Genomic DNA, 72,089 nt, shown 5'->3' with positions numbered 1-72,089 from the left:
CCTTACAATGTAGGTTATGTGCCTCGTTCGGCACACCATAAGCAACCACTCAATCGATACAAAGTCAAACCAGTGGTACCCAAGGACTCTCCGAAAAGACACAGTACCAGAGGAGTCCAGTCTTTGTCACAGGTCAATGGAAAGTATCCATGTCTCACAATCATATAGTAAAACGGGAAACACCTGGGGGCCTCATGTATAATGCTGTGCGTAGAACTCACACTATAACATGGCGTAATCACAAAAACGGGAATGTGCATATGCACAGAAAAATCCAGATGCAGGAATCTGTGCATACACAAACTTCCATGTTCTTCCGCTACATAAATCCTGATCAGCGTGAAAAGTAACGCTCGTGGACGTGCCTGCTGTCCCGCCCCAACTCCTCCCAGAATTACGCCTCTTTGAATATGCAAATCAATATAAATAGCCCTTAAGCTCAGCCTTCTGTGAAAAGACAATGGGAAAATATAAGAATTTCAGCAAATACCAAGAGGAGGCAAGGAAAAACATACTATTTGTTGGTTTAAACAGTGGTATAATCAACAAAAGGAAGTTGATCGAGTGAGAGTGTCGGAGAAACTCGAAAGCTCAAGTTTAAAGTTGCACAGTGCCCGAAATTAAAAAAGAAGTTGTCACATATCAAAGTCGCCATGAAAAGGCAAGTCATAGCCCACTGACTGAGTGTCATATGAAAGCTTATTAGGGTACAGAGGAAAAAAAAAGACACACAGTGGGGGAAAAAAAGCACAAAATGTCAACTTTAATCTCGAAATTTCCACTTTAATCACGTAGTTTATTTTGTCATTAAAGTAGAACATCATAAACTTCATCTTAAAATTGTTTAATTTACTAGTTTCTCAAATCCCATCGTAACTAAAGTAGCATATCAAATGCTTTGTTTTGTATTTGATCTTCTATGAGCTCTGTGTGTGTGAATCACTACAAGGTGGCGCAGTGATTGTGCGTGACCTTCGATGAAATTATTGCAGCAATACGGTCTCTTTCAAACGTACTAACCTCCAATTCCTGTCCTTAGTTTTCTTTCTCCAAATACCCAATCGCCTCACAATCAGCTCTGTAATAGACGTTAAGCCATCTGTAAGCTTACAACGACAATTCTTCAAAACTTTAAGGAACATTGAAATATCTTCATAGTACTTTTTTAATTATTCTATCCATCTATCCTTCGTGTCGCGCCAGCCCAGCAAGAACACAGCACGAAGTAGGATCAATCCGTGTCCTCACATGTTTAATTATTAACAATGTTTTATCTGTATAGTATAATCAAAATATTTTTCTGCATTTCATCTTAAAAATTATATCGTCATCATATGTAAATACGCACTTTATAAAGTGGCGCAGGCTGTGCAATATTATAACTGTAGTGCAAGTTTACAGTGAGGTGATTGTACTTATAAGTACAAACAGTTCTACAAGGAGCACTTGATGGACTGATTGACTGTCTTTAAAGTTCTTGGGATGAAACTGTTTCTGAACTGCAAGACCCATACAGGAAAGTCTCTGAAGCGTTTTGCCGTGGCTAAGGCAGCGTGTGCTTGATACTGTATCCCGATAACTCTCTTTCCAATCAGCTGCTGCTGTGATTCCTAACTCAGATATAGTGATATAAATATTCTGAGTGGTGCAGTGAGAACAATATGGAAAAAGATGATCCGATGTGGCAACCCTTAACGGGAGCAGCTGAAAGAAGAAAAAGAAGGTCCAGTGACAATAACAACGCTTAAGCAGTTATGGTATTTGGAATACTATGGCTATTCCCCGGACCATTATATTGTTACAGGTTAATTACAATTAGATGCATTACACTAATAAATATGCGGTTAGTTTCAGTGTATTTATAAAGCCGCGTCAGGAATGTGGATCTTAGAAAGAAAGGGTAACCACATAGGGACAGTATAACTACTTTGACGCTGGGTGCCGCCAGTCTGCAAAACCGAACACAGAACTTGCGTACGACAGGGTATGAGGTACCGTGGAAATGTGCGTGGCTTTACGCCAAGTTTAGGTTTTATACATCGCGATGTGAATGTGGAAATGTTCGTACGCAACATTTCTGCGTGTACGCACCATTTATACATGAGGCCCCAGGACTCTAAAGATGTTTCTACTGACTTCATAGAAAGAGTAACCATAGACATGAATGTTGCTCCCGAGGTAAGTAAACCTCTCGACTAGGTCGACACTCTCTCCACAGTCAGACACACTGCTGATGGCTATAGCCAACAGGTCATTAAAGGCCTGGATCTTGTTTTTTATCCAGGACACACGAAAGCGCAGACACTCAGACTCCTTGCTCAGTCTCTGACAGCCCCGATCAGAGCCTCCATTGACTCTGCAAACAAAATCAAGATCAGTGAATCGCTCTTCAGCAACTGATGCCCCAAAGCCGTTTGACCCCTTGACCCTGCCCATGCAAGCACTGAACAGAATATGAGCAAAAATACACCTCTGACGAACCCCAGAATCAACTGGGAAAAACTCAGAGGTTCTACCACTATTCTGCACAGCACTCACAGTACCAGTGTACAGGCCAGCCATGATATACAGTAAATTTGAGGGGATACCGCAAAGTCTCAGGATGTCCCACAAGATAGCTCCATCTAGGGAGTCAAACACTTTATGAAAGTCGACAAAGGCTGCAAAGAAACTCTGCCAATATTCTCATTTGTGCTCCATGAGAACCCTCAGTGCCAGAATTCGGTCGATGGTAGACTTCTTAGGCGTAAAACCAGACAGCTCCAGTCGCTGGTAGGTGAGCAAGTGACCATGGATCCTTCTGAGGATGACCCTAGCAAGCACCTTGCCCAGCACCAAGAGCAGAGTTATCCCTCTGTAGTTGCTGAAATCCTGGCGATCACCCTCTCCTTTCCAGACAGGGATGACAACTCCTATTTTCCATCCATTTGGGATGACATCCGTCTCTCAAATGGAAGCAATGATTGCTTGCAATACCAGGAGGACAGCCTTACCACCAGCCTGGAGAAGTTCACCCTGGATACCGAAGATCCCTGCAGCCTTCCCTATCCTCAGTTGGCTTACCATCTGTACAGTGAGAATGGGTGGTTCACAGCTAATTGGATGATCAGCCTCAAGAACCGCAGACCCAGAGATATGCAACTTCCTAGCTGGAGAATCAGCTTGAAAGAGCTGCTCAAAGTAGCCAGCCCAGCAGGTCACAACTGCAGTGTCATCCATAAGGACCATTCCATTTGTCACCTTGACTGCTACTCTCTCAGGAACAGATTCAGATGTACATAATGCTTCAATTTGTCTCTAGGCAGGATTAGGTCACTAGACCATAAGATGGTGTGTCACTTGCTCACAGATTCCTTTAACAAATGCCTTCTAATCTACCCTTAGAGCCCTTGCAGCAGTCCTTTTCAGATCCCGGTACAGACCAGAGTTGCCATGAAGCTGTGTGCTGCAACTCCTCTCGATGATATCCAGAGTGCCCTGTGAGATGAAACACCTCCTTCTGGGAACACTGGTAACACCAACACAACCCTCAGCAACCTTCTGTGTCTTGTCACAGAAGGTCTACCACATCACATTAGGATCAGCAGCCGCACCCAAGTCCGTAAGTTCCTCACCCAAACTGCGTGCAAATTACTTAGAAAAAGCCTGATCTTGGAGGTCTGGTCATGTCAGGCCTCATATTCCCAGCAGGTAGTCGCCTAATGGACCCAAGCTGGATCTTCAGAGTAGCAACAACGAGTCTGTGGACATAATTCACAAAATGGGCACTTCTGTGGACCCATTCTACAAGTTAACACATTTTTTGAAGTCAGTTAAACGCACAAGGCATTAAGTCAGTAATCTGCTATTATTTTTTACCTGCAGGCAGGTTCCATTCTGTGATGTTCATTGAAGGGCAACAGTCTTTAGCACTAGAGAAGGTCCAAAGACATCGTAGTTTGTTCACACAAAAATGCATATGCACTTCTTTGCATTTATGCAAAGCTTTTAAATAGGTTAATAGTCTGCTTGTGTGCTACTTTTAAAGACCTCATTAATGTTCTTTTTACTTGAATAGTTACTTAATACTTATTTAAAAAAAAATGTATATTGTTTACAAAAGATTGCAATACTTATTTAATAGACATTTAATGACATTAACATTTCATTATACTATTTCATTAACAGTATTTGTTTTCATCAATAAAAAAAATTGACCAAATTTAAACTTTTTTACTTTTTTGTTTACATAACTGTACTCTTACAAAAAGACTGCACTAGTTGAAGCTTTTGCATTTAAGAACTAAAATTTCTATTTGTTTTCATCAATATAAAGATTTCAATGCATACAGAATTGATATTTATTCATGCCCTAATTATAATTAAATGACAATATTCCATAAGTCACAATTTTTAAACTGTTGATGCCAGATGTGTGAAATGTCTGGGATTTTTCTTCAGAATTAGATGTCTTAACTTCTAAAACAGTAGGCCAACAGTTGCACATCTGCCTTTTTATGCCTTGCTAAATATTGCATTAGAAAATTATTTTGTCAACTTTGGTCTTCTAAAGCTCTACACTAAACCAAATTATATCTCTCACATTTTGATAGGTATTGCTCGTGATACAGTTCTTCTTTAGCAACTAGGTGCCCATCTGAAAGAAATCAAACTTTTTTTTTTTTATTTAAAACTATTTCTGATACTGAATACATCTAATACTAAATAACAATCCCTGAAACTTTCATGCACTTAGCATGAAGTTCAAAAGTTATGACTTAAGGAACACTGTCATTTTTTAAGAAGAACTTTTTTTTTTTTTTTTTACAATAAAACTAGAGACACAACCCAGTTTTAAAACCTATTCTAATTCAGGCACAAAAAACATGCAAGCCTAAAGTTTTGCTGACCAGTTATTGGGTGCAACTTTATTTTCAGTAAGTACAATGCAAAACTGAGATGATCAGCTTGGAACATTTTCTAAAATGTTACGACACACACTGACTCCAGATGGGTTAAGTAATTTAGAAATTTGCTTAAAATCAGGAATTATTAAAGAAGGAGAGTTGTAGAAGATATTTCAATTGATTTTTGATTTTTTTTTACATGTATATCAGGGTTTCCCGTATGTACTGTACATAAACAGGTTTGTGTGCTATTTATTTTTCTCTTATGTAACTAAAGGAGTTTGGTGTATTAATTATTATGTAAATTAATTATTGTCAGATATATTTCCCCTATGGAGACAAAGTGCATCTTCTTATTTTATCTTAACGTGCTATAATAAATCCAGTAAAACACTTCATATGGAATTCCCACAAAGTTCGGGAGCAAATACTTAATACAGAAAATAACTTTTATAAGTGGTTCAGTGAAAATATATACATTTACTTTCCCGCGTGAAAATGTTTTTATCCACTATGTATGTCACGTCAAAAAAACAGATGCTACCCAGTGAGAAGTCCAGTATATAAAGAGGCAAACAACTTAGTTATCCAAACCACGGTCCTGAACATTTTCCATGTAGATAGGTGCACTGTAATTATGAAACTTTCAACGACATATTACGCAGGTTATATCTAGAAACCTTGTTTTAGCTCTCAGATGTTTCTTTTTCTTACTGCACTTTATGTTACACTGCCTCCATTGCACCACAGCCATTCAGGTGACGGATTCTTTCATGACAGAACATGTGTAGTTCCATCTGACAAAGAAACAGATGATGCAGCACTTACTTGGGGATTTGTTCCTGTTTAAATGAATGAATAAAAGCTTTTCCACTTTTTATTCACGCTAACAGTGTTAGGCGGTAAGAAAACCATTTGGTTAACATGGAAAACGATCTACAATCATCCTCCTTTTCTTAGTCTGTCGCAGGTACTTGTTAGGAAACATTTTCCACGCCTCGGATCACATATGTTCAGCAGACCGGCAAGACAAACCAGCAATAGTGGATCAGCTATCGTTTAAATAACCCATCACCTCATAGGCCTGAAGCGGTGATCCACGGCAATTCGTCACCCAAAACATTATTCTCTCGACCCTCGACCCATGCCCAATATATTCCAATATTTAAGGTGTCGGTTACCTGTCGTCGCTCTTGCTTTTCTGTTTTTTACCCATTTCCCCTTATCTCAGTATTCACCCTCAAAGTCTGACTAACAGTTTTCGCACTGCACAGCAGCACGCAGACACATATGGCATTACTGAGCAAATGCGCATGCGCTTCTTGGACGTAGGGTACGTACGGCGATACGTAGTACGGAGGCGGGCTCGCGCGGAAACATAAAAGTGAAGTTCACAGCGCGTGTACCTCACTGGGTGAGTTTGTTCTCATAACTTATTGTATGAAAGTTTAATGTTGACTAATGTCAGGACTTTGTAGAAGGTAGTTAGAATTAGTCCTAACTGTACTGAATAATTGTGGGAGTAATGTAAAATATAATTTTGTTCTGAAAGTCCTTGAAAAAATAGTAGCCTCATGACTTCACTCTCAACGTAGACGCTACATACTATACGGAACACTTCAGTGCAGTTACACTGAATATGGACACACCTTAACAATCACATTTTAATATCCTCAGATGCAGGAAATACTACAGTAACTACAACATAGGTTTATGGGGTCAATATTGTCATGTGTACAGAGTACAGTGAAATTTTTACTTGCATATGCTAATAAACCTGTTTTTATATTTAGGAACTATATACTTTCAGGTGACAGGGAAGAGCATACATTTTTAAAAAATGTTATTTGATATCTCGTTCCCTATGTGTACTGTCAGCCTTCCTCCTATGCCTTTCCTCAGTATCCTAGTGAGTCTGAACCTGTCTACCCCTGGAGCTTCCTCTTTCAAGCTCATTCCTATAAACCCTGCATCCCAGATGCTGTCGGTTTGAAGTGCCCTGTTCGCCACCTTTCTGCTTTTTGACTACGACCAATGGTAGATGGGACCCTGTTACCCGCTATGAAAGCATCATTCATATTTTTGCAATTCGGGTTGCACCTTGTTAGTACTTAATGATCCGGCATCACTCAGTGCGTTATTCACTTTGTTGCCTTTGAAATGATCCATTTAACTCCTTTTTATAAAAATAATTTTAAAAAATTGTCACAATCAGGAATTGAACTTTGCACCAATAAAGTATCATGCCATTATCCTTACCTTCTGAACCTTCAAAGCCAAACTGACAAATTAGATTGCTCGGTGGGATTGGACACACACACGCATGCATACACATACAAATAATAGTATTTTATTATATAGTAGACAGATTTAATATCACCACCATGTGTTCAACCTTGTGTGCTTGAATCCTTATTTCCATGTGCATATTCTCCCTTTGTCTTTGTGGATCCTTCCTCTAGTGTTCTGGCATGCCATTCGCGTTTCCCAAAACTCTGCGGGTTAGGTGAATTAATATTTTTAAATTGACCCAGTGTGCGAGTGTCTTTGTTTGACACATGGGCCTTACAATAGATGGATGCCCAGTTTAAGTTTGTTTCTGCTTGTTGCCCAGTTTCAGCAGGTCAAACTTTAACCTCACCCTGATCCTGAATTTTATTAAGTGGTTCTTAGAATGTTATAATGTAGTTTAGTCATAGTATGGGTCCCGAAGTCTGATGGCAACAGGAAAAAACAGACCTCTGATTGCACCATCAGGACCACCACAGTAGAATTAGTATTTTGCTGACAATGTTCCACTAGTTAACTAAGGTGTCAAGCATGGAGTGTAAAGCACTGTTTATGACAGCCTGCAGCTTAGCCAACTTCTTTATCTCTGCAACTGCCTTCAGACAGCCCAGAAAGACCTTCTTGAGTACTCTTTTAAGTCAGTTGGCCTACAGTGTTTTCATGGCACCATGTGAACCATTCACTGCATAAAAGGCAGACTTGCAATCAGTGACTAATAAAACATAAGCAGTAATGTTGTCTACTCCAAAGGACTGCAGCTGCCTAAAGAAATACAGCTGGCACTGTATAAATGTGACAGTAATCCATTCATCCATTTTTTAAACCCACTATACCCTGAGCAGGGTCACAATAATGATCCTATAAAGCCTACAACTCTATTCCTTTTTTGCATTTGGCTTCTGTGGTTGCAGCTAAAGAGATTTCTGTACACATCTTAGGGTTCTTGCATAACTAATACCTCACAACTTTTATTTTTTGAACAAAGACTGGAGTCAGGGGAATCTTTTTTTTTTTTTAGTCTACCACTATTTTTTTTAGTTTTGATGACAAACCTTTTCCAGATAAGTGGCACTTATTCCAGTTGTGATGAAGTGTTGCTGGAACACACTATTGAGAATATTCTAGACAGCCAATATCCCCTTCCAGTTTGCATATTAACAAAACCAGACCCAACAGGGTGCCATATCCTTTGAACTTCACCCTGGTATATCTTGATAATAAAAACTGTTACACCAGTGTCCTGTTAATAGATCTCAGCTCAGCATTTAATACTCTTGTACCAGAAAAACTGACCACTAAACTGGTCATTTTAGGATTTGGTGTCAGTCTTTGTAACTGGATTTAGGATTTCCTAACCAACAGACCTCAGGATGTGTGAAACACCAGTGCCAAATTTTCCATGCTGACCCTCAACATAGACACAGCAAAAGGCATTTTGTTGAACCCCCTTCTGTATTCCTTGTTGTTCTCTGACTGTATGGCCAAACACATCCCCACCACTATCAATAAATTTGCTGATGACTCCACCTCCTTAGGCCTGATCACCAAAAATACAAAATAATTAAAAAAGAAGATGTTTACCTGATAACTTAATGGTACCCTGACAACAATCTGATTTAATGACAGCAAAATATAAGAGCCGAGCATAGGCTTGATCAGGTGGAAAAATTCAGACCACACTGATATCTACATTTGAAGAGATATTGTCAAAAAAGCAAGCAACTTCAAGTTTCTTAAAAGTAACTATAATGAACTAAAGTCGGCACAGCACGTTTTGGCTCCTGTCAAAAAGGCTCATCAATGCCTCTGCTTCCTCAAATGTCTCTGGACAGCTCACATTTCCCCACAGGTCAGAAGCACTTTTTATGATAGCCTGCAGCCTAGCCAATATCCTTACTTCTGAGTTCTGTGTTTAAAGTTCCCCTATAACTCTTTTCTTGCAGGTTTGAACAAAGAACAATTCTTCAAGACTGCTGTAGTTGGACTACTTCTTGTATGTACAGGTGCATCTCAGTAAATTAGAATATCGTTGAAAAGTTAATTTGTTTCAGTAATTCAATTCCAAAAGTGAAACTCATATAGATTCATTACACACAGAGTAATATATTTCAAGCATTTATTTCTTTTCATTTTGCTGATTATGTCCTATAGCTAATAAAAACCAAAAATTCAGTATCACAGAAAAATAGAATATTGTGTTAAAGTTCAATATTGTAGATGCATGGTGTCACACTCCACTCAGGTAATTAACCCAAAACACCTGCAAAGGTGTCCTGAGCCTTTAAATGGTCTCTCAGTCTGGTTCAGTAGGCCACACAATCATGGAGAAGACTGCTGACTTGACAGTTGTCCAGAAGACAATCATTGACACCCTCTACAAGGAGGGTAAGCCACAAAAGGTCATTGCTAAAAAAGCTGGCTGTTCACTGAGTGTTGTATCCAAGCATATTAATAGAAAGTTGAGTGGAAGAAAAAAAAGTGGCAGAAAGAGGTGCACAAGCAACAGGGATAACCGCAGCCTTGAGAGGATTGTGAAGCACAGCCATTCAAGAATTTGTGGGAGATTCACAAGGAGTAGACTGCAGCTGGAGTCAGTGCTTCAAGAGCCACCACACACAGACATCTGTGGCATGGGCTACAACTGCCGCATTCCTTATGTCAAGCTACTCTTGAACCAGAGACAATGCCAGAAGGGTCTTACCTGGGTTAAGGAGAAAACGGACGGGACTGTTATTCAGTGATCCAAAGTCCTCTTTTCAGATGAAAGTAAATTTCATTTGGAAATCAAGGTCCCAGAGTCTGGAGGAAGAATGGAGAGGCACAGAATCCAAGTTGCTTGAGGTGCAGTGTGATGTTTCCACAGTCAGTGATGATTTGGGGAGCCATGTCATCTGCTGGTGCTGGTCCACTGCGTTTTATCAAGTCCAAAGTCGTCTCCCAGGAAATTTTAGAGCACTCCATGCTTCCCTCTGCTGACAAGCTTTATGGAAATGCTGATTTCATTTTCCAACAGGACTTGGCATCTGCCCACACTGCCAAAAGTGACAATACCTGGTTTAATGATCATGGTATCATTGTGCTTGATTGGTCAGCAAACTCACCTGACTTAAGCCCCATAGAGAATCTATAGGGTATTGTCAAGAAGAAGATAAGAGACACCAGACACAACAATGCAGATGAGCTGAAGGCCACTATCAAAGCATCCTGGGCTTCCATAACACCTCAGCAGTGACAAAAACTGATCGCTTCCATGTCACACACATTAATGCAGTAATTCATGCAAAAGGAGCCCCGACCAAGTATTGAGTGTGTACATGGACATACTTTTTAGTAGGCCAACATTTCTGTATTAAAAATAATTTTTTGTTAGTCTTATGTAATATTCTAATTTTCTGATATAATGAATTTTGTGTTTTCATTACCTGTTGGCTATAATCAGCAAAATGAACAGAAATAAACGCTTGAAATATATCACTCTGTGTGTAATGAATCTGTACAATATATGAGTTTCACTTTTTTGAGTTGAATTCCTGAAATAAATTAACTTTTCAATGATATTCTAATTTATTGAGATGCACCTGTATTATCTCAAGGTTAGTAAACGGGATTTTAAACCACAAGGTGCTGATCCAGTCTGCATGACCTTAAACAGGTCTTATACACCAGTATTCCAATTGTTAAGTACAGTGAAAAAAAATTGCAGTGATAGATACTTTATTAATCCCCAAGGGGAAATTCACATTATGCACGAGTATTCACTTGGCAAAACGACTAAAAACTCACAAAGAGGAAATCAAATAAATTATTAATAATAACTTTACTTAAAACGAAGAATAAACATTAAAAATGTAATGCATTTCTTTTAAACTCTGAGGTATTACTTGAAATAAGACCAACACGATTCAGGTTGGTGTTCAAATTGATACTTTACCATTCTTTGCTTCCTAGAATATGAACAGATTTTTGTCTGTCAATAGAAAATAAAATTGCTGTAAATGAGTGAAACGTATCAAAAAATAAAAACTTAAGGAGGTGTTCATGCTTATAACTTATAACTAAAAAATTTTTTTAGTGCTATTCGCTGTAATACTTCCGGTTAACGGTTACTCTCGCGAGACAATATGGGGCGGAGTTGTATGTAACCTTGGTGACGTATGGGAAACGTTCTTTTGTGAAGAAAAACAGCCTGGCAGTTTTGATTTGGAGAGTAAAGAGAACAAGAAGAGAATACGTAGCAGGTTTGTTTTGTATTGTTTTGTCAGTCCTGTTAGGAAATAATTCGGAGTACGTATTGTTGTTTTTTTTTCTTGTATGATGCGTGTAAACTCACTCTTGAGGCATGTCAAGATTTTACTGCTCAATGCTTTGGCCTGCCGCGCCCTCGTTGATTTCTCAATTTTTTTGTTGTTGAGATGCTCCTAGTAATAGTGAATGGTTTCAAATATATTTTTAAAATATAGAACATTGCATAACATGGGCTAGCTACGGAAATTTGTTCGTAACGTTTTTTTTTTTTTATTTTGCCTGGGCCCACTTTTTCTTGAATAGAGATTTCTTCATTTTCGTTGGGAGGTTAAATTAAATTAAATTGAAGTCACATTTTTCCGGATTATAGGTTCAAAGCAATGCTTTTAAAACTCGGTTATTTGGCTGTTTTTACCGTATAATTTTACAGCTCGTTATACTGTACTTGTCCCTGTTCTGTAATTACACATTTCACGCTTTAAGGTTATTCGTTTTGTCTTGCTCAACTGAACAGCTTGCAAAAATGGTGAATGATATGTTTGTCTTTTTCTCCCAGTGTTTTTTACACTGCCAGGATTTTTGAAGCCTGCTAGACAAATACAGAAACTATGGCGGCGAATCAGTCCGTAGACCTCATAACAAAGGTCCTGGAGACCCAGTTACTCCAAAGTGCAAAAATTATGGAGGAGCAGCTGGACACCGAAATCGAAAAGCTGGAGCAGATCGATGAGGAGGATCTCGAAAGGCTTCACGAGAGGAGGTTAGCCGCTTTGAAGAAAGCACAGCAACAGAAACAGGTGTTTTGCTCAAGCCAATGCTGAAGTTGTTCATTTTTACCAATAATTAACCTAATTCTACATTAGCTATCCAACCACCCGCAAGAAATCATGTTTTGTGTGCATTGTGCTATTTTCTGCATAATAGGGTCAGAGTGTCTTTTCTAGGTTCGCAATTCATCATCCACAACATTAGTACACATCTACCCCAAGGGCTGTTTTATCATTTGTTGCTGTTAGAATTAGGCTATTTTATTTCTGAATAGTTCGTAACGATATTTATTAAAAACACTGGCACAACTTCACATTAAGACTGTCTTGTCTTGATCTGAGTTTTATACAACTACTGTATGTTTGAGGCTAGCATTGTATGAAAATAGCCTCCTGTATAAGATGAGATTTTTCAAATCTTTTATGAGTTTTAAGATTTGAATTTTTAAAAATAATTTTATTTTACGTTTTATTTGTTGAATAATTATTTTTAGATGCACTTATTTCCATGCAGTCATTTTTTTTGCCTTGGTATTAAATGACTTGATATTAAGTTAGTTTGGGGACACAAACATTTACATTCTGTAAATTTTTAGTGTGTGTGTGTGTAGCAGATTTTTACATAAAGGAAACTTTGCAATATTTTGCGTGGATATATTCATTATGTGTGTATGCACTGTATTATAAGTAGTTTCATGTCAAGTCCCAACTAGGCATTCTACCAAATATTAATGTATGCAAGTAGTTCCTTATTGTTTTTTAGGCTCTGTTTTAGAGGATTTGATTTTGGTGTGCATTACAGTAACTAGTCAAGGGCTCCTCCGCATTCAATCCTTGGAGCCCACTTTGGCTGCAGGTTTTTGTTCAGTTACATCAGTCACCTAATTATTAGCCTTTAATTAATCACATTGGTTTATTAGCTGACTTGTTTTTCCTTTTATTTTGCATTTTGAAAAATGCAATAGGATAGATTTTTACACTGAGCGGAAATTAATATATCTTTTTTAAAATGCTGTCCCTTTTTTTTTTTTTTTTTTCTTCCCCCCTGTAGAGTTTACTTTCTCAGTTGTATCTGAATATAGACCATTAGCTTTGAGCGGACCAAATACCTACACATTTTACACTGAAAGGAGCGGCTACTTCAGTGCTGCCCTCTTGTGTGCTTATTAGTAAACAATTGTTCAGATAACCAGAACTTTAAAAAAATAATAATTGGTACCCATCTAAAACATAAATTCTGGTTTCATTCAGTAAAACTGTCATATAAAATTTTGTAACTTCATAACATAGTATTGTAATTTTGTAGTTTGTGGATGGTTGTAAAAAAGCAAAAAAGTGGGAAATAATGGCTTGCTGAACTAAGATATGAAAAACCCTGATCTGGATGACGGAAAACAAGCATGAATTAATTTTCTGGTATCTTTTAATGTTATAAGAGGTGTTAACTTCTTGTGTTCATAGTTGAAATTCTTACTTGTATGTCTCCTTTAAACAGCTGACAATAATGCACTACTTACAAAATATACACACAGAAAAGGTGTTCATAGCAGGTTATAGATATGTACAATTTTTTTGTTTATGTCAGAAATCATTGTATGATTTGTATTAATTACAGGAATGGCTTTCCAAAGGTCATGGGGAATATCGAGAGATCCCAAGTGAAAAGGATTTCTTTCAAGAAGTGAAGGATAGCAAAAATGTTGTTTGCCACTTCCACAGGGAGTCTACATTCAGGTAAACTGTTAAAAATTAATAACTAAATTTACTAAAAATAAGATGAATGGTTTTAAATGTTTTATAGTCACTTGTATCGTTTAAACAGATAATAGCATTTAAATGGAGAATTGCACAATAGATTTAACGTTAATGATTACAAATATTTAATTTGAGTTAATACTTTCTCAGGTTTAACTGTATTCCAGTAGTGCATGTGCAAGAATTAATTTGATGAAGGAACTTCTGTTTGCTGCCTCATATTCCATTATCATTATTCTGATGTCTAGCTAAATTATACTTGAACGTTTTGCTGCATTACTGTATGTAAACCTGACATAGAACATATATAATTTCAACTTAAATTGTACATTACTGAGTGGTGTACAGTTAACATGGAGTTTTATAAAATGTAGGAATGTTGTTCAGATCATCCTTCTCCCTTATGAGTTGATTACACTGTCTTAAATGTCGTTATGCTCCTAAAGTGCTTATTTTGAAATGTAAGGGGGAAAAAAAAGAAATCTGACCAGAGCTTGTTCCAAACATACCAAAGAGCTGTTTGTACAAAGCATGATTATTCAGCATGCCAATTCAAAAAGAAAAGATTGTAAGAATTTGGTTTTTTTTTTATACATGCAGTGTTCGTTTCAGGTCTTTCTTGCAATGTACTTTTCATGGCAAGAGAGTCTCTTAGCTGGCAGCTACTACTGTTCTGCATGCTCTTACACTCTATATGTTTTAGGCCTCTCTTGGGTTTTAACGTCATATATAAATTATGGTTCTCATTGTTCATTTTTAATGAAATAAACCCTTGTAAAATCCACAAATGATCTATTAATTTTGTTAACTTTTTTCTCAAAGCTTTAAAAGAGGCATTTTAAAAGGATATATAATATCTTATATAAAGTATAGGAAAATCATTTCAGTTGTTCCTTATTATGAATTATATATATCTTTATATATATATAAAGATGTATGAGTACTTGAAGGTAAATTGATACAATGCAACAGTATGTCCTTAGGTAAAACAATTTTGTACTAATGTTCTTGTTGCTCTAAAGTGGTGTTTAATGATGTTATTGGGGATTTTTTTTTCCATACTAGAATTCACCAATGTGTTGTTTTTTTTTTCCCATTTTCTCTACAGATGCAAAATCATTGACAAACATTTACCTATATTGGCAAAAAAACACCTTGAAACAAAGTTCATTAAACTGAATGTTGAAAAGGCTCCTTTCCTTACAGAGAGATTACGTATCAAAGTAATTCCCACTTTGGCCCTTGTGAAAGATGGAAAGACAAAAGATTATATAGTTGGTTTCACTGATCTAGGAAACACTGATGAATTTACTACTGATGTTTTAGAATGGCGTCTGGGATGCTCCGGTATCATTAACTACAGGTGAGGGTAATGAATTAATTTAACCATTTCATAACCTTTTTTTAAAAAATACTGGAACTCTGATATTAAAGCTTAAAAAATTTTAGTTTAAATTTTGTTATAACTGTTTCTACCATCTAAACAACACAAACCCAGTTGAGCCTTATGTGACATGAACTTAAAAAATGTCCGATTTTTTTTTTTTTTTTTTTGGTCAGGATTTAGTCATTTTAAGTGTTGCATTTGTATATTCAGTATATAATCTTATAGTATCCACTATATTACTAAGTGTTGATGGTGTGTGTTTGTTGTATGCAGTAGTTGAGGTGATGATTGCTATTAATCTGTGTTAGCACAGCAGAGAGAACTCCAGTCCTTAATTGTACCAAATGATAATACTTTTTTAATTTCATTTTTTTAGGTACACGTCCATACAATACACCTATTGCTAAAGTCCATGTTTGTCCGCCTAAAACAACTTGGTTACCAGTGGACCAATTTTGTTAAATTGTGGCGCAATATTTCTTTATGGAAATTTGTAAGGATAGTGCATTTTTCATTTGGATATCATGAACAGAGTATTGTACAAAGTTATTACATTTCCAATTCTCCCTTAGACAAATTTGCAGATTAACCAATCCTTTTCAATCTTAAAATGGAGAAACATTTTCAGCGATTTAAAACTACAAATTAGTTTACTGTTTCAATTTTATCTTGTCAGCGGATTCACCAACTTGTACATTTTGTATCTTTTTCCTCATTTTCACCTCTGATAGCTGCTAATGACAGCAATCTGATCCCCTATACTAGTTAGTGAAACCCAGGCAGACTGCATGCACAGATAGAAAGTTACTCACTATCGCTGGCTGAGTGATCAATCAGACATCTGAAAGTCCAGCTATGAGCACATTGAAACATTTCAATGAGCAGGTTGTTTCTGCTTTATACTTGAGTACAAATGGAACAGAACCAGTACACCACCATTTTGCTCTCCCATAATATTTGAATCCATTGTTTCTCAAGGACTGGAGCCATTTCGCGAAAAGGTAGAAAAATGGCAAGCATATTAATGCTATTATTGCCTACTGCCAGTCTGAAATGACCTGCTGTCCTATCTGTTATTAATTAACTGAGCTAGAGCAGTGGTGGGCAAAGTCGTTCCTGGAGGGCCGCAATGGCTGCAGGTTTTTGTTCCAACCCAGTGGCCTAATAAGAAGCACTTATTGCTCAGGTAACACTTCTGCTTCATTTTAATTGTCTCTCTTGTTAAAATTTTGAACACTTATCGCTGCTTTTAGTCTTAAACAGATGTATTCTCAGTTTTTAAATGCTCCTTATTAGCAATAAGATGCAAATGACAAAAGAAACCAGCAGTTCTTCATTTAGTGTGTTTCATTGACATCTTTGTGGACTATTGGGTTTAATTAAATACTTGGAAGGAAAGTGAAGAGAAAAAAGTAAAGGACTGAGAATTACTCATCCATTTTAGATTTCAAATCATTTGGATGATATCCTTGGAAAGGAAAAAAAATCTAGGATATGAGAATGGCCTGACATAGCAGAGTTTAAGCTCAAACAAGCCATGAAATTCAATTATTGGCAAGGATTGTTTTCTTATTAAGCAACTGGGGTAGGATTAAAAACCTGCAACCATTGCGGCCCTCCGGGACTGACTTTGCTAACCTCTGAGCTAGACAAAAACCCACTCTCTGATTGAATATTAAACAGCTGAGCTGCTCGAAACATCACAGAAAACCCCCTGGTCAAAAGAGAGATTCTTGAACTAAGACCAGTCCACGTGTCAAAGGTGAAAACCACTGTAAATTAATCGATATTTGCAACTGTAAAAGTATAAAGTACAACCAAGGAAAACAAAACAATATCTAGATATGAATGAAGTACCCTGTGTCTTGACTATTCACAGACACTTTAATTTACTTGGGTAACCAATATCCCAGTGACTGGAAATGCCCCGATTTCAAACTCTGTGTCCTGATAACTGCAAAATATTAAAATGTCCTGGCTTTAACAGGCTGCCCATCTAAAAGGTTTTTCAGTGCTGCAAACATTGCTTTGCCAAAGGAAACCTCATCACAATATGTTTATAACGGCTCACATGAAACTCCAAGAGGGAACCCTGCTAACCCTAACAAATTGTGTTATATTTACTCGGCTTCACAACGAGGAATAAGAAGCAGACAAAATCCTACGACAATATCTTTTTTTCTGTGCCCTGGTCTGTCTCTGATGTTGAGATATAGCAGGCATTATGAAGATAAATTGTGTATGTGGGCATGAATGTTACACTGGTGTCCTGATTTGGGTCACCCTGTAATTTACAATCAGAGTGCCACATTCTCCTGTCATCAGTAAAGGTCACTCACTGTGATAAAATTTGCCTTCCATTTCTGTTGCCTGACATTTACAGCATTTTGCCCAATCCTGGTGGGAAAGCCTCTTGCCCCCACAATCCTGAAATGGATTGAGAAAGTTCTAGAACCTATCAACTTAGTCTATTGAGAGCCACAGTGCCCACACAGCCCTCAAATGCACATGAATGTTGCGCCAGGGGAACAGGTTCTAAGTAGTTTTAATTTGTCCCAGAAGCGTCTTCCTCTGTGACTTTACAATAATGAGCCTGGAGAGGGAATGCTGCAGTGTTCAAGTAAGATGTCAAATAGTGTTCCTCATATTGTCTTGTTGTTCTCTGTGTCCATTCTGTAAAGTGAAAATAAATGATTAAATGACTTGGTCTACCTTGTTTGTACAAAGAAAGAAAAGATCGTTAAGCAGATTCTGTCACTCAGAAGTTTGAATTTGCTCGGCCACCTTTGTACATTACCATTACTTTTTTCAAAGTCTTTTGTCCCTCTTGACGAGGTGATTTAGATGAGAGTGGATTGCCTATTAAGATTTGGACCTGGTACTGCTATGTACTGTACATATGTGAAATGGCAGTTAATGATGAGTTTGGTTTTGATAATAGTCCATCTTTATCCTTCTCTCCTGGTTACTTTAGTGGCAATTTGATGGAACCTCCAAGCCAGGGGACAAAGTCTGGAGCAAAATTCACCAAGCTGGACAAGAAGACCATTCGAGGAAAAGGCTATGATTCTGACTCTGATGAAGATTAAAGGACTTAAGAATTTTTTGTTTTGCTCAAGCTTTTGCTTCTCTTTGTTTCTTTTGTTTTATATATTTTTGAAGAGGAAAGCAAGTCACTATTAATATAAACCTATTAAACACAAATTTGTAAAATGCAGGAAACTTTTTTTTTTTTATATAAATGAAGTAGAACATGAATCCCTTTTTGGTTTGTGAGTATCATGGTGAAAGGTAAAGATGCACATAAATTCAGTTTTAGTCTCAAGGTTTCACCTTTCTGCAGAGATGTGCAGCCATCCACGTTCATAGGGTTCTTTTTTCCTTTTTAAGAAAGATAAAATCGTAAATTAAATGCAGATACACTCTTTTTGTGCTAAAACTGAAAAAAAGAGCTGGTGAAATGCTAGATGGGATATAAATCCTACAGTGGCTCACTCACTGGTAATCAACGATGGTATAGTTGCTCTAAAAATGAGCTTCACGTTGCCACATTTTAAACTTGATCCTTGACTATTTCTTTAGTAGGCCTGTTGTCCAGATTGTAGAGAATATTGTTTCTAACATGTCAAAAGTACATAGAATATATAAATGGATTTTATGCCCTTATGAATAATTGGCTGAGCACACATATTGGATAAGCATGTGCTCGATACCAGTTTGAATGTTTGTGTACCCACCCATCAGTTCTCCTGTCCTTATTAGACATCCTTGGTAACAACTGAGTAATGGTGTGGGCTTTCTGCTCAAAACTGTGTGCTTTGCACTGCACTGCCAGCCTACACAGACCCCATGAAAGTGCTCAGTCACTGATTTGAATTGTTCACACAGTATTTGTTCACAGATTTGTTATGCAGAACAGAAGGAATTCCCCTTGATGGCTGATAAGCTATAAACTTGCATGTCCTGTTCTTTTAAAAGCTATTCTTTCTAAACTGTAGTAACCATTTTTAAATGGCATTCCTGCAAGTTTCTGTGACTTGCATTAATGTAAATGTAACTCTGGGATTCTGTTTACCAGTTAATTTTAAGGACTTGACCACCACACTTTAGGAACTTCAAAAATGTTTGTGAAAATGTGAAAAGTAATTTTAGACCCTACCTAGGGAATAACCTATTGTTTAGATTGAAGAATTGTATATTTCTTGTAGTGTTTGGTCAATTTTCCCAAAAGCAAAACCTTTAAAATGCTTAACTTGACTGCACATCTCTACCATTTGTGGTTCATATTTGATTTTAAATGTATATTCAGTTTATATTAAGAATAGCAAAACATCATCTTGGACTTACTTCTGCAGCCATTGGTTTATACATTTGTATTAGTTTTTAATTCTAATTGCTGTTACCTCATTCTAGAAGTGCCAAGGGTGCCACTTGCATTGTGGCTAATTTTCTTTCAAAATTTGGACAGATTTTGACTTTTATACCAAGACATTGTTCAAAACAATAAACGTTCTTGAAAATTACAAATACCAATCTATTGTGAAAAATGTTATTTTTAATATACTAAATAAAAAGACCTGCTGCAAAATCCTTCTGCTGTAGAGCTATGAGAAAGAATTGGGATATTGTGGAATTCTATTCAGTTGCTCCTGGAGTGTTATCTGAGCGTCACTTGAGTCTCGGCAGACCTCTGATTAAGCTGCTGCCACTACACTTCATTTTGTCTTTATAGAACAAATGGTTACTTTCCTTGCCTTTACTATGAATATTCAGGTGACCACTTCAGATTTATTATGTGGTGGAACTTCCAGTAGCAGCACTAAACTCAAATCAACTTGCATATGCAACCTGCACACAAGTCATTTTTCCAGTGCTGCTTCAGGGATGTCTTGCATGGCATGGATAGCTGGCTTCAGCTTATGCCACAGGATTTCATTACAACTAAGGTTAGAAATCTGACACTGCCCATTCTTCCTGTCTAAGCCACCCCGGTTCTTGTCATGTTGTGTCGTACATTTTTGAGTTTCAAATTGCAGACAGCTGCTTGGATATTTTTCTGTAGAATTCTGTAATCCATGATTTCTATGTTCCCTAAGGTAGCAAAGTTCCTGCATACAATGAAGCTCCCTACACCACTCTTCACAAATGATACGACTTTTTAGTAGGCTGTGTTTTGCCAAAAGTTCAACTGTTTTTCAATCTCCCAACATATAGTCAGTTCCAGAATTATTGGCACCCTTCATGAAAATAAAACTCAAAAGTTTATATATAAAAAAAAAACACATGTAATGAGTGATATGCTGAGCTTAAATACAATACAATACAGTTTATTTTTGTATAGCCCAAAATCACACAGGAAGTGCCGCAATGGGCTTTAACAGGCCCTGCCTCTTGACAGCCCCCCAGCCTTGACTCTCTGAGAAGACAAGGAAAAACTCCCAAAAAAAAACCTTATAGGGAAAAAGGGAAGAAACCTTGGAAAAGGCAGTTCAAATACAGACCCCTTTCCAGGTAGGTTGGATGTGCAGTGGGTGTCAAAAGAAGGGGGTCAATACAATATAATACACAGATCAGAACAAATCCTTTATACAGCATAATAATAAAAATTTTAGAAGTACGGAGCAGAATTTAACAGTAGATGATATCACATAATAAGATTTGGATATTTTTAGAGTCCTGGAGACCACATCCATCAAGCTGCCTCCCCATTTGGCCATTCCACAGCTGAAACGTTGCTTGGCCAGCCAATCCGATGAAAGGACCCCTTTTTCCCATGATTCCTGTGATCCTCCATCAGGGATGACTTTACCACAGGCAGGCAAACAACTTGGCAGGTGGGCCGTGGCACCAATTGCCACATTTGATTACCGAGAATAGAAACGGAATAGGTGAGGGTTAGTAACAAATTATAACAATCATGTTACTTATGTTAAATTATTTATTTAAGTTATTACTTAAATGGGTAAGCATCATGCTGTTACAAGATTTTTTTTTTTGGAACTAGGGGGCTCCGCCACCTGCTTGCTTCGCTCGCCCACCCCCGTGTTTGGTTTACCGGATATACAATTTATTTTTTTGTATAGCCCAAAATCACACAAGAAGTGTCGCAATGGGCTTTAACAGGCCCTGCCTCCTGACAGCCCCCCAGTCTTGACCCTCTAAGAAGACCGGAAAAAACTCACACAAAAAAACCCTTGTAGGGGAAAAAAATCAAAGAAACCCTGGGAAAGGCAGTTCAAAGAGAGACCCCTTTCCAGGTAGGTTGGGCGTGCAGTGGGTGTCAAAAAGAAGGGGGTCAATATAATATATAGAATAAATCCTCAATACAGTATAAAAATAAAAATTCTAGAAGTAGAGTAGAATTTAACAGTAGATGATATCACATAATATGATTTGGATTTGTTTAGAATGCGGTGGACCTCATTCATCAAGCTGCCTCTCCCATTTGGCCTTTCCACATCTGAAATAGCACTAATCCGATGAAATGACCCCTTTTCCACAATCCTCCACCAGGGATGACTTTACCTTAGGCAGGCAATGTACAATTTAAAGAGGTTGTTATTTTCATGGGAATTGTTACATATGCATTATTTTCATTTAAAAACAATACTTATCCTTTATTTCTGGCCCCGTGTGTGGTTATATCTCTTTCTTGCCACACATATAATGCTGCTCATGTTGTGAAGGGGGTCGCTGAACGCACAATAAGGATATCCCTTTGGATCATTTGCGATCTTTTTGCTGCTTGCGGGCTGCCTCTTCTGCTTGTCGAATGTCGTTGTTTTAAGAGCTGGGAGCACATGATGCTTATCTGCCACACGCAATCCAACAACTGCTAGGTTAGATGTCTGTGAACTTGTTTTAAATGATGGCTCACTGCCTGGTCTCACGTGACATTGTAAAAACAATATTTGTCCTTTATTTTCTGCCCCAGGTGTGATTAAATTCTTTCTTGCAGGACGTATAACGCTGCTCGCGTTGTCGGCTTCACCAATCGGGGTGGCTGCTTTAGTTTTATTTACAGTATTGTTCAAGGATGCCGATACTTTTGCCACATGTTTTTGATAGAACATTTGAGGTTTTTTTTATTAAACTAGAGGGTTTCCCCCTGCTTGTTTCGCTCACCAAACCCCCAGCCTGTGCGACGCACCATCCACTTTGTGTCTCCGCCACTCGTGTTGTGAAGAGGGGGGCTGAATGCACCCCAAGGAGACGTGGTCACTCCTCTGAAACCCCCTCTTAAACGGTGATACAATGAGAAACAAAGCTGTTTTACCTCCTTTGCTCCATCAGCTGCTGGCTTGCTGCTGCTGCCATGCCACATGATCTGCATCTCACATGGTGCTTCGAACATTTAAAAGCCTGTAGCTGTCCTACTCTGTCTTTTATTTCTGGCCCAGAGTGTGGTAAAACGTCTTGGCACAAAGTCTAGTCTCGCGTAATGGGAGTTCTTGATTTTTAGTTTATAATTTAAAAACGGAATAAGATTCTGAAAATCTAACATTTAAAGTTTGATAAGTTCTGAAAAGAATCCTACCAAACACATATATATAGGTTTTAAAATAAGCACGATTTAAAGCATGATATATATATATATATATATATATATAGATATATATATATATATATGAAAAATGAATAGCAATTTCTCTGAAAATTCAAGAAAAATCAGAATCAAGTATATATTTTATCTGAATTATGTTCATGTTTTGCTCACTTCCTTCAGGGGTGTCAATATTTCTGGAGTTGACCCTAACATCGTCCAGCATTGGCTGAAAGCTCCGTTGGTCTGTAACAAACTTCAGCCTCCCAGAAATGTAACCTGCCACCAACACCGTTCTTTTATCGACAACGCCATGGTTTTCTTCTGTGCCAATCTGTTCTCCCTGTCTGTCATTTAAATTCATGTTATTATGAATGATATTTTTGGGGGGTGAAAAAACACCAAATAACTTCCCACATTAATATTTATACAAATCCTTTGATTTCATTTATTATTCATTAGAAAAGGAATGTGTTTCTTAAATCCAGTTATTAACTTATTAGCTATTCTCATTACCTGTGGCCAAAAAAAAATTGAACAACAGAAGATCCAACTGGAAAATAAATTTTATTGCAAAATGTTATCATTACTCTTTATTTTTAAATAGAGAAGATAAATACACAAACTAGGATGCAATTGTCTTTTTATCTGCAGTTTTCGGAGGCCGTTGTTCAATAACTAATTCGCCGGTGCTCTTCAAGTATGTCTGGGTCAGCTCTTCCTCTGTTGGAAATCCTTGTGGCAATTTCAGAGGCTGAATTCTGCACAAAAGAAAATGGTCTTTATTTACTAATACTGTGTGCACTAAACTTCAAAATTATAACCATTCTTCACAACAACTTACAAAAAATGACAAGGCTTTAAAATCCAGATGAATTAAAACAAACTCAGTGTCAGCACATTTTATAATGTGCACCAGCAGTTTAGCTTAATAAAGACGGACCCTCTCAATGTGGAGGGCTTGCCAGTTACTGGATGATAATACCTCAAAAAATATGTTAAAAATGTAAAAGACTGGGAAACAATTGTGAACGATTTGTTGATTATACAACTTGTCACGAGTACCCCCACCAGTTGATTAAAAAGCAAGGCTTATTCAAGCTTGGTTTATTTACTGAGCGGAGTCTTTGTGGAATAAGGCTGACTAACTACAAAGCTGAAATGTGAACATAGTCGTCGTCCGTCGTCGTCTTTAGTATCCTCACATTTACAGAATTTACCGAAATTCCTCCTTGCATATCCAATCAATGTACAACATCTCCAGCACCACCTAAGCAAGTAAATAGTTTATGTTCTGTGTAAATAAATGCAAAACAAATCATTTTACACCTACCTAACAAGATGCTTTATAACTTTTAACTTTTCATTGACAGCAGGAATATTTTTGTGAACATACGGATGATGTGCCTTTCCAAAAAAAAAAAAAAAAAGTTATATAGCATTTGTAAGAAAATGAAAATATTTCCACAACATTAAATAATATACTCCGATAAAAGCAAAGACAAAATATTTAGACAAAACTGAGATAAAGTTGTAATACCTTAATTAGTCCCAAATCCTTTAAAGTCTTTTTTTCCCAGTAAGGACGGCCCAGTCCACTTCTGATTCTGGTGATGAGATGCAATTTATGGGGATGTTCTGGATCTCCGCCATACTTTTCATGATTTTTTGCCTGCTCCTCATATAACTATAATATAAATAAAATGATACTACAGTAGAGTGTCACAAAGTACTTAAACAAAACGATTCTCCGCCTTCCTGAGCCATGACTTTGGCCTGTGGTACACAACTGAATAGCTAAAACTCAGTGCTTGATACTTGCAATGGCTGCTTCACTGATGAACAAGTTTTAACAGCTACAGACTAGATAGATAGACAGATAGACAGATAGGATACTTTATTACATAGAATTCAACAACAAACTCCAGGTACTTCATACCGAATGTGGAATCCTTGCTTTGGTAAATTTCAAACGGATAATGGAGTTCCAATATTCTTGCAGTCCCAATACCTTCTAGGGAAAAAACAAAAAGAGTTAATTCTCCAACTGATAAAAATAAAAACACAACCAGCTATATCCATTAAACCCAACAGCTCTAAAAATGAAAACAGAATGAGTAAGAGTTCTTATTTATGGCCCCATCTTCAAGAAATTTGGTAGGCAGCTTCCCTGCGCTAACCGAAACCGACGTGCGTACTTATTTCGGTGGTATGACACCACTGTCGGCCGCCATATTGAACTTTGCAATGGTCTTTGTTATTTATGGGCCCATCTTCAAGAAATTTGGTATGCGGGTTCCCAACGCTAACTGAATCCTACTTATGTACATATATACGTCCATAGCCTGCAGCTCGGTCGCCATGTGAGGTAGTGTTGGGTCCCCCATCCCCACGCCTCCCACGTTGTTGGCTGCCTGCCTATATAAGGCCGCCCGTCGCTCCAGTCTCTTCATTCCCTTCCTTGCTTCGCCACAGGATTCACGTCTCCTTGCTGATAACTGCAGAATTTTTATTTAATCCACGGCTTCTCCACTGTTTTATTGTTCATTTATTACGATTATAGTTATTGTGTAGGTATTTTACACTTACTTTACATTGTTCAGGTACCCATTTCTTTTATCGTTCCAACCATACCCGCATTAACATGTCTATCGAGGTGATCACCATCGATCAAAGAACTGTCACTTATCGAGTGGTTTCCATGCCCGTAGATGGCACCTACCTTTTCCATTCTCTTTGTTACATATTGCACGGCCATATCAGGCTCACTCTTGATATCCGGAGGAACATTGTGTCTTATGTATTGAATGACTGGGACAGGTTCAAGATGTGGACTGATGACGGTACAGGAGATAATTATACTACACAGGAGCACTATAAGAGTGAAATGCTTAAGCCCTTCACCTATGGTTCTGCATGTGAGTTGATGGCTTCCGCTGAATTGTTCGGTTGTCGCTTTCAAGTGTACCAAAATGGCCAAATATTTTACACCTTTCGACAACCGCCAATGCCTCTTAAACATCTTAGATTCACAGATGACGATTTCAGTAGTGGACACTTTGATGTTTATAAATGTTTCAACTCTCAAAAGCTGGATGCGAAGTTATCGATGAAGCCGGTTGTATGCTTACAACGCTTGACAGATGCTGAATGTCACTTCAACACAAGTCCTGCAAATACTAACGTAATTAAAACAAACCATGAAACTCAAACCAATTATGACAGTAGCAATCCAAGCAGTGAGAAAACAGTAAAAAGGAGGGGTGTCAGATGTCGTGGTACATTTTCTGATGCAGCTAGACGGAAACAACTTTGTGACGCTACCGCCAAATACTTGCAGAAAAATCTACAAGTTCATAGACATGCTGCCGCTAAATATTCGCACGCAAATCCACAAGTTAATACCGGGAATGCCTGTTAAACATCTTAGATTCATCAGTAGCGATTTGGGTAGTGAACACTTCGATGGATGAAACCTGTTATCTTTACAATGGTTGACAAACACGAAATGTAACTTGAACACAACACATCCTCCAAATACGAACCTGATTGAAACAAATAATAACCAAATCCTTGATGACAGCAACACTCATAACAGTGACAAAACAATTACATTGACAATCATGTTACATTATTTTTAAAATGTTTCCTTTTCTTTTTCATAACTTCTTTAACACACTACTTCTCCACTGCGAAGCGCGTGTATTTTGCTAGTCGATAATAAAATCAGACCCCGACTTATACGCCTGTTCAAAAATGCGACACTTGATGTTTTTTAAAAAAAAAAAAAATTTTCTTGCTTCCTCCAATCTCACAGTTTCTCAGATGCAGCGCAGTTACCAATTTCTTTCACTACTTCAACAACGTTTCATTTAAAACCAGCTTCATATTTTCTTCTGATCAAACGCTCCATCATAGATAAGGGATGCTCTTACTATAAAGGTGTATGAGGGTGTGAAATACAAAAAACACAAATCAGTGCACATGCTGCATCAGAATAGTTTGGGTATTACTGTGTGGTCACGTAGGCACTATATATATATATATATATATATATATATATATATATAGAGAGAGAGAGAGAAAGAGAGAGAGAGAGAGAGGTTAGGAGCCTACCCTGATACAGTACATTGCCACACACACATATAAAAAAAGGCAGTGTGCTCTGTGGTTACTCTTTCAGGAGGGTGTTAGCATTTCATAATCTCTTGTTCTCAATAGTGTTAGTTTTCCACATTCGACTTATATGACCGACATTATAAAATACCAGAAATTATACTGTAAAATCAAGTCCCGACTTATCCTCAAGTATATACGGTACCCTAAAGCAGGGGTCTCTAACTCTGGTCCTGGAGCACTACTATGGCTGCAGGTTTTCATTTTAACCCTTTTCTTAATTAGTGACTACCTTGTTCTGCTGATTAACTTTTTTGTCTTAATTTTAATTGACTTACCACTTAAGACCAAGACCCCTTAAATGTTTTTTTTTTTCCTTAATTAGCAGCCAAACAATAAAGAGATGCTGACTAAATGAACACATAACCAGCTAACCTATGTAAATTATACAATATGTGAAAATTAAGAAAGATGAAGGTTTTAGTAATGTTGATCGGTTCAGGTGTATAATGCATTTTGATGTTCTTAAGAAAAAAAACAACAGTTTTGGAAATGTATGCTGTGCAAAATGAGAGCTCAAACAAGTCATGTAATTCAATAACAGGTTTAATTAACAACAAGAATTGGCTTCTAATTAAGGAACTGGTTGGAGTAAAAATTGGTTGAAGTCTGAGGCCCCGACTTAGCTGGCCAACTGTTGGCTTACCTAACATCTCATTTCTGTTTGTGTGTCGTTGAAGGAAATAATGAAGCAATTCTGAGGACTGAATTCATAAATAAGTCAATTAAAATGAAAGAAAAAGAACTTAATTAGCAGTAAACACCAGTCACTAATTAAGAAAAGGGTCAGAATGAAAACCTGCAGCCAGAGTTGTGCCCTAGGACAGAGTTGCAGACCCCTGCCCTACAGATATATCTGTTATGTTTCAGGAAGCAATGTATGTACCGTTGATCTCTGCTATTTCCATAAATTTCTATTTCTAGACTTTATCTTGGAAATTCAAATGCATACCATAGCAAAATAAAAACATAAAATAGACAGATATCAACTCAAACAAGACAATGGAATAAAAACATAACACAATAAAGATTATGCTAAAAATAACTAGTAAGTTAATGCTTGCATTATTTTTCTGTGGGTTCTGGTTAGAGTGATGGATGGGGTGAAGGAAGCACTGGAATGCCTAGTGGCAGCAGGCAGGAAAGATATGCAGAGATGATTATAATTACAATGGTACCCCACCTATTGCTGCAGTTACGTTCCAGACCCATCAGCGATAGGTGAAAATCCGCAATATAGAAAGACCACAAACATTTTTTTTGTTTTTTATAGTTTTAGCCTTAAAATTCCCATCCCACACACTTTATAAACACATGTAAACTTATTAAAACACACTTTGTAAACAGATATGATATGTGGATGTCGGGCTAAGGATATGAGTAACATCTATTATAAAACATTTTAACGTCACGCAAGACAAGGCAGTTAGACAGAAGAACAGCTGCTGTACAGGCTTTTAAAATGATTGATGTGCAGAGCGACAAGCAGAACAAGCATCTTGGCAGAAGCAGCACAAAGTCCACTTCTCCTTAGCATGCATTCAGCTCCCCCCTTTCACAACACGAAGTGGCAGGAGCATAGCACGCCTCTGGGCGGCTGGAAGGGGTTTGAGCGAAGCAATCGAGACCAGATCATCTCAGACAGACACTTTGACGACACACCCTACTTACAAACAATTTAAAACAACTTCAGTGACATCTAACCAAGCAGTTGTTGGAATGCTTTTGGCAGACAAACTTCAGGTGCCCCCAGCTCTTAAAACAACGACAAGCAGAACACGCAGCTTGCCAGCAGCAGCTGCAGAAAGCCAGCAGATGATCCGAGCACTTCTCCTTAGCGTGCGTTCTGTCCTCACCCCCCGCTTCTTCTTCGGAAAACGCAGAGTGACAAGCAGAACAGGTATCTTGGCAGTAGCAGCACAAAGCCAGTAGCTGATCTGTCCACTTCTGCTTAGCGTGCGTTCAGCTCCCCCCCTTCACAAAGCAACAGGCAGAGACACGAAGTGGCAAAAGGACAGCTGCTGTACAAGCTTTTAAGTGATTGACACAAAGTGCGACAAGCACAACACACAGCTGGCCAGCAGCAAGACACCAGCTGAACCAATCCTTTCTCTTTAGGGTGCGTTCAGACCCCCCCTTCACAACATGAGCAGCGTTATAAGTGCCACGAGAAAAAGATTTAACCACGCATGGGGCAGCAAATAAAGGATAAATATTGTTTTTACAAAAGTTTTAAAGCAAAAATGAAAATAATGCATATGTAACAATTCCCATGAAAATAACAATCTCTTTAAATTGTTTATACGGTGCACCAAACCCGGGGGTGTGCAAGCAAAGTGAGCAGGGGGCGGAGCCCACTAGTAGTAATAATAATAATAATAATAAATATTAATAAATCCGCAATGTAGCGGGGGTGCGATAGCTCAACCGTGATATAGCAGGGGATCACTGTACACCGTCAAGTATGAGCCTGTGACTAAAGGTACTCCAAGAAAGCACCCCCTGGAGGACATGGGCAGAATTATTCATGGTGGCATCCATTTTTGTCACCATCCTCTTTTCCACAACAGCTCCCAGAGTGTCCAGGGATGGAGTGAACTTTAACGATGAGTTTGTTCAGGCATTTTACATCAACTGAACTCAAGTTGCTTCCCAGAGGATCACAGCAAGAACAACACACTGACGGGCTACAACATACTGGTAAACATTCATTTTCAGTAGTTTGCTGCATACATCAAAACACCACAGTTTCTTCAGGAAATACAGTCTACTCTGGTCCTTCTTATACAGCACCATTGTGCTGTCAGACCAGTCGAGTTTGCTGTTCACATGGACACGTAGGTACTTGTAACTGTGCACCACCTGCGCTACATCTCCCTGGATGGTGACTGGACTTAAGAAGCTCCTCAAAATGCCAGAAATACACCACTAACTCTTTATCTTGTTGAGATTATCTGCAGTTGGTTCACCTTGCACCACAAAAGAAGCTTCCTGTAGTCCAATTTGTTTTCATTAATACAACCTGTGATTTTAAAACTTTTGTGGATGGCAACAGCTGGTATTATTCTAGAAGTCTGTTGTGTCTAGGGGTAAACAAGAAGGGAGACAGGACAGATCAGTTCCCTGGGGTGTCCTAGTGTTACACACCAACATCTCTCACATACAGCCCTAAAGCCTCGCAAACTTTAATCAGTTGGTCAGGTAGTCCATGATCCAGGAGTCTGTAAGGGCATCAAGATTCATAGCCCTTAGCTTGTTCCTTATTCTGAGAGACCAGGGGCCTCATGTATAACGCCGTGCGTAGAATTTGCACTATAACATGGCATAAGCACAAAAGCCGAAATGTGCTTCCGCACAGAAAAATCCAGATGCAGGAATCTGTGCATACTCCAACTTCCATGTTCTTCCGCTACATAAATCCCGGTCAGCGTGACCACATGCCTTATATCCCGCCCCAACTCCTCCCAGAATTACGCCTCTTTGAATATGCAAATCAATATAAATCGTTCTTAAGCTCAGCCTTCTGTAAAAAGACAATGGGGAAAAGAACGGGGGAAAATATATGAATTTAAGCGAATACCAAGTGGAGGCAAAGGAAAAACATACTATTTGTTTAATTAAACTGTGGTATAAACAACAAAAGGAAATTGATCGAGTGACATAGCATGTTGGAGAAACTAGAAAGCTCAGATATCAGTCACCGTGAAAAGGCGAGTCGTAGCCCACCTTCTGAGTGTCATATGAAAGCTTATTAGAATACAGAGAAAAAAGCACGAAATGTCAACTTCAATCTCGTAGTTTATTTTGTCATTAAAGTAGAACATCATAAACGTCATCTTAAAATTGTTTAATTAACCAGTTTCTCAAATCACATCGTAATTAAAGTAGCACATTAAATGCTTTGTTTTGTATGTGATCTTCTATGTGCTCTGTGTGTGTGAATCACTACTTGCTTCTTAAACAGGCTCTCTTCCTCCGACTGGACACAGAATCCATTACACTTGTGATACTACAGCTCTCTGAATAACTAAAATACTGAGATGTATACGTGATATCATTTTCATGATGATAGGAGTTAAAGCACGTTATTAAACATGGGTTTCACGGCGCAGTAACTGTGTGCGACCTTAGATGAAATTATTTATTGCAGCAGTACTCATGGGCGGCTCTAAGCTTGTAGCGGCCCTGGGCAGAGAAAGAATCGGTGGTCCCTTCGCCCGCCAATGTCAATATGGTATCTTATGCACGGTGGATGGCCACATCCGTTGCAGACACTGCATAGCTGCCTCGTGTTCATGACACAAGCATCTAACTTTTGTCGAAATTTGCCGCTGTGTTTTTAGCTGTGTCGTTATTTTCTCTTTCTGTTTTATATTCAATATATATTGGCGTGGCTGCCCCTGCAGTCCTTGCTTTTCTTTCTCCAAGTAACCGATCGCCACACAATCAGCTCTGTAATAGACGTTAAGCCATTTGTAAGCTTAGAGCGCCGATTCTTCAAAACGTTTAAGGAACATTGAACTATCTTCATAGTACATGTTTAATTATTCTATCCTTCATGACAGTCCCAGTGAAGAATATAGATTATTTAAATGAAGTTAGTTTTACCTGTATAATATAATAAACATATTTTGCTGAATTTCACCTTAAAAATGAGATAGATAGATACTTTATTAATCCCAAAGGGGAAATTCACAAATCGTCATCATATGTAAATACGCACTTTATAAAGTGGCTCAGGTTGTGCAATATTATAACTGTAGTGCAAGTTTACAGTGGGGTGATTGTACTTCTAAGTACAGATAGTTCTACAAGGAGCAATTGATTGAGTGCATTTATAGTTCTTGGGATGAAACCATTTCTGAACTGCGAGGTCCGTACAGGAAAGGCTTTGAAATGTTTTGCCATGGCTGAGGTAGTGTGTGCCTGATGCTGTATACCGATAATTCTCTTTCCGGTCAGCTGCTGCTGTGATTCACACTCAGATACAGTGATATAAATACTCCGAGTGGTGCAGTGAGAGTAATATGGAAAAAGATGATCCGCTGTGGCAACCCTTAAAGGGAGCAGCTGAAAGAAGAAAAAGAGGAAGGTGGTGCAGTGAGAGTAACAACGCTAAAGCAGTTATGGTATATGGAATACTATGGCTATTCCCTGGACCATTATATTGTTACAAGTTAATTACAATCAGATGCATTACACTAATAAACAACATGTGATTATTTTCAGTGTATTTATAAAGCCACGTCAGGAAAATAAGGAGTAACCACACAGGAACAGTAGCACTGCTTTGATGCTGAGTGCCGCCAGTCTGCAAAACCTTGCGTATGACAAGGTATGAGGTACCATGGAAAAGTGCGTGGCTTTACGCCAAGTGTAGGTTTTATACATGACCAATTTGAACATGGAAAAGTTCTTACACAACATTTCTGTGCGTACGCACCGCTTATACATGAGGCCCCAGATGGTGTTAAAGGCGCTAGAGAAATCAAAAAGCATGATCCTGACTGTGATACCAGATTTGTCCAAGTGGGAGTAGGGTCTGTGAAGGATATAAATCAGAGCATCCTCCACATCTACATTAGCCAGGTTGGCAAACTGCATAAGATCAAGATGGTCTGTAACCTGGGGTCGTAGCTGTTTCAGAACTAGCCTCTCGAAGGTCTTCATAATGTATGAAGTGAGAGCAACTGGTCTAAAGTCTTTGGGGTCACTGGAGTGCAGGGTCTTTGGCACTAGAACCATAAAAGATGTTTTCCACAGCAAGGGAACCTTCTGCAAACTCAGGGACAGGGAGAATGTGCTGAAAAAAATAAACAGCTGGCTGGCACATGTTTTTAGCACCCTGGGATTATTGCAATCTGGCATTGCAGCCTTGTTTATGATGAGTGTCATCAGCTCTCTTCTCACCTGGGGCCTCATTTATAAAGCTTGCACATGCACAAAAAGAAGCTTGAAACGTGTGTACACGATGTCCCATGTAAACATTAGGATTTCTAAAAGAAAACATAAGGGGTGGTCATACTACGTATTTATGGCAGCTCTGACCCATGCATACGGAACACCACCAAGCAATTATTATAACGTGAGTTGACATGACAACCTCAGAACACCTCAAAAGTGAATAGGGCCAATGCTGTGTATTTGCACTGAAAGAAAGAATTGGCTTATTCATCACTTTAATTCAGCTACTTGTCTTTTCACATGGAACTGACCAACAGGCCAGGAAAATCTCTGTCAAGCTTCACGCCATCATACCTGCTGTGTTGAAAGCCATTAACCGACTGGCAAGGCACTATATCCATATTTTTGTATGGTGTGGGTGCACATACGTAAAAAACATGACATATTTTAAAAGCAGTGTCTAGTTTCTCCTAAAATAATCAGTGCACTTTAAACTACGTATATTGCAATAAAAGTACCTAATGAGGATGAAGCGGATTTCATTAATTGTGAGCAGTGACACTGCATGAACACACAAGTTATCTGCAAGGCCAAAATCACACTGACAAACATTGTTCCTCAGAGACCTGGGTCAACCTGTGATTCATTTATTTTGAGGCAAAGTAGCTTTAACACATGTGATGGTATTGAATGTGGCAGATAGGTTATTGGTTAGGTAACTGGCTGAACCCCCAGTTTTGTAAACTGGTCATGTCATTACATATGCCAGGTAAAAGTGGCTACCTGCTCAGACACTGGCACCTTACGCCTCTCCTGAACCCCAGAACTCAGAGGAGCAGCCCTATAATGCCGTGCATGATCTTGGACACTGAAGAGAAGACAGATACTTTTAAACTGCAGGTGCCAAGGTCTCAGTGATTCAGGTGACAGGCTGCTCTACCAGGCAATGACAGCCTGCAGGGTCGTAACTACACTTGTACGATGCTGATCAGTATAATCCACTTATGGATGTTTCAGGCTGGAGTCCGATGCACATTAACGCATGCACATTTACAATGTGGCTATGATTTATAGAATAGGAAATTATGTAGAAATGTGCAGATGCCAGGTTTTAATGCTCAAACCCACACAAAGTTGTTTAAATGAGACCCTTGGTCAACAGAGACAGACAAACTGGAAAGTAAGAGGGAGGTGAAGACAAGAGGTGTAGTATCATTTTAAGTGGAGGGGGTCACAGGGATTTACAAAGGTCATGAAGGGCAAGGGTGCCCGACACCTCCTTAGTTTGGATACAGTGGCTGGCGGCGGGGGAAGGGGGAACTGGACTGACAATTGTAAGTCAAGCTATTTAATAAAAACTGGTTCAGTTCATTCGCCTTGTCCTTGTATCCTTCCTCTGCTGATTTTAATAGTATATTTTTGAGTTTAGTTATACGTTTGCTCCATCTAATACACTTGGGGGGGAAAAAAAAAACCTTTCAGATATGTGTGTTGCAATTACCTCCAAACGATTTTTAAATTTGTTTTTGGTCTGTTACATAATACAAACTTTTGCATTTAACGCTTTTTATTTACATTTTCTGTTAATCTGAAGGCTATACCTCACTGTTTTCTCATTTTAATTTTGCCAAATATTATACGGTCTATAACAAACGTAGAAAACAGTATAGTTCTACATTACACTGCGACTTTTAAAAAATTCAAATGGTCCACTCTGCATTACCGTTCGGTCACTAATGTTCAAATCCTCTTACTTTCACAACACATCCCTCTTACCTTGAACCCGAATGAGTGCCTTTGAATTGCCTTGCAGAGTCCCGCCATTTCATCAAAGCCAACGCTGGTCCATAAAGTGACGACAAGGTTAACGGTGAGCCTGAATCCGCAAGAGATTAAGATGTGCCGACAACTTCTGAACTACAACATGTGGTATTGTATTCTGGTTTTCTAAAGCAAATAAAGCGATGTAACCTTATTTAAACAGCTTAACGTTCTAAATATAAAAACAAACAGATCGTGCTGTCAATAACATTCTGCTCAACGAACTCTTAACCGGAACTGTAAGCGGAAATAGGTTAAACGTGCGTCGGTCATTTGGCTCCGATTGTCTGTCTCGGTCAACAGAATAGAAACAATAAGTTCCGGAATTAGAAACAGAAAAAATCAGTTAGATATGATAATAGAGACAGCAAAAAATAGAAATAGCAAACGGTGATTGAAGTAGAACCATTACACTCCATTTATGGCGATACACAAACATTCGATCGAAGGGGATTTCTGTCCGTGAAACTTATGATAAGGTGGGGGGTATGGTGAGCATTCGAGCTCCACGGTAAGTTGAAATTGCCAATTATAAAGATCCTGAAAGATTTTGAATTTGAACCCTTTATTGTCATTATACCATATATAACGAAATTACAGAGCAACGAGAAACAATCAATCATTTGCACAGTAATTGTAAAAGTACTACACATAGAATGTGGAGAGAGAGCAAAAAGAAGAAAAAAAAAGAGACAGAGGGAAAATGGTCAGCTGTCATTGAGATCCAATGTTGTTATGGCTCCATTAAAGAAGCTGTTTCTAAGTATGTTTGTCCTTGATTTGATTGACCTGTAGCGCCTAATCAGAAGGCAACAGGTCAAACAGGTGAAAACCAAAATGTGAGGGGTACTTCGAAATAGTTTCATTGATTCATTCATTTTCTGAACCTCTTTATTCCAGTCTAGTCGTGAGTCATCTCTATTCTTCTTGTGTTTTTAAATATGTTTAATTAACCAATGTAATAAAATTATATTTGTAATTAGCACCAGGTAATAAAAAGTGCCAACTAACTTAAGTACATCTCTCTATTATAAAGGATTTTTTTAATTCCCTTCCTCCTCTCAACCATTTACGGTTTAGGGCCCAAGCCTATGGTCCTCTCACCTCTCATTCGTATGAATGCTTTTCTCAGACACAGTTCCTCTGCTCTCAGCTCTTATAAATTTTTACATTTTCCTCACTTAAGTTGCCAATAAAAGAAGACGTATTATGTCGAAATCTTAATGAAGAATTTCATCACAAAGGGTTAAAAACAGAAGAATTAGTACACTGGCAATTCTAGCATCGAGAAACGATGAAGTCAAACGAATTAACGTGAAAATTGCAGATCGGTTACACAGCAAATTGGTTAAATGCGTATTAATAGACTATGCTGAAACAGTTGGTGGTGATGTTGCAGAAGATGAAAACATCAACATCCCATAGACCAGGGGTGTCAAACTCCAGTCCTGGAGGGCCGCAGTGGCTGCAGGTTTTCATTCTAACCATCTTCTTAATAAGTGACAAGTTTATGCTGCTGATTGCTTCTTTTAATTAACTTGACTCAGGCCCTTTAGTTGTTTCTTTTTCCTTAATTAGCAGACAAACAATAATGAGACACAAAACAAGCCGCCACATCACACAATATCTGAAAATAAAGAAAGGTGAAGGTCTCAGTAAGGTTGATCTATCAACTCACCAAAACACTTTGACAATGTTCTTATGAAAAACAGAAAATCAACAGTTTTGGAAATGTCTGCTGTGGCAGAACGAGAGCAACAACAAGCCATGGAATTAAATAACGAGTTTAATTAACAGCAAGAATTGGCTTCTCATTAAGAAACTGGTTGGAGTTTGAAGCCCCAGTTTAGCTGGTCATCTGTTGGCTTGTTTCACGTCTCATTTCTGTTTGGCTGTCATTTAATGAGGAAACAAATCAATTCAGAAGAATGAATCCTTCTAACAGGGCTATTAAAATTTGAATTAGCAGTGAAAACAGGTCACTGATTAGGAAAGTTTTAGAATGAAAACCTGTAGCCACTGCGGCCCTCCAGGCCAAGAGTTTGACACCTGTGCCATAGACTATAACCATTAACACCATACGGTCTTCCACTGGCAGAATTACTGTTGAAAGAAGGATATATCGTAATGTTATTGTGCAATTTATGTATGAGTGATTGACTATGCAATAGGACAAGATTAGATGTATTCAGAATTGGTTGAACAATTCTGACATGTAAAATTTTAACGAGCAACAAGAAAGGTAATGTAGTGCATCTTCCGCGGATAACATTAGACACCAAAAGAGATTTTTGGCCATTCATATTAAAACATTTACATTTTCCCGTTATTATAGCTTTGCTATGACAATTAACAAATCACAGGTACAAAATATTCAAAAAAGACAGTTTATTTAATAGAGAGAAAGAAACGATATTCACTCATGGGCAGTTATATGTTGTATTGTCACGATGTAAGTCCAAACACAAAATCAAAATTCAATGCAATATTGATGAAAAGTTCATTCAAAACATTGTTTTTACTTTAGTTTTACAGTAAAAGTGTAAGTATAAAAAGTATTCACGTGTTAATTTTAAAGCTAAACAGAACGAAAATATATAGTGCAAAGAATACCTCTAATGCAATATGAAGCATAATTGTCTTTCAATTTATTACGTTTTACTATTTTTTACTATGGTTAGTTACTCGCTGTAATGTAAAATAGTTAGGTCTATTTTGCATATGTAACAATTCCCATGAAAATAACAATCGTACATTGTACATCCGCTTCCCAATATGCAAGCGGGGGTTGGCGAGCGAAGCGAGCAGGGGCAGAGCCCCTAGTATATACATATATATATATACTAGGGGGCTTCGCCCCCTGGTATATACATATATATATATATATATATATATATACTAGGGGCTTTGCCCCCTGCTCGCTTCACTCGCCAACCCCCGTGTTTGGTTTTCCGGATACACACTTGTAAGATTTTTTTTTCTTTGAATTGTTGCTATTTCATTAGATTCACTTTTATTTCAGAACTTCTGTAAAAACAATATTTGGAATCTTTCGTGTCCCAATATGCTGAATCTTTTAAATGAGGTCCATGAGACTTGAGTTTAATGACTTTGTACCATAATTTAGGATAGGATTCTCTGTTTGGAATTTCAGCACAGACAAAATGATCCACATCATCAGCAGTTAATAATTTTTTTTGCAAAGTAACCAATAAATGCATGTGAGTTAAACCCCGTTTTTGAAATTCTCTGATTTAAACTTCAAAGCCTTACAATATTTACATACTTCTGACATATCACTTATGTCCATATATTCAATCTCTATTCTCCTTTTCGTTATTTCTCTGAGTAATAGTTTCTCTTTGTTTGCGCTAATACAATGTTTACTTTCTTTGTTTTGACACTGTCATTCTTTTCTGCTTTCATATTCTGTATCTTGCTCTGCATGCTTTTCGTGCCTACATTTTTTTTGAGTCTTTTGAATTCCAGTTTTCATTATCTCTAACCTGCTAAGCATGTGTTTGGCCCCATTGTTTTATACCTTCTTTATGATGTTTTACTTTGTTTTCTACTCTTTCTTTTATTTCTTACCTCATTTTTTCCTGTTTTTTTTAGTGACCCCTGGTCCGTGGTGATTATTTTCCCTTTTTCGAGTAATTTCCATTTGTTGGCGATACTGCGATCTTTACTTTCTTTTTTATACTTTCTAATTTTCCTTGTTTCATATTATTTAACTTTCTCTGCATGTGTATTGCGCCAAGGTTTTTTTTTTTTTTTGAGCCTTTCAAATTCCACTGCTTTCATAATCTGTAACCTGCTCTTCATGTGTATAGCGCCAACCCCTTTGTCTGGTTAATCGGATATACAATTTTAAAAGCATTTTTTTCTTCTTTGGAATCGTTGCTGTTGAGCGGGACCACAGATTCTCATAGCGTATGGTCCAGTATTGTGTACATGCACATTTTGTGCATTGAATGATCCGAAGGTGAAAAGACTTTGTTTTACACTTTTTACCTTTTATTTCTGACCTAGATTTGTCCTGCTATTTTTTCAATTTCACCTGGTTCTGATGATTAATTTCCTTTTGTTTGCGTCAATGCGATCTTTACTATCTTTATTTTGATACTGTAGCAACTGACGTAATAAAGTGTCACAACAGTTCTACTTTAACAATCACCGACTGCATAACCCCAAACACAACTTTCTAGCACCCTCTCCAACTCCTCCTCCCATGGGTCTCACCTCCCCCTTACCGCATCAATCAGGACCCAGCTATCAGTCTTCCGTGCTGTACTCTGCCCTCCCTCGATCGGACCTAACAGTCACAAAACAAAAACGGCTTCAGCTTGGCTGGGACACTACAATACTTTCGAATTTTACTGTTTTCATATTCCGTACCTTTCTCTGCATGTGTGTCGTGCCTTGGGTCTCTTTTCTCTGCACTGCTCTTTCTCCTTTGCTGGGAGCACAGGATCTGTGTGTGCTACGTGACTTTACATGACTGAATGTTTTGCTGGTTGTCCGTGCTCTTATTTGATAAGAAGGGCGTGTCTTGCAAGAATCTTGTGTTCCACGTCCCCAGGAGACTGCCCTGGGACAATCTCTTGGCACCAAGTCTCATGTTTACGATTCTCGCCAGACGCTCCATGGCCAGTCTTTTTTTGTCTCACAGGTCTTTTAAATGTCTTCTGAGAACTTCCGAGAAGATCATGTATCGTTACCTTGCTTTTCCATTCCAGAATTTATATATATCTATATATATACTGTTAGGAGCATGCACTGATACAGTGCATTACTGCACCCACCACACGACAAACCAACTCAGGATCCAGATTAGGACCCGAGCGCAGCCATGCAACGGGTGACACCTCAGCACCACATCAGTTCAGATGGAGTGGAACAGTGTGAGGTTTTTTATAGTGGCTGGAGTGCCAATTCTGCAACCAACCCCCAAGTTGTTTCCCTCAGGTTGGAGGGCCTACATGCAGGGATGGATGCAGATTAGCGTCATACACTGAAAAGGAAGAAAATTTAAAAAGGAAAAAATTCTGATTTGACAGTCACTTTCACAGTGAGGCATTATGAAGACATATTGCTGTTACAGTAGTATAAAGGAGCCTCAATAGCATTTCTTGACATAAGAGGATTAAGAGGAGTAGCCTGTCTGCTCTGACTGCTAAATATGATGAACATCATGTGCAAACACAAGTATGCTCATAAGTGTACCTGAATATATTGTGCTAGATGTCAGTGATCAATTTTGTACTAGCTTCATCTGATATAATGTCATATGTTCTGTACACTTGAGTTGTTAACTGATCTCCACTTGATAGTGTACTTGATTAAATGAATGGCATGTCCATTGAACAGATTTGTAAGACAGAGACAATCAATCAAAACCTCCATAGTTTCGGGAGCAGCGAGAAATTGCAGTCTGAAAGTCTGTTGATGCTTGTCATGTCAGCACCCTTAGCACACTTTAGTGGATACTGGAAACAAAGGAAGCTGCCAATTGAAGGAAGGGACCTTCCAAGCAATATTAGCAGGATGATCTCCAGATATGACTGACAAGTACTGGAAGTAGCTACAGTAATAGCTAAAACAAAAGCCCCTGTGTGGGTAAAGTTTGACAAGGCTATTGAGAAAATGCAAAGAGGTTCTGGAAAAAACAATAGACAATCCTGGAAGGAGGTAGACTGCCCAGGCTGTTCTCAGCAACAATGGAAAAATGTTAACCTCGAGTGATGATATTTTTAAGAGCTGGAAGAATCACTTTGAGGAACTCCTAAATCAGATGAATATGTCCCCGTGTAAGGAGGCAGTGTCAGGAACATTGGGTTTGGTTGGGTCCATTTATTTCTAGTTGAGGTCAGTGAGGTCTAGGCAGGCATTGTGGTGTGATGGTTAAGGCTTTGGACCTCAGACCCTGAGGTTGTGGGTTCAATTCCTGACACAATGTGACCCTGAGCAAGTCACTTCACCTGCCTGGGATCCAATTGAGAAAAGTGTAATCAGTTGTATCTCAAAAAGTTGCTTTGGATAAAGACATCAACCAAATAAATAAACGTCTAACTGGAAATATTGTAATAGAGTTTTGGCTATCAAGCTTCTTCAGTGTTTCATGAACAGCACCTCAGGACTGGCAAACTGTGATAATGGTCCCTATTTTTAAATATGAGGGTGTGTTCCAATTATTAAAGAATTATACTTCTCAGCATTCCAGGGAAAGCCTATGACATACTAAATAGAGAGACTCTGTTCAATAGTGAAACTTCAGATTTAATTGCCTTTGTGTTTTCACTCATTTTTCTTAATGCTGTTTCTAATATTTTAATGTCCAAAAATATGCAATAGAAGGTCTAATGTTGTGAAATTTAGACATATGTATAAGTTATTTACCAAGTAAGGAAAGCGTATTGACTGTATTTTCTATCAGTTTATCTTTAGATTTGTAAACAGAAAAAAGAACTACATTAGTGGGATAGCTTTTTTGGTCATTCTAGAAAGTAATACAAATATATAATTCTAATGTATTTTAGAACAGGTGAGAGAGTCATCTTCATCTGTACAAAAATTACACTTTGGGGATATATTAATATTATGCATGGGAATTAATTTATTAGTAGGGTAAATGTTATGATTTTGAAGTGGACTTCCTTAAACACTTTGTTGAAAAAATAAATCTGATACAGATCATGACATTTTCCAAATTATGTACTCTATTGTGAAAGTCCATCTAATAGAGGCATTAAATGACGGAACACCATTTATTGAAAGAGTTGGAACCTTTTTCTTTGTCTGAGAATACATGCAATGTGACTTCATAAGTAATAAAATTACTGGGAATTGAATAAATAACCTAAAAGAAATCTTTGCATTTAACTACAATATTATGATGGTCTATAAATTTTGGTAACAGTAGAAAACACATCCCTTATTAAAACTGCCTGACACAAAGCAGATCTAGATAAGTGCTGAATTAAGTGAAAAATTGTGCTTAAAAGTAATTTTCCAAAAATAAATTAGATGACTAGATTGGTAATTTCCTGCATTTAAAATCACAAGATAATTAAGAAGTCATGGCCTCCATACTTAAAAAGTACATTTGGAATAAATAACTATAAGTTACCGTCACATTTATTTCCTGATTCAGTTATTTTAAAAACAAGACATTATATAGTGGACATTAGGAACATTAACCCACCTTTTAAGTATCTTTTAATCATGGTGATTGTTTTTATGTTTTTGTCTTTTTTTTCCAAATTAATTCGAACAAGGATGCATCGAAAAATTTTAAATAAGTTTTGGGGTTAGCAGACAGTCTCATTCTATTGTGAATGTTTCCCCATTTGTGGGCGTGTCAGTCTCCGCCCCCACTGAGCTCCGTCTCCGCCCCTTCCATAATTCCCATTCTTGTCTAAAGTTGCTATTGGAGGACGGACACAAACCTATGCAGCTTTGCTGCTGCAAATTTTGTCGCGTTCTGCTTACGTCTACAAGGAAGAAGTCTGCGGTGGTGTCTTTTTTATGTGCTTTTCTTTATTTTTCATTTTTAAATGTTCTCCTTTCTTATGATTTCTCCTTTATGAGAAGCGTGTTGTTGTTTGACACCGCTGCTTAAACTGAAGGTTGACTGGAACTAGCGAATGCTAGGATCGAGTTTCCGAGCGTTTAGGTTTCTTGGCTTTTTTCACGAATGTCGATGGAAGATGCCGCCGTGACTGTGCTGAAGAGAGCCGTGGAACTGGACACGTGCTCGAGGTTTCAGGAGTCACTTATCTGTTATCAGGAGGGAATCCAGATACTACTGAACGTCCTAAAAGGTGAACAAACGTTTTTGTACATACCTGCCTAGTTACGCCGCCTGTTCTAGACAGGATATTGTTTTAAGCTCCCAGTATTGGGAATTGTTATGGGCTGGGACACGGATTTGTTTTTGAGTTCAACCATACAAACATCTTTTTATATATTTATGACTTTCAAAGGTAAATGCTCTTTACGCTTAAACATCTGAGAAAATGCTTCCACGTTTTTAGAATAGATACACCGTCTTCTCCTGTAATGTAATATTTTGGACATTTTGACCCCATGCATTTGAGCACTGTTAATAGTTATTACACATTCCCGGAGTTTTGTAAAGCAAACTGTCATTCAGTGTTTGTACAGATAGTTAACAACAGGTTAAATGACCTTCTTGTTGAAGGAAGCAACCCCTTACTCCCCATTTTCTTCAAAGTGACAGTCATAGATGTAGCAAAAAATACTCGCATCTCACTTCTACAGGGAAAATCGTGGTCTTCCAGACATTCTTTGTGGTTTTAGTTGCCAGACGATAGTAATTGGTCTTTTTCATTTATGAGCTTCTTTAACCCCATCTTCCCATGCTACTGTCAATTGCACAGTGTATGCCAGCTTGGCTGTTTTTGACCACAGGATCATGTCTGGCTGGAATGTTGTGCTCACAATGTCTGGGATAAACAACAAGCTTATTTTCTAAGTCCATGTCCATTTTCCAGTCCTGAACAACCTACAAGATGCTTGCATTCTTTGATGTCTTATGGTGTTCTAGAGATTGGTTTGCTGGTACAACTCGTGTGGACAGTATTCATGGTGGTTCATCACAGTTCCACGATTGATGTGCACTGTCTAAGAACTTGATAATGCCATCTTTACATTGGTACTACCTTTCCACACTAACATTCTATCCTTCTGACAGATAAAAAATATTACTTTTTCCTGCAATAATATCCTTCTACAGGAGCCTTTTCCCCAATCCTCCCATCATCTCCCTTTGCTGACCACCCAACTTGTTCTTGCCAGTAGGTCATTTGACAAAGCAGAGCTAAATTCCCCAATTAGGCACATTCAGAGGTGTCAGGAACTGCTGTATCACTTGCCAACACTGTATGTCACTAACAATACCATTGTATCTGATCCCTCTGAAAAATGTATTAAACAATGGTCTTCATTCCAAAATTAATATTTACTACATTTTTCTAGAAAATAGCCTTCGATCAATACCTGTGAGACAGGGAGACAGCTTGCAGATCACTTCAGGGAAAACATGTGAGCAGTTAGGATCAAATACCTTACAAAGCCAATTGTAAAACATTTCGTGTTCCTAAATCATAGCCACACTGATCTTTTAGTTTGTGTTCTGTTACAGGGTTACTAGAAATACTCATAGTGATCCATATCAGTGGCTTTTAAGTAACCTTATGTGCTGTAAACATAATTTAGTGGTGCAAGTGGTTATGGTCTGGTATTGTTTGCCTGAAGAAGGGAGGAAGAAAAATGTGTGTCTAGGATGCATGAAGTCTTTAATAATACAGTTTTGCATTTTAAGACTGCCTGTGTTAAGTATATCCTGAAAAGAAGGCAGCTGTGTGCCAGAAGTCCTGAGCTGACTGTTTGCACTCCTGAGCTGAGCAGGTGCCTCACCAGGATGTTAAGCAGGGAATGAATGTGGACTCCACCGTGCACTTCTTGTAGTCAGCAAACACATTCAGGCTGTATCTGAGAAAGTGAAGGTGTTGGCGAATCACCTTTACAATGGCTCAAATGTGTTGTATCCACTTCAGGTCATCATTGATTCTGTAATACAGCCAGAATCATTGCTAGTTATGAAATCACATAAAGGTGTTTTTTTTTTTATTTGTGTTCTTAAAAAAATCTCAGTATTTATAAAGAAATGGAGCTTGGAACTTGTAATGTGCAATCTCATGGCCTTACTGTTGCAGTCTATATTTTTATTATTAAGGCATCAATGAAATTCTTGTCATTACAGTCACAACAGATGAATCCAAAAAGACTGCATACAGAGAAAAGATTGATCAGTACATGAACAGAGCAGAGTTGATTAAGAAGCGTGTTAATCAGGATAAAGAAGGTAATTTGCCATGTCATTCTTCATTTTTGGGAATTTTTAAGTGGTAGCTGGGACTGGTCAACCTGATGGCACAATTATTAGTATTGTTGCCTCAAATTCAGGCCCTGACACTGTCTGCATTTAGTTTGCACATTCTTCTCATATCTGAGTGGGCGTTTCTTTGGGTATTTTAATTTTCTTTACAGTTTCCAAAGAGTTAGTTTAATTGGCAATTGTAAGTTGATATTAGCCTGTTGCGCTCCCCAGCTCTAGAAATGTGTTCTTGACTATATGTTAATGGAGAGGTATATGACTATAAGTGTTCCTGACTATATGACTATATTCCTGTCTTGAGCCTGATGATGTCAGTGAAGGCTTTGAGGTCCCTGCTACCTTGTAATGTAACAAGAACATTTGAAAAATGGATGAATTGCTGAATAATTTTCTATATTTTGAAAATTAATGAAATTTTGAAGCTATTGTCATTATTTACAACAAAGACATTTTAAATATAAGCTTATATATTTAATATATAGCATTACTTGCCGCAGTGGACACTGTGCTGTTCCCTTGCAATTTCCACAAAGGATTTCTGATCTACCCAATCATCTATATTTTCTTTAAACCACTTCTCCTGCTTTGATGTGCAGATTAATTTTTAATAAGGAAAATTGAAGAAAAAAAGCAAGCTTTTTTTTTCTTAAAAGAGAGAATAAATTTCACCTGTGAGATTTTTTATAGATAATGTGGTCTAAAAGTCTGTATAATAACATAAAATGCAAATCCATATTTGTGTCTGTTTCAGAGGGGAAGTACCATGAGCAGATCAAAATTAAAGAGAATGACACAGGCTACAGTTTTGAGAGAGTCTTTAAACCATATATCAATGAAAACCTGACTGAAGTGTATGTGGAGGATCCGTATATCAGGTCCATTCACCAGGTGAGAAACAAGTTTTGGCATCCCAGACCATCTCATTAACTTTTAGAATTCTTACTCCAGTTTATGGAGACAGGTGTAGTATTTTAACATAGAAATCGGACACAAATGTATAAAAACATAGAAATGTTGTCCTGATTTAGAGCATTGTCGGATATTTGTTACTTTTACAACAACTGAAACATTTTATTTCTATAGCAGATTTTTATACAAAGAATGTAGCTCAAAGTGCTTTACATGATGCCAAAGAGATAGTTATAAGAAAAGAAAAACAAATTAAATTAGGTAAGAATAATAATGAATAATTAAAATCCATATGAGCTTACACAACATAGATATATACTTAGTGTAAAATATATGATAACATACTGTAAGTCTCTACACATGAGTACATTGATACGTTCAGATGACCATTAGGACAGAAAAACCAACAAAACTCCAGGTATGCTGGTGAAAAAAAAAAATCTGCATGGGTTCCAAGGCCAAAACATCACATAACCTCCACTGGGCATTCTAAATAACCTACAATAAATGTGGTTAATCCTAGAGGAATTGATGAAGTGGGTCTTATGGGCAGCTGGGGCACTTGCCATCATTTGAGCATCACAGGCGGTTGGGCAGTGCCTTGATCAAGTGGTGGTGGCACAAAATGCTATGACAGAAGAACCAGTAATGAAAGCAGAGATTAGTAAAGTTTGTAAATCCCTGAAGAATGTACTAATTATATGGATATATATTCTATTAGGATTACAACTAAAATGTAGCTACAAAAAGCCACATTGAAAAAGTGGGATTTTAGGAGTTTTTCTAAAAATTTTCCACAGTATTAAACTATTGGATCTCTATTGGTAAATTATTCCAGATTTTTGTTGCATAATAGCAAAAGGCTGCCTCACCACGCCTTTTATGCTGAAATAACAAGCAGACTGTCATTAAAAGATCTGAAATTATGATTTGGAGTTTAGGGGGACATGCATTCAAACATATAGGAAGAGACAAGATTATTCAAAGCTTTATATATGTACAATAAGCAGTATTTTAAAATCAATTCTAAAGAACATGGGTAACCAATGTAAAAGTGATAAAACTGGTGAGATGTGCTCAGATTTTCTTTTTCTAGTTAAGATTCTTGCTGCTGCATGCTGCACTAATTGCAGTCGATTTATGTCTTTCTTAGCTAGTCCTAGTAGGAGTGCATTACTGGAATCTAGTCGACTAAAAACAAAAGTGTGAACTAATTTTAAGTGGTCTAACTTTCAATGTCCCTTAAGTGGAAAAATGCAGTCCTAGTTATGTGGTTAATGTGTGATTTAAAGTTTATGTCAGAGTCCATGATTACACCTAAATTCTTTACCTCTGCATAGACTTTTAATACTAAGGGATTACGTTTATTGCTGATTCCTCATTATTTCCATTCTTGCCAACTGCTTATATTTGTTTTTTCCTTACTTACTGTATTTTGAGAAAGATGCTAATCATCCATTTGCAAATACTAGCAAGATATTGAAACATACAGCCCAGAGCATTAGGATCATCAGGCACTACGTATAAATAAAGCTGCGTTTCACCTGCATGGCTGTAGTAGTTCACCCCCGTGTTTTGAAATAATCTAGCCTAATAGAAGGATGTACAATAGATTGAAAAAAGCAGCACACACAATATAGATCCATAACATACTCCATATACAATATACCGAAATATAATTGCCACAACTTACAAAGAATTTTCTACTTATTAATTAGGACTGAACCAATTTATGACACTGCCAGAGAGGTGTACCCATTGTTTAAGGTGATTTATAAGAATACTGTGGTCTAAGGTGTCAAATGCTGCACTCAAGTCTAAGAGAACAAGAACAGATATGATGCATCTGTATGCATTTACACACAAGTCATTTACTACTTTAAACAGTGCAGTTTGTGTACTATGTGATTTGTTCTAAAACTTGACTGAAACTTATCAGTAATATAATGTTTGTTCAAGTAATAATTTAACTGCTTAAAAATGTTTTTTTCTAAGATTTTCCTTAAGAAAAGCAGGTTAGAAATTGGTCTACAGTTGTCAAAGTCAGAGGAGTCAAGATTATTTTTCATGAGCAGACGTTTACCAATTGCAAGACCCCTGTATCTAATAACAAGTTAACTATGTCAAGTACACTATCAATAAGCACTTTAGAGACTTCTTTAAAAGAAGTCTGTTGGGACTGGCTCAAGGACAAAAGTGGAACTTTTTTGAGAAATTATTCTCTGGAGGTCAGGAAAATCAGTTTCATTAAAGGAATTTAAATTAAAAGAGCATGCCGGGGTTCAAAAGGTTTAACTTCGGATGGATGCATTATATTACATATAACATTTTTTTTGTATTTTAAAAAATGCTGCAAAAGCCTCATGGTGTTTTTATTTTTTAGGTAGGGAAAAAGCAGTTATCATACTGGTATTGGCTAATAATGAATTAAAAAAAAAAATAGTGGTATCACATTTAAAGAAAAGATTATTTCTGATATATTGGACAGATATGATGAAATATTAAGTACAGTTTATGCCAGGGAAGGCATGACTGCTCACTGAATATCATGTGGTATATTTGGCAAAGAGTAGGCTATGTAGACATTTTTTTCATGAATATCCACAGCAGTAAATTAGCAATATGCAACATTTGCCATGCCAAATCCTATAGTCTGCTGTTTCTAAAAGCAAAATCAGCCATTTTCATATTCATGGCTGCAGTTAATAATTTTTTAATTTTTTGTTTGGAGAGAAAACAAAATACAAAATAACATAAAAGCTTCTGTGTACGTTTGGAGCAAGTAATAGATAGCAGAAGTAAAGCAGAGGTGTGACCAAACCTTTCAGTTAAAAAAACATGTTTAGAAATCAGTAATAAATATCTAGAAAAACTGTATTTTCTTTGTCTAATTAGATTAAATTATATATCATATTCAGTGCAATATTTGTCACACTCTGCTCCAACTTAAATTTCTGCATTAATTCCCATGTATACTATTTGTAGGATGAGGAGTATTTCCCCAATTTCTGATTTTACTCTCTTATCACATTTTTTATAGTGTAAAGACTTGCTGTATGTAGTACAGCATGAATTAAAATAGACTGCATTTCTACGTAAGGTTTGTGTGAATTGGAAACATTTACATTTACAAGGCCTGTTTGCATTCAGTGCAATATAGCTAGTGCTTATCCATTAAAATTCAATATAAAATAAATACTCCGAGTATACCATGCAACTGTTTCATAGAACAATACATACCTAGTTTTCATAAATTGTAATCTTCTAAATATTAATAATTTAGAAAAATAATAAATAATTAATAGATTATACTGTTAAGTCTGGTAGACAGTGTAAGATAAACAAAATTCTATCAGATGTGATTCCACTGAATGGTGCCCGGCAGTGTAGTCATACTGTCTCAACATCAGCAGTGCTATGAGTGACATCACTGGCACAAAATTATGCTCTATGTAAAATATATAATAGCAGAGAATGTGCCCAAATATTTGATCACATGGTCACAGAAAAAAAATTCTATTGTTGATTGATGAAAGTCTACTACCTTGCTTGCATATTCAAGGTCAGGGCTCGGGAGAGAGCTCTAGTCTCAGCAGACAGCACAGGCTCACAAAACACAACCACGGACTTTCCACCACAGCACCTAGCAGTGTGCATATTCTCAGCCTCTTTTGCAAAGAACAGGGTAAAGAGGCTGATAGGGAATGGCAAGGGACAAGCTTACTGTGTTGTGAAATTAGATGCTAACAACCTACTTGTTATATGTTTTTTCACATCTTCCTTAGTTTAAGTTGGCCCCTTCCATGTGCAAATCTGCAGACAGTATGCAGCATGTTATTTTTTAATACACACTACACTTTTCCTCAGTGATATGACTAGGGCCATAGAATATAATTAATTTGATTGATGTGCCACAGAAGCCCTGTGGAATATGGATGCTGAAATACCACAGGGAACCTGTAGCCTAGTGCATTTAACACTATTATTGCTAACCATGATAAACAGCTACAACATCTGTTTAGTTAAGCTTTTTTTATTTATTTTTTGTAACATTTCTTAGTAAAAAGTATTTTTAAAAAAAAGTACAGTATTTTGTGTGGTTTTTTTTTTTGGATAATTTAGACTCTCTCAGACTGCTCATCCAATTGATTGCTGTTGGCAACCTATTCCCCTCAGGTTTTACCTAACATCCTCATTCTTTCTTCTTTCTTTTTCTCATCTTTGGAAATGACTTATTATCTAATCTAATATAATGATCTAATACTTCTTCATTTATACAGCAGGATTCTAACGTTATGTAGCACATTTATTAAATAGAAAATGAATGTAAAAAATATTTGGCATTTTCTAATTGTTTGATTTTTATATGTGATATACATTTGCATATTTTTCAGCTGTACAACTTCTTAAGATTTTGTGAGATGCTTCTCAAAGGTTCTTGTAAAGTGAAAACCATCCGTCTGCTTACATCCCCAGATGAGGTATGTTCATTTACATAAGTCATATTTATAGATGACATTGTAGCTTCTTTCTGCAAGAGCAGGCATACTCAGTTTTAACCACTCCATTGTCAACTGTAGCTAAACATTTCAAATATAGTGTATATCCATTAGAGCTTATTTAAAATGGAAAATTCACATTAAGGTTATGCTTTAGAACTTTGCAGTAGCTTGAAAGCCCTTTTATGGGTTAGGTATTCCTTAATACAAGACAACACTACATGATAGCTTTTTTAATTATATTGTATACTTTTATCTATGCATTTATTTGTGAAGGCACAATCAAACGTTTATTAGTTGCAGTTTTTAACAAAATGCAGGGACCATTCCTAGAAAGGATGTCTGTTAATTTCAGGGTGCAATCATGCAAACACTAACATGGTACCAGTCAGCCTAATCTGAATGTTTTTTGCGTGTACTTGGAGAAAAACTGAAGTAAATAAAAAAATAATGAGCAGGTTCTTCACAGATACAACCAGGATTTGAACATGGAAAAAGCACTTAATTAGGACTGAATAAGCAATCAATTAGGATTATGATTATCATTAAAAACAGTATCTCCTGAAACCCACTGAGACACTTCTGCTAAAATCCGAGTTCAGTTTGTAAAGATATTTGTTTTTCCTCCTTGAAATTTAGACTGTTGTATTAATTTTGTATTTGGTCATTTTTGTTGAATCTATCAATTCACTGCCACACTCTCTTACTACAGGTCAAAGTCCCTGGAATCAAATCATATACTAGCAGTCCATCATAGGGCAGCTTAAGTGTATTCCTAAATGATGAAGGTACAGTACATTTATAAATGTGCTGCACACACAACTGTCACAAACATGACATGTTTGTTCTTTTTTAGACTTACACTTTCTAGTCAACAGACAAACAGTCTTTATTTTATATAGTGCCGTTAACGGCAACACTGTAATTTTATAGTAATTGTACAGTATAATGATGTTTGCATATATTGGTGTGTGCGCGTTTTTTCAGTCTTTTGAAAATAAGTGTGAATATTGGTAAACTTTTATGTTTATTTTTTCTTTTTACTCTTTTTTAAATTAATTTGTCCCCATCACTGTGATTTTTCCATATTTATATTTTATTTAAATGTGTTGTCATCAAGCCATATATACTTTATGCTACTTATAAGGTAAGCTTTTGCCTCCAGAACAGCTTGAATTCTTAGAGGAATACACCAACAAGGTGCTGGAAAAATTTGTTTTGGATTTTGCTCCATGCTGACTTATTCAACCATGTTCCTATTTGGCTTCTTGAAAAAGGTTCTCAATGGGATTATAACCTAGGAACTATATATGCCAAGAACATATCACCCAAACTGTTTCTTTGCCACCACCAGCCAGTGCCATTAACACAAAACAAACCATTATTGTTGTTAGTTTGAATAAGTTTGGCGATTCTCCTCTGACCTCTCTCATTAATAAGACATTTTCACCCAAAGTACTACCTCTCACCGAATACTTTTTTATTTATTAAACTATTTTCAGTAAACTCTCCAGACAGTAGTGTAGAATGAGAAAGTCCTAGAGGGAGGGAGTAGTTGTGTTAGAATGTTCGAACCACCATATGTGAAACTATGGCAGGCAGGTGATTGCTTCTGTATATGAATGTAGATTCGTTAGTGGTTCGCAGTCATTAGAATCTAAGTTGGGCTAGTTTTTTTTTTTTTTTAAACTTCTTAATATTGGAAAGATCCTCTTTGATTAAAGTGAAAGAGTTAAACAAATAGTCATTTTTTTTTCCAAGAATGAGATGTTAAGTTTTAGACATTGGTTGGAATTTTAAACAAAGGGATGTCTACTGGCTTTTAACAATAAACAAATAAATGAAAGTAAGAGGTAACCATTTCTCCCAAAAAATATTTTGCACATTTACTTCATTGTACCTTGGAGCAGTAGTTATCAACTTTTATTCCTTGAAAAGAATATGTCAGGGTCTCCCTTCACAGGCCATGATATTTACCCTCTTGTAATTTTGCTTAGGATATTTTTCTTTTTGAGCTTGCATTTGTGAGTAGAAGCATGTTTGGTGCTAGTGATGTTACACTGCCTTTGTTTTTTTAACTTGATTCGCTCACCAACCCCAATTCCCTTCACCCCCCCGGCCTGCACTACACACCAGCCACTTCTCACCTCTGCCGCTAGCGTAAGTGGATTTCACTTTCACCAAACAACAAATCTTTTAATTTTCACAGATAGGCCTCTTCATTGGGAAGACACACTACTTTTCCATGATGGCAATACGAATTAGATGATCTACAAGTCTCCGACTTAGTTTAAAGCCAAACAATATCTACATACTTCTGTCATATCACCTATGTCCATATATTCTATCTCTTTTTGCTGTTTCGTTATTTCACTGAGTAATAATTTCCGTTTGTTTGCACTAATGCGATCTTTACTCTAATTTTTTTGAGACTTTTGAATTTTAGTATTTTCATTATCTCTAACCTTCTCCGCATGTGTATTGTGCCAACATTTTTGAATTCTTTACGACATTCTACTTTGTCATCTACTCTTTGTCTTTTATTTCTGGCCTCCGGCGTGGTTAAATCTCTTGGCATAAAGTCTTCTCTCGCGGGACATGAAAGTATCTCCCTGAAAAAGTCACGTCTCGTCCCAGGCTAAAAAGTCTCGTCTAAGGATTTTTTTTATTATAATAGAGAGAAAACAGCCTTTATGCTTTTATTAAATAAATTATTTTAATTAGACCCAAAATTTTTTAATCATAACATAAATCAAGTTCCTGTTCTAACTATAGGTTAGTAACTGTGGTGCATTGTGCTGAGAAAATTAACACAAGCGACCACTAAACCCCAAACAGCTGATCTCTTATCTGGACACAATGTGGACAATAGAGGTGCGTTTTCATGCCACATGTAAATGAAATTACACTAGCCTACAGTGCATCCGGAATGTATTCGCAGCGCATCACTTTTTCTACATTTTGTTATGTTACAGCCTTATTCCAAAATGGATTAAATTCATTTTTTCCTTAGAATTCTACACACAGCACCCCATAATGACGTGAAAAAAGTTTACTTGAGGTTTTTGCAAATTTATTAAAAATAAAAAAAACTGAGAAATCACATGTACATAAGTATTCACAGCCTTTTCTCAATACTTTGTCGATGCACCTTTGGCAGCAATTACAGCCTCAAGTCTTTTTGAATATGATGCCACAAGCTTGGCACACCTATCCTTGGCCAGTTTCGCCCATTCCTCTTTGCAGCACCTCTCAAGCTCCATCAGGTTGGATGGGAAGCGTCGGTGCACAGCCATTTTAAGATCTCTCCAGAGATGTTCAATCGGATTCAAGTTTGGGCTCTGGCTGGGCCACTCAAGGACATTCGCAGAGTTGTCCTGAAGCAACTCCTTTGAGATCTCGGCTGTGTGCTTAGGGTCGTTGTTCTGCTGAAAGATGAACCATCGTCCCAGTCTGAGGTCAAGAGCGCTCTGGAGCAGGTTTTCATCCATTATGTCTCTGTACATTGCTGCAGTCATCTTTCCCTTTATCCTGACTAATCTCCCAGTTCCTGCTGCTGAAAAACATCCCCACAGCATGATGCTGCCACCACCATGCTTCACTGTAAGGATGCTGTTGGCCTGATGATGAGCGGTTCATGGTTTCCTCCAAACGTGACGCCTGGCATTCACACCAAAGAGTTCAATCTTTGTCTCATCAGACCAGAGAATTTTGTTTCTCATGGTCTGAGAGTCCTTCAGGTGCCTTTTGGCAAACTAGAGGTGGGCTGCCATGTGCCTTTTACTAAGGAGTGGCTTCTGTCTGGGCACTCTGCTATACAGGCCTGATTGGTGGATTGCTGCAGAGATGGTTGTCCTTCTGGAAGGTTCTCCTCTCTCCACAGAGGACCTTTGGAGCTCTGACAGAGTGACCATCAGGTTCTTGGTCACCACCCTGACTAAGGCCCTTCTCCCCCGATCGCTCAGTTTAGATGGCCGGCCAGTTCTAAGAAGAGTCGTGGTGGTTTCGAACTTCTTCCACTTACGGATGATGGAGGCCACTGTGCTCATTGGGACCTTCAAAGCAGCAGAAAATTTTCTGTAACCTTCCCCAGATTTGTCCCTCGAGAAAATCCTGTCTCAGAGGTCTACAGACAATTCCTTTGACTTCATGCCTGGTTTGTGCTCTGACATGAACTGTCAACTGTGGGACCTTATATACAGTGGTGTGAAAAACTATTTGCCCCCTTCCTGATTTCTTATTCTTTTGCATGTTTGTCACACAAAATGTTTCTGATCATCAAACACATTTAACCATTAGTCAAATATAACACAAGTAAACACAAAATGCAGTTTTTAAATGATGGTTTTTATTATTTAGGGAGAAAAAAAAAATCCAAACCCTGTGTGAAAAGTAATTGCCCCCTGAACCTAATAACTGGTTGGGCCACCCTTAGCAGCAATAACTGCAATCAAGCGTTTGCGATAACTTGCAATGAGTCTTTTACAGCGCTCTGGTGGAATTTTGGCCCACTCATCTTTGCAGAATTGTAATTCAACTTTATTTGAGGGTTTTCTAGCATGAACCGCCTTTTTAAGGTCATGCCATAGCATCTCAATTGGATTCAGGTCAGGACTTTGACTAGGCCACTCCAAAGTCTTCATTTTGTTTTTCTTCAGCCATTCAGAGGTGGATTTGCTGGTGTGTTTTGGGTCATTGTCCTGTTGCAGCACCCAAGATCGCTTCAGCTTGAGTTGACGAACAGATGGCCGGACATTCGCCTTCAGGATTTTTTGGTAGACAGTAGAATTCCTGGTTCCATCTATCACAGCAAGCCTTCCAGGTCCTGAAGCAGCAAAACAACCCCAGACCATCACACTACCACCACCATATTTTACTGTTGGTATGATGTTCTTTTTCTGAAATGCTGTGTTCCTTTTACGCCAGATGTAATGGGACATTTGCCTTCCAAAAAGTTCAACTTTTGTCTCATCAGTCCACAAGGTATTTTCCCAAAAGTCTTGGCAATCATTGAGATGTTTCTTAGCAAAATTGAGACGAGCCCTAATGTTCTTTTTGCTTAACAGTGGTTTGCGTCTTGGAAATCTGCCATGCAGGCCATTTTTCCCCAGTCTTTTTCTTATGGTGGAGTCGTGAACACTGACCTTAATTGAGGCAAGTGAGGCCTGCAGTTCTTTAGACGTTGTCCTGGGGTCTTTTGTGACCTCTCGGATGAGTCGTCCCTGCGCTTTTGGGGTAATTTTGGTCGGCCGGCCACTCCTGGGAAGGTTCACCACGGTTCCATGTTTTTGCCATTTGTGGATAATGGCTCTCACTGTGGTTCGCTGGAGTCCCAAAGCTTTAGAAATGGCTTTATAACCTTTACCAGACTGATAGATCTCAATTACTTCTGTTGTCATTTGTTCCTGAATTTCTTTGGATCTTGGCATGATGTCTAGCTTTTGAGGTGCTTTTGGTCTACTTCTCTGTGTCAGGCAGCTCCTATTTAAGTGATTTCTTGATTGAAACAGGTGTGGCAGTAATCAGGCCTGGGGTGGCTACGGAAATTGAACTCAGGTGCGATACACCACAGTTAGGTTATTTTTTAACAAGGGGGCAATTACTTTTTCACACAGGGCCATGTAGGTTTGGATTTTTTTTTCTCCCTAAATAATAAAAACCATCATTTAAAAACTGCATTTTGTGTTTACTTGTGTTATATTTGACTAATGGTTAAATGTGTTTGATGATCAGAAACATTTTATGTGACAAACATGCAAAAGAATAAGAAATCAGGAAGGGGGCAAATATTTTTTCACACCACTGTAGATAGGTGTGTGCCTTTCCAAATCATGTCCAAACAACTGAATTTACCACAGGTGGACTCCAGTTAAGCTGCAGAAACATCTCAAGGCTGATCAGGGGAAACAGGATGCCCCTGAGCTCAATTTTGAACTTCAAGGCTGTGAATACTTATGTACATGTGATTTCTCAGTTTTTTTTTATTTTTAATAAATTTGCAAAAACCTTAAGTAAACTTTTTTCATGTTGTCGTTATAGGGTGTTCTTTCCGGATGCACTGTATATACAGAAACAATCTGCAAACAAAACAAACTTTAAAGGGGGACTTTCAGAAAATTGACACACATTGTACAATATCTGTAATATATTTTGAAAATAGATGACGTGGTTCACTTTAATAAAAGGTAGTTTTGAAAGTCCTGCTGTGGCTTGATTTTCAGTAACTTAAGTATTTTGCTGCCATTTTATCATTATTTTCAGTCATATTTACATCCCTTGTGGAAGTTTAGTGGGCCCTCTGGTTGAGAACCACTGTCTTGGGGTATTTGTGATATAACATGGTTAAGCTCATTCTGTTATTCTTTTAAGGTGGTAATGGCTATGAACAATAGATGTATTTTGTTTTCCACTATGTGCTGGAACAAATACCACACTTGGTAAAATGTTTGATTACAAGAAGAATGGATTAGAAACCCGTTATAGTTTACACACTCATGAAATGGTCTTCATATTCTTCAGTTACCAACTCTAGTATTTAAAATAATGATAAAATGATTGTATTGGACATACAAGGAGAGCTTGTAATTTCATGTAAAAATGTTAATTCACCCTTAGTAACTAAACTGTTAAAATAATTCAACCTACTATTGTGACAGTTCATTTTGGGTTTTTTTCCATCAGGGTGAAAATGCCTCCCAGCAGAAGAGTGCCCTGTATGAAATTGAGGAGTCACTAAAGGTCCATGGTATAGTGTTGACTACAGAATATTCTTCCACAATTCATGACAGGGAAATCAGGTTAGCATGCACATTAATATTACAAAAATAGATAGTGCATATAGACAAACATAAATGTTGTTTATCAGTCCTGCATCGACCAGTTTTATACTTGATAGATGTTTAGTCCAAAATTGCTTAAATATCAGGATGAATTACATTGCTTTCATCTATATTTTTTTTTTTATCAAAACCCAGGTATGCCAAGTGAAATACTCTTGAGTCATGCAGTAGGTCAACTGTGAGAATTAAAATGGTACCCTTTAATGCCCAATTCTCTGGACAATGTACTTCTCTACCTGCCTGCTCATTATTAGTGGGTTAGGCCGGTGTTAGGATAGTACATGAATGAACTCATTAATTCCAGTTCAATAAATTGGAATTAAAATAAAATAAAAAAAAAACTTCAGAAAGCAAACTTGGAATTGAATTGGAATCCGTCAGTTCAGTGAAATTCTTTAGGATTCCTTGTTTGTGTTTTTTCTTAGCATATATGTGAGATTAGTTATTTTGTAACTGTATATAACAATCTATAACTATAGCAAAGTAAAAGGGTAAATATATAATTTAAGTAGTAAGATGTATTAAGAATTGTAAGGTAAATAAAATTGACAACTTGAAATTATTGAATATACTGTTTATACAACAACAACAACATTTATTTATATAGCACATTTTCATACAAAAAGTAGCTCAAAGTGCTTTACATAATGAAGAAAAGAAAAATAAAAGACAAAATAAGAAATTAAAATAAGACAACATTAGTTAACATAGAAAAGGAGTAAGGTCCGATGGCCAGGGTGGACAGAAAAACAAAAAAAAAACTCCAGACGGCTGGAGAAAAAATAAAATCTGCAGGGGTTCCAGGCCACGGGACCACCCAGTCCCCTCTGGGCATTCTACCTAACATAAATGAAATAGTCCTCTTTGTAGTTAGGGTTCTCGCGTAGTCACTTGATGTTGATGGTCATACAGACTTCTGGCTTTTAATCCATCCATCATTGTTGGAACATCACGGTGCTTTGAGTAGATGGTGGTGCCGCAAGCCACCACCAAAAGGACACCGAAAAAAGGAAACAGAAGACAGAGTAGGGGTTAGTACAGATTTTAGAGCCACCATGAATAGTTATTATAATGAATTTGATATACAGAGTATTAGAATTTTAAGTACAGTTAAGTTATGAGAAGGCCATGTTAAAGTAATGTGTTTTCAGCAGTTTTTTAAAGTACTCCACTGTATTAGCCCGGCAAATTCCTGTTGGCAGGCTATTCCAGATTTTAGGTGCATAACAGCAGAAGGCCGCCTCACCACTTCTTTTAAGTTTTGTTCTTGGAATTCTAAGGAGACACTCATTTGAGAATCTGAAGTTACGATTTGGAATATAAGGTGTCAGACATTCCGATATATAAGATGGGGCGAGATTATTTAAGGCTTTATAAACCATAAGCAGAATTTTAAAGTCAATTCTGAATGACACAGGTAACCAGTGTAGTGACATCAAAACTGGAGAGATGTGCTCGGATTTTCTTTTCTAGTTAGGATTCTAGCAGCTGCATTCTGCACTAGTTGCAAGCGATTTATGTCTTTTTTGGGTAGTCCTGAGAGGAGTGCGTTACAGTAATCTAGTCGACTGAAAACAAACGCGTGAACTAATTTCTCAGCATCTTTCAATGATATAAGAGGTCTAACTTTACTTATGTTTCTTAAGTGAAAAAATGCTGTCCTAGTGATCTGATTAATATGCGATTTAAAATTTAGATTACAGTCAACAGTTACCCCTAAGCTTTTACCTCTGTCTTGACTTTTAATCCTAATGTATCCAGTTTATTTCTAATAGCCTCATTGTATCCATTATTGCCAATCACTAAGATTTCAGTTTTCTCTTTATTTAACTTGAGAAAGTTACTATTCATCCATTCTGAGATACAAGTCAGACATTGTGTTAGTGAATCAAGAGAATCGGGGTCATCAGGTGCTATTGATAAGTACAGCTGTGTGTCATCAGCATAGCTGTGGTAGCTCACGTTGTGCCCTGAGATAATCTGACCTAACGGAAGCATGTAGATTGAGAAGAGCAGCGGACCCAGGATAGAGCCTTGTGGAACACCATATTGGATATCATGTGTCTTTAAGTTGTAATTCCCACAACTAACAAAGAATTTTCTCCCTGCCAGGTAGGATTCAAACCAATTTAAGACACTGCCAGAGAGGCCCACCCATTGACTAAGGCGATTTCTAAGAATATTATGATCAATGGTGTCAAATGCAGCACTCGGATCTAAGAGGATGAGAACAGATAAATGGCCTCTGTCTGCATTTACCCACAAATCATTTACTACTTTAATGAGTGCAGTTTCTGTGCTGTGATTTGTTCTAAAACCCGACTGAAATTTATCAAGAATAGCATGTTTATTGAGGTGGTCATTTAACTGCATAATGACTGCCTTCTCCAGAATTTTACTCAAGAAAGGCAGGTTAGAGATGGGTTTAAAATTTTCAAGGGGTCGAGATTATGTTTCTTAAGTAGGGGTTTAACTACAGCAGTCTTAAGACAGTCTGGGAAGACCCTTCTATCTAATGACGAATTTACTATGTCAAGAACATTATCAATTAGCACGGCCGATACTTCTTTGAAAAAATTTGTTGGTATTGGGTCAAGGACACAGATGGAGGGTTTCAGTTGGGAAATTATTTTGTGTAAATCAGGTAAATCTATCCTAGTGAAAGAGTTTAATTTGTTTATAATGGAATGCTGGGGTTTAGGAGGATCCTTAGTGTTGGGGAGATATACTATGTTATTTCTAATATCATTAATTTTTTGATTGAAAAATACAGCAATAGCCTCACAGGTTTTACTGGAAGTACTTAGGAGGCATTCCTTTGAGTTACCTGGGTTTAGCAGACGATCAATCGTAGAGAATAAGACTCTGGGATTACTAGCATTGTTATTTATAATCTTAGAGAAATAGCAGCGCTTCTCAAGATGGACAGTGTTATTGTATTCTGTTATTTTGACTTTTAATATTTCATGGTGGATAGTAAGTTTAGTCTTCCTCCATTGACGCTCAGCTCTGCGGCATGTTCTCTTTAAATCAGACACTCTTTGGGTCTTCCATGGTATAACAATGCTAGAAGATTTTTTAACTGTCTTTGAAAAAAACTGTTGTATTTGTAAATGATTACAAAAATGTTTTTTAATAGTGCAAACTACTTAATAAGGTGGTATAAATTAGTACTGCCTTGCTTGCTTTTAATCTATGATGCCTCAAACCATGAAACGGAATGTTATTTTCGCAGATACATGAATCTTCTTTCATTTATATAGTTTTACTTTTTGTTGCACTGAATCGTCATTTTCAAATTTCATGTCACTAAGATTGAAACACTGAAAATTTCTTATGCAGGTGCAGATGAGGCAGGAATGGCTAGGTATTGGCATATAAGTTGGGCTAAGTAAAGCAACTGGGTCTCGTATTCCCAATACAGGAAAGAATCAGACTTCTCAGTATGACGTGGTAGGCTAGGTGAATTGTTACCTCCTTTGATATTGGTACATGTGTGGTTGTGGAGGAGACTTGAGTATACGTAAATGCAAAAGGGTTTTTTCTCATCTTTAGTGGCTCAGAACAATAATGTAGTTAATAATTTTGGTGGAGAGCGAGATATTCAATCTGTGGTCCACAGTGGCAGCCAGATGTAATTACTTAATATATCCAAAGTTAGACAGGTGTTTTTCAATGAAAGATTTCATTGTTGTGATCATTTTGCTTGTTCTCATGGTGGCTACAGCAAGGCAGAGACCTCTGACACGTGGAATAACGTAATTTGCAGTTACAATTTTATCAGTCTAGTTTACATCTGTTGTTTTCTCTAAAACAGTAGTGTTTCACAGTCGTCTTTGATTAGCTTACGCTTATTTATTGTGAACTGAACTGAGCTGTAACTTGCAGGACCATTCGCATTTACATCTGGCTGTTCCATCTTGTTACATTGGCACCCTGAAGCTTTATAGGTATCACAGGAAGTTCCACTGTCCATGTTGACGTGTTTCATAATGATGTAAACCCTTGTACCTTTGCCTTCTAAATTATCTTGGATAAAATGTTATATATACATTACTAGCCAACGCCCGCCATAGCATACGGCAGTGTAAGAATAGGAACAGAAAACAGTGACCAAGGAATTCAGAAATCAAGAAGAAAGAAATACTTCCTGAAAGACGCAGTTGTGAATAGGTGTTTTGCTGGAGACAACAGATAATGAGTTTAAAGATCTAACCCTGGAAAAAGCCACGTACAACTGACCGTGGCTGGAGACTGGTTGTTGTAGATTAACGCAAATCTTTGCAAACAGTTGTCTATGGTTTGGAAACGTTGCTTTGCAGATGTCGTATTGCGAGACTTATGAATGAACTTTGTTGTGTTTAGTCAGACAATCCTGTGTAGTGAACTTCTTATTGAATTTCTGGCACTCATATAGTTGTTGGGAAGAATGTGTTTTCTTGTATTTAGTAAGTGAGGTTCGCATTTGAAAAGTTTTGTTGCAGGAATTACACTGGAAGAATCTGTTACTGGAGTGGGAGTCGGGTAATTTTTCAGCTGAGTGAATCTTTGTGTGTTTGTGAAGTTGCGTTGTGAAACGTTTTGTGCAATTGTGACACTGAAACTATTTGTCGTTGCAGTGAATTTTCTTGTGTTTGGCAAGGCTGGGTTTTGTTTTGAAAGGTTTACTATAAATTTTGCAGAGGAAGGTTGTACCAGTAGATGAAACTGTAGTGTTTTGTGGAAGAGAAGAATGATTGAGGACTGATGTGTTGGTGTTATCAGACATTACATGCTGCTTTGGAGACATGATCGGAATTGGTAGGAGGGCTTCATAGCAGCCATTGTCCAGTTGTCCTGAGTACAGAAGTTAAATGAAGAGAGTATTTTCAGAATTGTAAATGCAAGGCGGGATGTTGGGGTCGTGTTTGAAGTAAATGACAATGGTACCATGGAGAATCTCTGAAAGAGCTTGAATTTCTGGTTCACCACCATAAACTCCAGATGTTGCCAGGTATTGATAGTACACCTGACTTGTTGTCATAACTCGATTTGCGTTGGAAAGAACAACAGGAAGAACATCTCCAAATCTGTCCCAATGTGATGCAATGAAATCTACTGCTCTATGTCGTAGTAAGAGTGCATTGCCTTCGTCAACCATTTGTGTCAAGAAAGAACCCACTGATAGGAACAGGCAGTTTCCGGATCCCAGAATAGAAATGAAGTTGTACACAAACCCGTCGACAGAGAAGATACTGTAGTTCATTTTATAACAAAGGCTTAGGAAACAACCGTCGCAGTATAACGAAAATAACAAGGTGTATGGTAGGCCACAGGCAGCGTGGGGAAGGGTTTGGAAGAGGATGAATAGGAATCGAGAAATGCCGTGTCAGCCATGGACATACTGTATATAGATAGACACCGCATTCACTGTGTTGCCCAGTCGATACGATACGTCAGCGCGGCCGTCTTATTGCAAGTGGCAAAAGTGCCATTTAAACTAATACAGGTAGAGTGGAAACCGGGTTTTCTGATGAAAAAACAATAACGTTTAAAACAGTATCGTTTACATACAACAGATTTTGGCGAATCATTTAAATGCAATTATTTATATCCATTTTTACACTAATAATGGCAATTATTAAATAATAATTATTATTATTGAATAATTCCTCCCATATTATTATTGAATAATTCCTCCCATATAAGTAACATTTCTCGGACTGCCTTTTCCATCTCCGAAACATTTCTAGACTTCGTCCTGTTCTTACACAACACAGTACTAAAGTATTGGTTAATGCCCGAGTCACTTCACCTATAGATTACTGTAATGCTATTCTATCTGGCATCCCACAAAAACTTATCCATCGCTTACAACTTCTTCAAAATTGTGCTGCCAGGATAATAACCTGTTCTAAATCCACCAAACATATTACACATATTCTCTCTCAACTTCACTGGCTCCCTGTTAACTACAGAATACAATACAAAATACTGTTCTTAACATTTAAAGCCCCCACACACTTCTCTCGTATAGACTGACACTCCTCTCGCTCACTCAGATCCTCATCTATAGCTCCACTTTCTGTACCATACATCAAACTCTGTGCTATGGGAGCTCAAGCATCTCTCCTAGTGCTCCTCAACTCGGGAATTCTCTTCCCTTTCATACACGTCAGCTCGTTTCAATAACACATTTTAAAACTGCCCTCAAAACTTATCTTTTTAAACTGCCTTACCAATTGTGAATTTTGCACTGTTACTGCCAGTTATCTTTGTTTGTTTGCTAATTATTGCTTTTTGATTTATCATTCTCTTGTTTTAATTTCACTAATGTTGTTTAATATATTGTAAGGTGACCTTGAGTGCTAAGATTATAAAACGGGATTTACTAATGGCCACATATAAGCAAAACAATTGTTTAGCCTTACCTATGAAATGTAATCCCCCGGGATCTGGTTTGGAGCATACAGTGGTTTGCACAATCCCAAGCAGCACATACGTGAGGCACCTTTATCCATTACTTCACTCCACAGCAGTGCCACTCGCAATATGACGGTGACGTTGACGTACAATGCTGCTGGTCATGCAGTGTCTAGTAATTCTATGTCTATGGTGTCAGCTGCGTGTCGGCAGGACTGGTTTTGAAGAGTAAGCAGGATGAACCAGAAGAGAAATATATATAAGAGAGGCCATAGCCAGATCCTGGAATAGAGATGACGTTGTACAAAAACCCGTCGAAAGAGAAGATACTGTTGTTCATTTTATAACAAAGGCTTAGGAAACAACCGTTGCAGTATAACGAAAATAGCAAGGTGTATGGAAGGGGGGAAGGGTTTGGAAGAGGATGAACAGGAATCGAGAAATGCTGTGTCGGCTGCGTGTGGGCAGGACCTGTTTTGAAGAGGTACGCGGTAGTCCGAAGGGGGAATAGGAATCGAGAAAAGCGGTGTGGGGGTGTATGGGAGGCCGCAGGCAGCGTGGGGAAGGGTTTGGAAGAGGATGAATAGGAATCGAGAAATGCCGTGTCGGCTGTGTGTGGGCGGGACCGGTTTTGAAGTGGAAGCAGGACAAACCAGAAAAGAAATATATATATGAGATTTTTTATCATCTTATTTCTTGGTGAACTCTGTATAGTGTTTTGATTTATGGACTAATAATTTATCAGATAACTGGAACCAGTGCATGAATGTATTATTATTTAATAAATAGTAGATTAGATACTTTTTACCTTACTAAAATTTATGGGGCTGTCACCTGATGTGTAGACTGCCATTACGAAACTGTAACACAGACATTCAGTCGGGTTAATGTAGTGTTGCACAGTATACTGAAAACCCCAAATTTTAAAATGGTATGGTACCAGCATTTCAGGATTTTCATTACTGGAAGTAAATGTTAGGTTCCTTGTCAATCCCCACTTCACTTGCTGTGTTAGATGCTGAAAAATATCAATTTTATAGTTGTCACAAAAAGAAACCACCTACTTCAACACATTTAAGATTTCATGAGAACACACACTCTTGATGTTTCTGGTACAATTTGTTGAACTCTGTAGGTCTTTCAGGATGATCGCTGGTCTCTAAATGACTTTCCTCCAAATTTATCTTGTTGTTCAGAGGCAGAGTTTTGATAGTTGCCCTTTCCTAGGAAGCATTTAGGCAGTGTGATGCATTTTCCATTTTTTATTATCAATCCAGTAATAATTTGGTTTATATGTGACTCCCTTAGAATGCACTTTACCCTTCAATTTTACACCTTTCCTTTATATTACCTTTATAACAAATGCTAACAATTTAGGTTTTATCCAGAAAATGTAATGGTAACTACAGTGCTGCATAGGCACAGACTAGTGTTAAAAGCAATGATATCCTCATTAAAGTAATTATTGAGCAGAGCGCAGGGCTGGCTTCAATATTAGCTGATTTTCAGTTTTTGACCTAATATCTGATGAAATAATAATACCTTTAAAGTATTTTTCTAGACATTTGAATTTGCAATAAAAATACAGATTAGAATGATATATAAGAAAATCATTTTAAATCCAGCAACATCTGAAAACATTTGAAGCTTGTAAATAGTTGTGAAAGATCATGTATAAGATGAATAAGGATACACGCTCACGGGCTACCATCACAGCTGTTCATTCACAAGTGAACTGGAATTTGATTTATTTATTTTAAATCTTCCACTTTCCAGGTTTAATAATGGTTGGATCATAAAGATTGGAAGAGGACTGGACTATTTTAAAAAGCCTAAGGTATGTGTTGTGTTTTTGATTAGGCAGATCATTTATTAACATAGAGTGTACAATTCTAATTTACTGTATTTTTTTTTTTTTTTATTCCACAGGGTCGTTTTTCAGTTGGCTATTGCGACTATGACTTGAGACAGTGCCATGAGACAACTATAGATGTATTTCATGTGAAGCACACAAAAATAATGTAACAGTGATCATATAGGAGACATACTGTATATGTCAGACTCTTCAGAATAAAAATCACCATTCTCAAAATACTGCTTTTAGGTTACTTCTAAACTATTGACTTGATATTTTGACTGTTACTACGAAATGTACCCGTCTGTATAAAGTGAAACAAAGTAAATTGAAACAATTATTGAATGTAAAATGCATTTATTCTTACCCTTCAAACAGCAACATGTTGCAATTTTTTGCATTTTAAATGTACTGTTGTTTTCTGGAGTTGGGTGTGCCTTTCACATTTGCCTGTACATTGCTGTAAGATATCTTAGGAATTATTACCACAGAGACTTTTTTTGAGCAATTCAGGTGGAAGCCTAATTTAGTTGATTTATTTTGGGTTTATGCTGTAATTGCTTTTAAAATAATGATTTTAACTGAAATTAGGTTATTAAAGTGTGTATATAATAATACATTTTATTAAATAATGTTATTAAAATTTTTGTAAGCCTTATTCTTACATTATAAAACTGTTTAATGACTTTTTCAAAATATTAGGGTTCTCTTATCCAAAAACAAATATTGTGGGAAATAATATATTGATTACTACATTTTAAATGTATCCTTTAAAAGTATATGAGTGTTTTCCAAAGAGTCCTAGGTCTGACGCCAGGGGAAATAAAGTAGTTTTTTTAATATGACTGTAAATATTAAAGATGGTGATGGAGGGTTGTGTCTTCAGCATTTCATTTCTGTAACGAATGAAACTTTCACTAAGAGAAGTTGAGTAGCAGACTGCTGATTTTGAAATAAGAAATGTTTTGATTTGTTTTTTTTTGTTCAGCATTAAACAACAGGTGACTGTATTTTATAAAATAAAGATAGTTAATTACACATGCCATTTTTGTGCCAAATGATACTTTCCTTCTAGGCAAGACCTACTATCAAATCATTTATAGCCAGATGTTTGTTCATGAACATACGTAACATAATTGGAACTTGAAAGCAGAACATTTGTTAATGTGAATTTACTCCAATAATGAAATTTCAAATCATACAAATTTTATTGGGAATTGGGTGGGGGATATCGGACATTATTTTATTCAGGATTCATATTCTCTACAAATAGTAAATTTGGTGTGGTGCAGTTGAATGGTTCAATAGTAAGTATGGGTAAGGATTTATTATACAAAGACTTGGGTGTATTAGCATTATTTTCAAAGTTTATCTAGGAAACTTAGGAGGCAGGTACATACAATGGAACCTTTCTTTTCGTGGTGTCCCAGCTAACAGCTGTGTGTACCTGTTCCTCTTAAAATGCAGTATCATATACTGTATACATGGCCATCTATATGATGTATATTACAGCCTTAGATGCTCTATAACCACTGGGGCCATGGATATTTGGTGTACAAAATCTCTGAAGCGATTCTCTGATCCCCAAACTTAAAACCCTACTAAATTGAACTACTCCTGTGTCTGTACAAGTACCAAATTAGGTTGCTCCAGCAGTTTCCAGCACTATTCATCAAGTATCCCTGGGCTACTGACTTCTTTAGAGACACTTATTGAACAGAGACACACTGCTGTTTATTTACTTCTAGTTAATGTAATGAATTCATTTTACTTTGAGTTGGAAAGGATATCTGTCATAGTGTATGGAGCAATTAGCTCATTCTTTTAAATTTGGTTTCACAATGCAATCTTATTTTACCCCAGATTTATTTTTAGATAAGTTATTCTGAACCTATGTATCCTTGTATCAAAGTTGCAAGGCTTTATATGTAGTGCAGAAATACATATAAATATTGCATATATGTAGGGCACCTCATCTCAGGAATGTTACCTACCTTAAAAATGTGTGTAATCAGCATTTTGTGCTAAGGTGTTCTTGTGTTGCCCTGGAGAAGCTTACAGTCTTACAACAATGGGTCTCCTGATTGTATCTCATTGTTGGTGTATTGATTCAGTGTTTTTCTGGCCATGTAGTTTTCCTTCCACAATCTAAAAACCTGCTGGAATGTTGTTTTGGCATCTGTTGTGTGTGTGTGTGTGTGTGTGTTTAGGGTCACTATGCCAAAGACCAGGTCATATCCCAGACACCTTTCTTCCTTTTGATCATTGTAATCATAATTCGTATTCAGTAAGTGTACCGTAAGCAGAACTAGATACATGGATGGATGTTTTTTGTTGCTATACATGCAACACTTGTCAGTGAACATTATCTGGTAGAACTGAAGTATCCAAATTATAAACTGTTCAATCATCACAGTGCCATGTTTTAAAGAATGTATGTAGATAAACATCAACAGTTAATACAGGCAATATCTGTCTAACATATACTTGAAACCATTGTGACTCTTTGGGCCTAATGTTTTCCACCACCTACCTAAAGAAATACCCTGGCCAAGAAAGTTTTAACACCTCTTATCACTGAAGTTCTGTATGTTCTTCAGAAACTATGATGTTCTGATTCAGTGAAGTGCACAGCTTGATAAAATCATAATGGTTAGTAAGAAAGGCCACATCTTCCTGGTATAGTAGACATCAGCTGGATTGGCAGTAGGCAAAAGATTAGTGGCATGAAAGCATGAACCAAGATTAGGTGATCTTTTTTTTAAATGTAAATCAATGCATGTGAGCAAAAGTCTTAATACAGATCTTTAGTGTACTCTTCTATACAGAGATTACTTCTCAGATAAATTCAAACAATACAAAATAAATATTTCTACAATCAATACATAATGAAATGTATAGTCTTTAAGTAACTGGCATAAATGTGCTACATGTAAATTTCATTAGAACACCATTATCCTGTGTCCTTGTGAATCAAATTTTCAGTATTTAGGGAACACTGGCCTGTTCCATGGAAACAAGGAAATACGTGAAATTTTTAATTTTGATAAGTTTAAGATGATGATTCTGTATGATATAAAAATGAAAAGAGGAACCCACTGGATATTATTGTAGGCAAAATGTGCACACACTCTACTGGGCATTTGTACCTAATAGTCTGGAGCACTGAGGCTGCAATACTAACCACTGCGAACTATGCTACCTTAAGTTTAAATATATAACCCACTTCAAAGTTTGCCCATAGTAAACAATAATTTTACTGTATTTTAAGCTTTCTGTTCTTGTTGGATGTATCATATTTATTCATCTTGCATAGTATTTACAAAACCATTTTGTAAAATATGTTCCTTCAGCCCAACAGCTTTAGGCTTTTAACAGTGTCCCATAGTTTGTCAGCAGGGCTTTAAATGTCTTTCATTTTCTTTGATTAGTCACTGGACTTCAGTCTGCTAGTCATATATTCTGTACTTAATATGCAGTGTTCAGGTACTTTGGAGTTGCCACTTCTGACACCTTGCCTTCCTAGTTTGTAATGTTCTTGTGCATTTTTAGTTTGTATTTAGTTGACAATACAATCTGCACACACAGCAATCAAATATTCATGATACCCTGTAACTGTTCATAAAATAACAAAAAGCTAGCCAGATGGACTAAGCATGTCGCATTACTCCAAATACAATAGGGTATATGGCCACAAAAATAGCGCTTCTGTTTCACATGGTTATTTATTTTTATAGTATTGTGTGGGGTAAGAATTGACCACTTTGACAAGACCTGGCTAATTCAACATTGTTTTCTCAAACTTTTCCGATTGGGAGCTAGCTACCTCTTTAAAGAGCATTCACAAGAAGTATTCCACTAAGAACCTTGAATTTCCCATCATTCCCATAGTATGTTATCACTGCAACAGGATGTTGTCTAAGTGGCAGAGGAAGCCAAAAACCCTAATATATTTGAAAAGCCACCAGCTCCACACATGTGAGAATCATTTCTGCCTGCATGGTAAAGAAAACTAGCATATTCTACAGATTAAAGAAAAAATGTAATTCCAGAGGAGCAGCAAGCTCAGTATTGCCTTTAGTTGCATGTAATCATAATTCTGTAGTGGATGGAGATAAGGTTCAAGATGAGTGTTGCCATTTGCTCAGCATTACAGTTTGTAAAGTAGTAGATTTGAAGAAGTAAATTTTAGACTTATGCTTTTGTAAGAATCTCTACATTGTCTCCAAGTATTATACTTATGCCCATGTTTATGAAGATGTAAATACAAAAACAATTTGGGTTTTGATATTAAAAGTTCTAATTTGCACGCTACCACAATTAAAGGTAACTGCAAATCAAATCTGAATTAACTTCAGGCAGTCGTGACTATCAGTTAAAGGGTATTTGCAGACAAGAAGGTTTCTTGTCCTCCCTACTTGTGCTTCATGATAATAATAATTGAACTATTTGCATGGTGTTACACTGTGTAACATTCTCAAGATAAAGGCGCTTTCTGAGTTAATGTGCGGCAAGTAGCATTTAGGCTTAGTTGTGAACTTAAATGTAAGGCTGCTCCTGGCCAGATTCTCCAATGTCCCCATGCTAAAACAGGAGGATTTTGATATCTTCTTGAAAGTGCAAGGATTAAAAAATAACCTCAAACATTTTACAGTGTTCCCTACTTAAAAATGTCATAATAATGCAATTGCATGGCTTACATTTTGAAATGGGAAGATGAAAACCACCCTGCATTAAATATGTATACACACCCACTTAGAAAGCTATTTGTAGTATGACAAAGTTACTCATCAAATTACAATTTATTAAGTGCGCTGTATGGTGATATTCGGGATTGTAAAATAGTCTTCCTCTTTTTATCCCCAATTATCTGACAAATTTGGATAAAATGCAAAATCACAAGCTCCACGAACACTTGATCAATTTAAACCACAACAAAAAACTTTTCGCCAGAAGACGGTGACGGGCGCCGCTCTGTGTCACATGAGACTGGCCACCTGCTCGCACAGGTCGCGCCACCGATCTTGCACACCATCAGTCTGTGGACAGCTTCTCAACAAAGAGCTGCTCAGTAGCTTCGCATCGCCAGCACAGAAACGGCTCCCTGTCAGTAGTGACTGTAGTTCCGCACCAGCCTCCCAGTAAGGCCAGGTCGCAGGTAGTTCTAAAGAACACGTGTCGATGATGCCATTTTTTACGTTCATGCACAGAGTCACAATCGCATCGGCAACTTTGAGAGACACGCTGACGTCGAATTTGGGCGTCTTCCCAAACACCCATTCCCAGCTAAGCATTTCCTGTGTCGTGCTCCTGATGCCGGGCAGAGTGTTCTCGTCAGTAGGGTCGAGCAGTGCAATACTAGGCTCTAGGCAGTACTGGTGGGCGTACTGCTGTGCGATTGCCGTTATAAGCAGTTCGCAGCTCAACGCAGGGTCTTGGTCGGTGAGGTTCATAACGGGGGATGGCACACTGCGGGTGGCATTGCTGCTGATGCCCTGATATGGGCTCTTCAAGACCGCAGACAGGGCTCGTCTGTCGGTGTTGCTCAGTAATGTGCAGTGGTGGTAGGCTGAAGTTCTTCCCAGCTTGGCTGCGGTCCCGGACACCTTAAAGTCACCATTTAGCAGCAAGTCAAAGCGATCGGTGGCGCACACATCTAGCCGAGGGCTAACGGCTTTCAGGGCGCTGCACACTAGTTGTAAGTTTCTTGCCCTGTCGTACCTTTTTCTTGACGTAAAGAAAGTTATATTAAGGTTGCCCAGGTCGTGGTACACCGTACCTCCGCCGCTACGACGCCGGGCTAGCCGGATCCCCTTTTCCCTGAGCAGACCCACGTTGCACTCTTTCCAGGGGTTCTGGTGTCTCCCCATAACCACGACCGGCGCGTTCTGCCAGAGCAAGAGGGCGTGGCCTTCTTCGCTCAAATCCAAATTATTATGGAGCCAGTCTTCCAGTGCCAGGTTTTCAAAGACGTCACTCGAGAGAGACCGGAGGACAGCTCCTCGGCTGGGACCCAGAGTGAAGACAGTACGAGAGCAGGAGCGCACGTATGTACAGCATTGTGCACTTCGGCTACAGGCAGCAAATGCGACCCTGGCGAACATTGCCCTACTTACATGAAGTCCGAAATGAATCATTTCATAGTGATGCAAACTTTATCCCAGACCTTCTGGACAGCATGATCTTGGAGTACTTTCAGACCCGCCTACTCCAGTATCTTCATCCGGGGCACAAGAAAATCAAAGCACGCCCACCTGCTCAGAACCTCTGTGCAGCAAAACTCGCAGTAGCAAGTAATGAATGCTCCACAATCGGTCGACTTCGTTTTTTTCTTACACACTTAAGTTTATCTTAAAAGATTGTGTAAAATTGTATTAATTGCATAACATAAATCATCCTGCAAAAATTTGAATAAATTAAGAAAGCTGAAACTACTTTAAATGGGCTCATGGGATCAATATGTTGTCCCCAGTTTTACAGTAAGTTATGTATTATTGTACATTTAATATAATTAACTAAGTTGTACAATAAAGGAAATGTTCTCAAACCTATTTATGTGTTGCGTGATGGCAGCGCACACCGCTAGTCCATCGGGCGCAAAGTGGGAACCAACCGAGAACGGGACATCCGTCCGTTCCAATGACCACACACACACAACTAAACTCAAGAGTCTTTAATTATCTTAACACATCACACACACACGCGTTTGAGGTATGACAGTAAATACGTGGTTGGCTTCAAACACAGGGTGATGGACCTGTTAGGGAAGAGCACCGAGTACGTCCTATATTGTACAACAGTAATCTAAAATTTAATCACATCACAAATGCACGAACCAGAATAAACTGTGAAAAATTACAGACAGAAGAGGGATCACAGCACAGCTCTCA

The 72,089-nt window shown here is 37.6% G+C and overlaps 5 protein-coding genes across 7 annotated transcripts in view; 2 read left to right on the top strand and 3 right to left on the bottom strand.

Annotated features, from left to right (window-relative positions):
• The window catches only part of eif5b (eukaryotic translation initiation factor 5B), an 83,837-nt gene extending 77,641 nt beyond the window's left edge, over positions 1-6,196 (bottom strand). For both annotated transcript variants that reach the window (XM_039743934.1, XM_039743935.1), the window contains exon 1: positions 6,068-6,196. In XM_039743934.1, the coding sequence (XP_039599868.1) occupies positions 6,068-6,102 (35 nt within the window). In that variant the 5' untranslated portion in view covers positions 6,103-6,196. The remainder of the gene's footprint in view (positions 1-6,067) is intronic.
• Positions 6,197-11,311: 5,115 nt separating this feature from the next.
• txndc9 (thioredoxin domain containing 9) lies at positions 11,312-19,919 on the top strand. Its single transcript, XM_039743933.1, has 5 exons — positions 11,312-11,413; positions 11,977-12,217; positions 13,803-13,921; positions 15,051-15,305; positions 18,304-19,919. The coding sequence occupies exons 2-5, from the start codon at positions 12,029-12,031 to the stop codon at positions 18,416-18,418; spliced, it is 678 nt and encodes a 225-aa protein (XP_039599867.1). The 5' UTR covers positions 11,312-11,413; positions 11,977-12,028; the 3' UTR covers positions 18,419-19,919.
• Positions 19,920-23,420: 3,501 nt separating this feature from the next.
• Positions 23,421-35,061, bottom strand: mrpl30 (mitochondrial ribosomal protein L30). Of its 2 annotated transcripts, none has more exons than XM_039743932.1 (5): positions 34,729-35,061; positions 24,812-24,883; positions 24,413-24,559; positions 24,206-24,279; positions 23,421-23,633 (listed from the first exon to the last, which is right to left on the bottom strand). In XM_039743932.1, exons 1-5 carry the CDS (start codon positions 34,774-34,776, stop codon positions 23,498-23,500), a joined length of 477 nt encoding a protein of 158 aa, XP_039599866.1. In that variant the 5' UTR covers positions 34,777-35,061; the 3' UTR covers positions 23,421-23,497. The 2 variants fall into 2 exon arrangements, with proteins under 2 accessions (XP_039599866.1, XP_039599865.1); XM_039743931.1 differs by having other exon boundaries at positions 24,812-24,886; positions 34,729-35,060.
• Positions 35,062-42,253: 7,192 nt separating this feature from the next.
• mitd1 (MIT, microtubule interacting and transport, domain containing 1) lies at positions 42,254-66,275 on the top strand. The gene is made up of 7 exons (XM_039743930.1): positions 42,254-42,596; positions 44,561-44,662; positions 45,447-45,583; positions 49,999-50,085; positions 56,785-56,900; positions 65,121-65,181; positions 65,274-66,275. The coding sequence occupies exons 1-7, from the start codon at positions 42,470-42,472 to the stop codon at positions 65,367-65,369; spliced, it is 726 nt and encodes a 241-aa protein (XP_039599864.1). The 5' UTR covers positions 42,254-42,469; the 3' UTR covers positions 65,370-66,275.
• A 108-nt stretch (positions 66,276-66,383) lies between these two features.
• lipt1 (lipoyltransferase 1) lies at positions 66,384-71,579 on the bottom strand. Its single transcript, XM_039743929.1, has one exon. It carries the CDS (start codon positions 71,334-71,336, stop codon positions 70,179-70,181), a length of 1,158 nt encoding a protein of 385 aa, XP_039599863.1. The 5' UTR covers positions 71,337-71,579; the 3' UTR covers positions 66,384-70,178.
• Positions 71,580-72,089: the final 510 nt, after the last annotated feature.

Source organism: Polypterus senegalus, chromosome 2, assembly GCF_016835505.1.
Source record: "Polypterus senegalus isolate Bchr_013 chromosome 2, ASM1683550v1, whole genome shotgun sequence".
In the NCBI taxonomy this organism is placed as follows: domain Eukaryota; kingdom Metazoa; phylum Chordata; class Cladistia; order Polypteriformes; family Polypteridae; genus Polypterus; species Polypterus senegalus.
This window is presented reverse-complemented; position numbering and strand designations above follow the sequence as displayed.

Coding starts and splice junctions, on each gene's coding strand:
- txndc9 (XM_039743933.1), top strand. CDS start 12,029: ATGGCGGCGAATCAGTCCGTAGACCTCATAACAAAGGTCCTGGAGACC. Junction 13,922..15,050: donor CACAGGGAGTCTACATTCAG/GTAAACTGTTAA, acceptor TTTTCTCTACAG/ATGCAAAATCATTGACAAAC. Junction 15,306..18,303: donor TCCGGTATCATTAACTACAG/GTGAGGGTAATG, acceptor TGGTTACTTTAG/TGGCAATTTGATGGAACCTC.
- mrpl30 (XM_039743931.1), bottom strand. CDS start 34,776: ATGGCGGGACTCTGCAAGGCAATTCAAAGGCACTCATTCGGGTTCAAG. Junction 24,560..24,811: donor AAGCAAGGATTCCACATTCG/GTATGAAGTACC, acceptor TTTATATTATAG/TTATATGAGGAGCAGGCAAA. Junction 23,634..24,205: donor GTTATAAAGCATCTTGTTAG/GTAGGTGTAAAA, acceptor TCTTTTGTGCAG/AATTCAGCCTCTGAAATTGC.
- mitd1 (XM_039743930.1), top strand. CDS start 42,470: ATGTCGATGGAAGATGCCGCCGTGACTGTGCTGAAGAGAGCCGTGGAA. Junction 45,584..49,998: donor ATATCAGGTCCATTCACCAG/GTGAGAAACAAG, acceptor CATATTTTTCAG/CTGTACAACTTCTTAAGATT. Junction 56,901..65,120: donor ATTCATGACAGGGAAATCAG/GTTAGCATGCAC, acceptor TCCACTTTCCAG/GTTTAATAATGGTTGGATCA.
- lipt1 (XM_039743929.1), bottom strand. CDS start 71,336: ATGATTCATTTCGGACTTCATGTAAGTAGGGCAATGTTCGCCAGGGTC.